This window comes from Juglans microcarpa x Juglans regia, chromosome 3D, assembly GCF_004785595.1.
Source record: "Juglans microcarpa x Juglans regia isolate MS1-56 chromosome 3D, Jm3101_v1.0, whole genome shotgun sequence".
Lineage (NCBI taxonomy): Eukaryota > Viridiplantae > Streptophyta > Magnoliopsida > Fagales > Juglandaceae > Juglans > Juglans microcarpa x Juglans regia.
Window position 1 is genome coordinate 16855071 of NC_054598.1, and position 72089 is coordinate 16927159.

At 38.3% G+C, this 72089-nt stretch overlaps 1 pseudogene; it reads right to left on the reverse strand.

The window, feature by feature from the left end:
- Positions 1-17175: 17175 nt before the first annotated feature.
- LOC121255092 lies at positions 17176-34977 on the reverse strand (annotated as a pseudogene).
- Positions 34978-72089: the final 37112 nt, after the last annotated feature.

A 72089-nucleotide genomic window follows, 5' to 3' on the forward strand; every position in this document is an offset into this window, starting at 1 on the left:
TTTCTTTTTCCTCTTGTGGCACCACTCTTTTTTCTTGACTCTCAACCACCTTTATATTTTCTTTTTCACTCTCTCTTTCTCTTAATGTTTCGGCCTCATTCTTTCTTTTCATCTCACTATATTTTTCATTTTCACTCTCTTTTTTTCTTTCACTGTCCTCCTTTTTTGAACTCTCGGCCTCACACTTGTTTTCCAACTCATTCTCTATTTTTCTTGAGGTTTCAGCCTCACCCTCATCTTTTCCCTTAGGTAGTTCGGTCTTCCCCTTTGTTACAGCTTGATCATTTTTGTCCCACTTTTGTTTCCAAGGAGTACTAGAAACGAAAGTATACCTTGATGTACCCTTTATTTTCAACTTCCTCTCCACCTTCATAGCCATGTGTACCATGTCCTCTACCTCCACATAATGTTGCAACTCAACTACATTGGCTATCTCCCTATTCAACCCACTCAAAAATTTTGTCATCGTGGCCTCCCGATCCTCCACTACATTAGCCCGAATCATAGCCACCATCATCTCCTTATAGTAATCCTCTACACTCCTAGACCCCTGTGTAAGATTTTGTAATTTTTGGTGGAGGTCTCTATAGTAGTGGCTAGGTACAAATCTCCGCCTCATGATAGCTTTCAACTCTCTCCAAGTTTCTACAGGCCTCTCAAGATTCCTCCTCCTATTGGTCACTAATTGATCCCACCAAATACTGGCATAATCAGTGAACTTAATTACCGCCAACTTCACCTTCTTCTCCTCAGAGTAATTATGACAATCAAACACCAACTCTATTCTTTTCTCCCACTCTAAATAAATTTCAGGGTCAGTTCTACCTTGAAATGATGGTATTTTCATTTTGATGCTCCCAAGGTTCTTATCTACTCCATCTCGACCCCCCGGCTTTGCCCTAAGTCCCCTTCCACGCCTAACTCCTCTATGTCTACCCAATCCAACTTCATATGTTAAGTCTTCCTCATCCTCACCATCTCCCTCATTCTCATACTCATTTTCAACTCTATACTCATGTCGCCTCCTATCTCTCCCACATTGAAGATTTCTAATCGCTGCTTCTTGATGATCCATCCTATCTCTCACTTCACCCAATACAAAGTTCAATCGCTCAAACTGCTGTTGCATGGCTTGCAACACATAGGATGAGTTATCTGCTCTCCCCCTTGGTGATGCGTTACTCCGCTGAGACATTATAAGGTGCTGCACAAAAGAATGTTAGTGGCAAAAAGAAAACCTCACACACTCCCTTACGTGTTTCACTCTTAATTGGCTTTTTCCCGATAAATATAGTCTCACACTCTCTTGCCTTTTACCTCAAGAGTTTTCCCGCTCAAGTTCTTTAAGAACTAGTTGAACTAAATCAAGACAATACAACCTTGTATTATTCCAACCAGTAATATAGATCCAAGAAACAAGAAACAAAGAAGGAATAAAACGACACGGGACTCAAGGAATTTATATGAGGGAAAGAGTAATTATAGAACAAGATACCAACTACAAATATGTATTCAACCCCTTTGACGATAAAACTCAATCAACAAATATTTTTCTTTGTCTTTGTTGTAACTATGTAGCAACCTTTAAATATGCTACCTCTCTTTATCTTCTTCTCCTTTTTTTTTTTTTTTTTTTTTTTTCGAATTTTCTTTTCTTTTCTTTTCTTTTCCTTTCCTTTCTTTTCTTTTCCTTTCTCTTCTTTTCTTTTCCTTTCCTTTCTTTTCTTTTCTTTTCTTTTTTTCTATTTCAATCACAAACAGAAATACTCAATTGTAAAAATCAAGCAATTGAATCGAAGCACACAAGAATTGACAACGAAATAGAAGAGAATCAATGGAACGACATTCCAAGCAATTGACAAACTCAGATATGCATTGAACCCTAGAATTTTGAAACCCTAGGTGATGCAAATTTCAGCCAAACCCAAAACCCTTAGAATTTTGGCAGCCTACTTTGAAGTGTCTGCAATTTTTTTTTTGGCAACTCTAGAACAATGTAGCCCTAGAATTAAATTTAAGGATGCAAGAAATTAAAAGATAGAATCAGACCTGATTGGAAACCTTGCTCTGAATACCAAATGATACGAACCCGTGGGAATGAATTCCCTTGAACCCACAATCAATTTGAAAACTCCCCAAGAAAGCCAAAAATCAAGTCAAGGATGGAGAATCTAGACCCGATGAGAACCCGTTTCAAGAACCTAGATTATATTAAAATCTAGACCCGTTGAAGAACCCGTCTCAAGAACCCAGATTACAAAGGAGGAACGCCAGAAAGGTTGTGATTTACCTTTGATAAGTTCAAGAGTTCAATCAAGAACAAGAGGAGAAAACTCAACTCACAAAAAAAATTCAATATTGTCTAATCTCTCAAATGAGGCTACAAAGAGTTTTTAAACCCAAACCTAATCAAAACCCTAGCCAAAATAAAGTCCCTTTTACCCAAAATTACCCTTGATGAACAGTACCGGCTACAGTACCCGCGCTACAGTAACCCCTACAATAAATTGATGAAACCCTAGTTCCTAAAATGTAACTTTCCGAATAAGCCCTTGGCCAAAATACAATGCCTTCCCAAAAACATAGTTCATAAGAAATAAGACATGTGAGCTAAGCATCTTCAAGCCCACTTATTGTAAACTAATAAAATAAATCATTTAACCAAATTAGAAGCCTCTAATAACAATAGGCCGTATCTCTAAGTCATGTCTTGCATAGCTTGAATAAAGTGGATCAAATCTGGTTCTCCTTCTTCAAGCCCATCTTGAGTGTTGGGCTTTTACTAGCTTCATCCCAAGTGGATTGCACCAATCCGTGCATTGATTCGTTGATCTTCTTGGCCCTTGATCTTGTAATTGGCCCATCTGGAATTTGCAAATGATCTTTAAGACTAGTACCACCTTGGTTCCCATAATTCCCTCTCCTCAAAAGGATTCGACCTCGAATCTCCACCTGGATCAAAAGGAAAAATGTTAGTAACAATGAAAATAGCAAAAACATGATACTTACCTACTTCATATGTATTTTCATTAATTTTCTCAAGAAATTGAAAATGTTCATCCAAGCTACTCCTATCATCAACAAGCAAAGCCATCAAAGGTAATGGAGTAAGTGGATTAAAACCATAAACAACCTCAAATGGAGAATAAGAAATAGTAGTATGCAAGGTTTTATATGCACACTCTAATAAGGGCAAATGATACTCCCGCAAATGTCCATGTAGCAATTCAATAAATGGCAAATGATACTCCCACAAACGTTCATGAAACACACCAAATTTTTTTCTTACACCATTCCAATTATATGCAAACTCAATGAATGGCAAGTAATACTTCCACAAATGTTCATGCAACACGTTAATGAATGACAAATGATACTTCCACAAACGTTCATGCAATACGTCAGTGAATGGCAAATGATACTCCCACAAACGTTCATGCAACATATTGAAAGTCTTCCTTACACCAAAGTTACCAAACAAACCACCTTGTCTATCACACACAAACAACTTAAGCATAAAACTAGTTGGCACACAAAATCTATTCCCTCTAAACAAGTACCAATCTAATTTATAGAACTTACCAAACGATGCTTTTTCACATGGTCAATACACACTAGCAAAGTCATCATCATTAGCATGCAATTCCTTATTATATTCAAGTCTCAACAATTTTACATCTAAAATGAAGATAAAGATGTACCTTCTTGCTAAAGCATCAACCACAAAATTTTCCATACCTTGTGTGTATTTGAATACATGAGGAAAAGTCTCAACACAGTCCTCCCACTTAGCATGCATTATCGTCAACGACATACCTTGTCCCTTCAAGTGTGTAAAAAACTTATGTTCTTCAAGGAAAGGTCGGTTAGGAATTGTCGCACTTGGTACAAAATCAATGTAGTGCTTTATCTCCCTAATAGGTGGCAATCCACAAAACACGCCGCTAGGAATCATGACCTCATATCCCTGCAACAAAGAAACAACAACACTAGGCAAAGAGTTGTTAAATTTGTTAGTATAAAAGTTTGCCTTAGCATAAAAACTCACTTTTGTCTCTCTGTTTCTCTTTGCAATCTCTCTTTCTTTTTCCTCTTGTGGCACCACTCTTTTTTCTTGACTCTCAACCACCTTTATATTTTCTTTTTCACTCTCTCTTTCTCTTAATGTTTCGGCCTCATTCTTTCTTTTCATCTCACTATATTTTTCATTTTCACTCTCTTTTTTTCTTTCACTGTCCTCTTTTTTTGAACTCTCGGCTTCACAATTGTTTTCCAACTCATTCTCAATTTTTCTTGAGGTTTCAGCCTCACCCTCATCTTTTCCCTTAGGTAGTTCGGTCTTCCTCTTTGTTACAGCTTGATCATTTTTGTCCCACTTTTGTTTCCAAGGAGTACTAGAAACGAATGTATACCTTGATGTACCCTTTATTTTCAACATCCTCTCCACCTTCATAGCCATGTGTACCATGTCCTCTACCTCCACATAATGTTGCAACTCAACTAAATTGGCTATCTCCCTATAAAACCCACTCAAAAATTTTGTCATCGTGTGATAGGAACCAAGGTACGCCTACTCTTAAAGATCCTCTGCAAGTTTCAGATGGGCCAATTACAAGATCAAGGGCCAAGAAGATCAAGGAAGTAATGCAAGGAATGGTGCAATCCACTTGGGATGATGCTAGCAAGAGCCCAACACTCAAGATAGGCTTGAAAGAAGGAGAACCAGCTTTGATCCACTTGATTCAAGCTGTGGAAGACATGACTTAGAGATAGGGCCTATTGTTATTGGAGACTTCCAATTTGGTTAAATGATTTATTTTATTAGTTTATAATAAGTGGGCTTGAAGATGCCTGGCCCACATGTTTTATTTTTAATGAACTAGGGTTTTCAAGAAGGCCTTGTATTTTGGCCAAGGGCTTATTTGGAAAGTTACTTTTTAATAACTAGGGTTTCATCAATTTATTGTTGGGGTTACTGTAGCCGAGGGTACTGTAGCCGGTACTGTTCATCAAGGGTAATTTTGGGTAAAAGGGGCTTTATTTTGGCTAGGGTTTTGATTAGGTTTGGGTTTAAAAACTCTTTGTAGCCTCATTTGAGAGATTAGACAATATTGAATTTTATTTGTGAGTTGAGTTTTCTCCTCTTGTTCTTGATTGAACTCTTGAAGTTATCAAAGGTAAATCACAACCTTTGTGGCGTTCCTCCTTTGTAATCTGGGTTCTTGAGACGGGTTCTTCAACGGGTCTAGATTTTAATATAATCTAGGTTCTTGAAACGGGTTCCCATCGGGTTTAGATTCTCCATCCTTGACTTGATTTTTTGGCTTTCTTGGGGAGTTTTCATATTGATTGTGGGTTCAAGGGAATTCATTCCCATGGGTTCCTATCATTTGGTATTTAGAGCAAGGTTTCCAATCAGGTCTTATTCTATCTTTTATTTCTTGAATATTTAATTCTAGGGCTTTATTGTTCTATGATTGATTACAAAAAAAAAATAGTGGTGGTTAGCAGACTTCTTCACTATTGTTAGGGTTGCTGAAATTCATTGTTCTAGGGTTTGTGTTGGCTGAAATCTCTTGTTCTATGGGCTGCCGTATATCACTTGCCCCAGCGTTTCTGAGTTATTGTTAGGGTTTTCTCAACTGCTTATTCTTGTTTGTGATCAAATCAGTTGGTGAAAGGAAAAGAAAAGAAAGGAAAAAAAAAAAAATTCCGAGATTTTTTTTCTTGAGCCTTATCATCAAAGGGGTGATTCTAGTTGGTATCTTGTCTTATTGTTAACTGTTTCATTCGTATAATTTCCTTGATTCATGTGCCATTTTTTTTTCATTCCTTCCGTGTTTCTCTTGTTCTTGTTTCTTAGACCTAATTACTAGTTGGGATAAAACAAGGTTACTTTCACTTGATTGGGTCAATTAGTTCTTAAAGAACTGGAGTGGGAAAACTCTTGAGGTAAAAGGCAAGAGAGTGTGAGACTATTATCGAAAAAAGCTAATTAAGAGTGAAACACGAGTGGAGTGTCATTATTCGAGTGTAAACACGTGAGGGAGTGTGTGAGGTTTACTTTTTTTTTTTCCCACTAACATTCTTTTGTGTAGCGCCTGATAATGTCTCATCGGAGTAGCGCATCACCAAGGGGGAGAGCAGATAACTCATCCTTTGTGTTGCAAGCCATGCAACAACAGTTTGAGCGGTTGAACTTTGTGTTGGGTGAAGTGAGGGATAGGATCGATCATCAAGAAGCAGCGATTAGAAATCTACAAGGTGGGAGGGACCGGAGGCGACGTGAGCATAGAGTTGAAAATCAGTATGAGAATGAAGGAGATGGTGAGGATGAGGAAGACTTAGCATCTGACGTTGGGTCGGGTAGAAATAGAAGAGTTAGGCATGAAAGAGGATTTGAGGGGAATCTAAGGGGTCGGGATGGTGTAGATGGAGACCTTGGTAGCATCAAAATGAAAATTCCACCTTTCCAAGGTAGAACTGACCCTGAGGTTTATCTAGAGTGGGAGAAAAAAATAGAGTTGGTGTTTGATTGCCATAATTACTCTGAGGAGAAGAAAGTGAAGTTGGCAGTAATTGAATTCACTGATTATGCTATTATTTGGTGGGATCAATTAGTGACCAATAGGAGGAGGAATTATGAGAGGCCTATAGAGACATGGGGGAGAGTTGAAAGCTCTCATGAGGCGGAGATTTGTTCCTAGCCATTACTATAGAGACCTTTACCAGAAATTACAAAATCTTACACAGGGGTTTAGTGATATGAACCCGCGGGAATGAATCCCCTTGAACCCACAATCAAAAATTTTGTCATCGTGGCCTCCCGATCCTCCACTACATTAGCCCGAATCATAGCCACCTTCATCTCCTTATAGTAATCCTCTACACTCCTAGACCCTTGTGTAAGATTTTGTAATTTTTGGTGGAGGTCTCTATAGTAGTGGCTAGGTACAAATCTCCGCTTCATGATAGCTTTCAACTCTCTCCAAGTTTCTACAGGCCTCTCAAGATTCCTCCTCCTATTGGTCACTAATTGATCCCACCAAATACTGGCATAATCAGTGAACTCAATTACCGCCAACTTCACCTTCTTCTCCTCGGAGTAATTATGACAATCAAACACCAACTCCATTCTTTTCTCCCACTCCAAATAAACTTCAGGGTCAGTTCTACCTTGAAATGATGGTATTTTCATTTTGATGCTCCCAAGGTTCTTATCTACTCCATCTCGACCCCCTGGCTTTGCCCTAAGTCCCCTTCCACGCCTAACTCCTCCATGTCTACCCAATCCAACGTCATATGTTAAGTCTTCCTCATCCTCACCATCTCCCTCATTCTCATACTCATTTTCAACTCTACACTCACGTCGCCTCCTATCTCTCCCACATTGAAGATTCCTAATCGCTGCTTCTTGATGATTCATCCTATCTCTCACTTCACCCAACACAAAGTTCAACCGCTCAAACTGCTGTTGCATGGCTTGCAACACATAGGATGAGTTATCCGCTCTCCCCCTTGGTGATGCGTTACTCCGTTGAGACATTATAAGGTGTTGCACAAAAGAATGTTAGTGGCAAAAAGAAAACCTCACACACTCCCTTACGTGTTTACACTCGAATAATGGCACTCCACTCGTGTTTCACTCTTAATTGGCTTTTTCCCGATAAATATAGTCTCACACTCTCTTGCCTTTTACCTCAAGAGTTTTCCCGCTCAAGTTCTTTAAGAACTAGTTGAACTAAATCAAGACAATACAACCTTGTATTATTCCAACCAGTAATATAGATCCAAGAAACAAGAAACAAGAAAGGAATAAAACGACACGAGACTCAAGGAATTTATAAGAGGGAAAGAGTAATTATAGAACAAGATACCAACTACGAATATGTATTCAGCCCCTTTGAGGACAAAACTCAATCAACAAATGCTTTTCTTTGTCTTTATTGTCACTATGTAGCAATCTTTAAATATGCTACCCCTCCTTATCTTCTTCTTCTTCTTCTTTTTTTTTTTTTTTTGAATTTTCTTTTCTTTTCTTTTCCTTTCCTTTCCTTTCTTTTCTTTTCTTTTCTCTTCTTTTCTTTTCCTTTCCTTTCTTTTCTTTTGTTTTCTTTTTTTCTAATCCAATCACAAACAGAAATACTCAATTGTAAAAATCAAGCAATTGAATTGAAGCACACAAGAACTGACAACGAAATAGAAGAGAATCAATGGAACGACATTCCAAGCAATTGACAAACTCAGATATGCATTAAACCCTAGAATTTTGAAACCCTAGGTGATGCAAATTTCAGCCAAACCCAAAACCCTTAGAATTTTGGCAGCCCACTTTTCGTTTCTGTAATTTTTTTTTTTTGGCAACTCTAGGACAATGTAGCCCTAGAATTAAATTTAAGGATGCAAGAAATTAAAAGATAGAATCAGACCTGATTGGAAACCTTGCTCTGAATACCAAATGATATGAACTCGTGGGAATGAATTCCCTTGAACCCACAATCAATTTGAAAACTCCCCAAGAAAGCCAAAAATCAAGTCAAGGATGGAGAATCTAGACCCGATGAGAACCCGTTTCAAGAACCTAGATTATATTAAAATCTAGACCCGTTGAAGAAACCGTCTCAAGAACCCAGATTACAAAGGAGGAACGCCACAAAGGTTGTGATTTACCTTTGATAAGTTCAAGAGTTCAATCAAGAACAAGAGGAGAAAACTCAACTCACAAACAAAATTCAATATTGTCTACTATCTCAAATGAGGCTACAAAGAGTTTTTAAACCCAAACCTAATCAAAACCCTAGCCAAAATAAAGCCCCTTTTACCCAAAATTACCCTTGATGAACAGTACCAGCTACAGTACCCGCGGCTACAGTAACCCCTACAATAAATTGATGAAACCCTAGTTCCTAAAATGTAACTTTCCAAATAAGCACTTGGCCAAAATACACGGCCTTCCCAAAAACATAGTTCATAAGAAATAAGACATGTGAGCTAAGCATCTTCAAGCCCACTTATTTTAAACTAATAAAATAAATCATTTAACCAAATTAGAAGCCTCCAATAACAATAGGCCGTATCTCTAAGTCATGTCTTCCACAGCTTGAATAAAGTGGACCAAAGCTGGTTCTCCTTCTTCAAGCCCATCTTGAGTGTTGGGCTCTTGCTAGCTTCATCCCAGGTGGATTGCACCAATCCGTGCATTGATTCCTTGATCTTCTTGGCCCTTGATCTTGTAATTGGCCCGTCTGGAATTTGCAAATGATCTTTAAGACTAGGCCCACCTTGGTTCCCATAATTTAGGAGTGTGGATGATACTATAAGGAGATGGAGGTGGCGATGATTCGGGCTAATGTAGAGGAGGACCGAGAGGCCACCATGGCTAGATTTTTGAGTGGGTTAAATAGGGACATAGCCAATGTAATTGAATTACAGCATTATGTGGAGATAGAGGACATGGTGCACATGGCTATGAAGGTGGAGAGACAATTAAAGAGAAAAGGGATAGCAAGGTACACTTCGGTTTCTAGCACTACTTGGAAATCAAAATGGGATAGGAATGATCCAGCTGAAGCAAAGAGAAAGACCGAACCAGCTAAGGGAAAATATGAGGGAACTAGCAACAAACCCAAGGTAGAATCCCAACCTTCACGGAATAGAGATATCAAATGTTTTAAGTGTTTGGGTTCAGGGCACATTGCTTCTCAATGTCCAAATAGGAGGGTGATGATTATGCGTGACAATGGGGAGGTGATGACTGAGAGTGAGGATGATAGTGATGAGGTGCCCGAGTTGGATGATGCTAGTGATGATGATGGAGTGGTATACCCTGTGACAGGTGAGTCTCTTGTTGCCAGGCGTGCTCTTAATGCACACATTAAGAGCGACACGGGACTCAAGGAATTTATACGAGGGAAAGAGTAATTATAGAACAAGATACCAACTACAAATATGTATTCAACCACTTTGACGATAAAACTCAATCAACAAATATTTTTCTTTGTCTTTGTTGTAACTATGTAGCAACCTTTAAATATGCTACCTCTCTTTATCTTCTTCTCCTTTTTTTTTTTTTTTTCGAATTTTCTTTTCTTTTCTTTTCTTTTCTTTTCCTTTCTTTTCTTTTCTTTTCTCTTCTTTTTTTTTCCTTTCCTTTCTTTTCTTTTCTTTTCTCTTTTTTTCTAATTCAATCACAAACAGAAATACTCAATTGTAAAAATCAAGCAATTGAATCGAAGCACACAAGAATTGACAACGAAATAGAAGAGAATCAATGGAACGACATTCCAAGCAATTGTCAAACTCCGATATGCTTTGTGATGGGAACCAAGGTGGGCCTAGTCTTAATGATCATTTGCAAATTGTAGATGGGCCAATTACAAGATCAAGGACCAAGAAGATCAAGGAAGCAATGCACGGATTGGTGCAATCCACTTGGGATGAAGCTAGTAAGAGCCCAACACTCAAGATGGGCTTGAAAGAAGGAGAACCAGCTTTGATCCACTTGATTCAAGCTGTGGAAGACATGGCTTAGAGATAGGGCCTATTGTTATTTGAGACTTCAAATTTGGTTAAATGATTTATTTTATTAGTTTAGAATAAGTGGGCTTGAAGATGCCTGACCCACACGTCTTATTTTCAATGAACTAGGGTTTTCAAGAAGGCCTTGTATTTTGGCCAAGGGCTTATTTGGAAAGTTACTTTTTAGGAATTAGGGTTTTAAGAGGCACTGTAGCGTTACTGTAGCCGTACTGTAGCCGCGGTTACTGTAGCACGACACTGTTCATCATGGGCATTTTGGGTAAAAAGGGGCTTTATTTTGGCTAGGGTTTTAATTAGGTTTAGTTTAAATACTCCTTGTAGCCTCATTTGAAGGCCTAGACAATATTGAATTTTATTTGTGAGTTGAGTTTTCTCCTCTTGTTCTTGATTGAACTCTTGAACTTATCAAAGGTAAATCACAACCTTTGTGGCGTTCCTCCTTTGTAATCTGGGTTCTTGAGACGGGTTCTTCAACGGGTCTAGATTTTAATATAATCTAGGTTCTTGAAACGGGTTCTCATCGGGTCTAGATTCTCCATCCTTGACTTGATTTTTTGGCTTTCTTGGGGAGTTTTCAAATTGATTGTGGGTTCAAGGGAATTCATTCCCACGGGTTCATATCATTTGGTATCAGAGCCAGGTTTCCAATCAGGTCTTATTCTATCTTTTATTTCTTGCATATTTAATTCTAGGGTTTCATTGTTCTAGGGTTGATTACGAAAAAAAAAAAAAAAATATAGTGTTGGTTAGCAGACTTCTTCACTATTGTTAGGGTTGCTGAAATTCATTGTTCTAGGGTTTGTGTTGGCTGAAATCTCTTGTTCTAGGGGCTGCCGTATATCACTTGCCCAAGGGTTTCTGAGTTATTGTTAGGGTTTTCTCAACTGCTTATTCTTGTTTGTGATCAAATCAGTTGGTGGAAAGAAAAGAAAAGAAAAGAAAAGAAAAGAAAGGAAAAGAAAAGAAAAGAAGAGAAAAGAAAAGAAAAGAAAGGAAAGGAAAGGAAAAGAAAAGAAAAGAAAACTTGAAAAAAAAAAAAAAAAAAGAAGAAGAGGAAGCAGAAGAAGAAGGAGAAGAAGATAAGGAGAGGTAGCATATTTAAAGGTTGCTACATAGTTTTAACAAAAACAAAGAAAAACATTTGTTGATTGAGTTTTATCCTCAAAGGGGCTGAATACATATTTGTAGCTGGTATCTTGTTCTATAATTACTCTTTCCCTCATATAAATTCCTTGAGTCCCGTGTCGTTTTATTCCTTCCTTGTTTCTTGTTTCTTGGATCTATATTACTGGTTGGAATAATACAAGGTTGTATTATCTTGATTTAGTTCAACTAGTTCTTAAAGAACTTGAGCGGGAAAACTATTGAGGTAAAAGGCAAGAGAGTGTGAGACTATTATCGGGGAAAAGCCAATTAGGAGTGAAACACGAGTGGAATGCCATTATTCGAGCGTAAACACGTAAGGGAGTGTGTGAGGTTTTTCCACTAACATTCATTTGTGCAGCATTTTACAATGTCTCATCGGAGTGGCTCTTCACCAAAGGGGATGGTAGATAACTCATCATTTGTATTGCAATCCATGCAACAACAGTTTGAGCGGTTGAACTTGGTGTTAGGTGAAGTGAGGGATAGGATGGATCATCAAGAAGTGGTAATTAGAAATTTACAAGGCAGGAGAGATAGGAGGAGGAGTGAACCTTGTATTGAACATAACTGTAAGAATGAAGGGTATGGTGAGTCTCTTGTTGCTAGGCATGCTCTCAATATACAAATTAAGATGGATGATATAGAGAAGCAGAGCGAGAACATTTTTCATACTAGATGCCACATCAACAACAAGGTATGTAGTATGATCATTGATTTGCAGAGTTGTATTAATTTGGCAAGCACTACTTTAGTTGAGAAATTGAATTTACCTACCTTAAAACACCCTAGACCATACATGTTGCAGTGGTCAAGTGATTGTGGGGAGGTTAGGGTCAATAAGCAAGTGCTAGTTACTTTTTCAATTGGCAAATACCAGGATATGGTCCTTTGTGATGTAGTGCCTATGCATGCTGGTCATATTTTGTTGGGGAAGCCATGGGAGTACGATAGAAAGGTGATCCATGATAGGTTAAGGAACATGTACAGTTTTGAAAAGGATGGAAAAACAATCAAACTTGCTCCTTTAACTCCAACACAAGTCCATGGGGACCATTTGAAACTAAAAAGTGAGGTTGCTCAAAAAAGAAAGAGTGAAAATGAGTGTGATCAAAAAAGAAAAAGTGAAAAGGAGATTGAGCTAAAAAGCAAGAGTGAAAGTGAGATTGAGAAAAAAAGAAATAGTGAGGCCGAAAACGAGAGAGAGAATAAAATGAGTGAGATAAAAGATGAGGGTGAGGCTGAAACTTCAAGAGAAAGAGAGAATGAGTTGAAAAACAGTTGTCAGGTCGAGAGTTCAAAACAAGATGAAGGAAAAGAGAGTGACAGAAAAAAAGAGAGTGAAAAGCAAAAAGAGAGTGAAAAAGAAAAGAATTGTGGAAAGAAAAGAGAGAGTGAAGAAAGTGAGAGAAAAACAAAAAGAAAAGTGAGTTTTTATGCTAAGGCGAGTCTTAATACTAACGAACTTGACGTATCTTTGCCTAGTGTTATTGTCTTTTTGTTGCAGGGATATGAGGTTATGTTTCCTAGAGGTGTGTTTAGTGGATTGCCACCTATTAGGGAGATAGAGTACTACATTGATTTTGTGTCAAGTGCGACAATTCCTAACCGACCTTTCTTTGAAGAACATGAGTCTTTTTCACACTTGAAGGGACAAGGTAAGTCGTTGACTATAATGCATGCTAAGCGGGAGGACTGTGTTGAGACATTTCCTCATGTATTCAAATACACACAAGGTATGGAAAATTTTGTGGTTGATGCTTTAGCAAGAAGGTACGTCCTTATCTTCATTTTAGATGTAAAATTGTTGAGACTTGCATATAATAAGGAATTGCATGCTAATGATGATGACTTTGCTAGTGTCTATGGAACATGTGAAAAAGTATCGTTTGGTAAGTTCTATAAATTAGATTGGTACTTGTTTAGAGAGAATAGATTTTGTGTGCCAACTAGTTTTATGCTTAAGTTGCTTGTGTGTGATAGACATGGTGGTTTGTTGGGTAACTTTGGTGTAAGGAAAACTTTCAACATGTTGCATGAACATTTGTGGAAGTATTACTTGCCATTCATTGAGTTTGCATATGATTGGAGTGGTGTAAGAAAAACTTCAGGTGTGTTTCATGAACGTTTGTGGGAGTATCTTTTGCCATTCATTGACTTGCTATATGAACATCTGCGGGAGTATCATTTGCCCTTATTAGAGTGTGCATATAAAACCTTGCATACTACTATTTCTTATTCTCCATTTGAGGTTGTTTATGGTTTTAATCCACTTACTCCTTTACCTTTGATGGCTTTGCTTGTTGATGATAGGAGTAGCTTGGATGAACATTTTCAATTTCTTGAGAAAATTCATGAAAATACACATGAAGTAGATCTTTCAAGTAAGTATCAAGTTTTTGCTATTTTCAATGTTACGAACATTTTTCCTTTTGATCCAGGTGGAGATTCGAGGTCGAATCCTTTTGAGGAGAGGGGGAATGATGGGAACCAAGGTGGGCCTAGTCTTAAAGATCATTTGCAAATTGTAGATGGGCCAATTACAAGATCAAGGACCAAGAAGATCAAGGAAGCAATGCACGGATTGGTGCAATCCACTTGGGATAAAGCTAGTAAGAGCCCAACACTCAAGATGGGCTTGAAAGAAGGAGAACCAACTTTGATCCACTTGATTCAAGCTGTGGAAGACATGGCTTAGAGATAGGGCCTATTGTTATTTGAGACTTCAAATTTGGTTAAATGATTTATTTTATCAGTTTAGAATAAGTGGGCTTGAAGATGCCTGACCCACACGTCTTATTTTCAATGAACTAGGGTTTTCAAGAAGGCCTTGTATTTTGGCCAAGGGCTTATTTGGAAAGTTACTTTTTAGGAATTAGGGTTTTAAGAGGCACTGTAGCATTACTGTAGCCGTACTGTAGCCGCGGTTACTGTAGCACGACACTGTTCATCATGGGCATTTTGGGTAAAAAGGGGCTTTATTTTGGCTAGGGTTTTAATTAGGTTTAGTTTAAATACTCCTTGTAGCCTCATTTGAAGGCCTAGACAATATTGAATTTTATTTGTGAGTTGAGTTTTCTCTTCTTGTTCTTGATTGAACTCTTGAACTTATCAAAGGTAAATCACAACCTTTGTGGCGTTCCTCCTTTGTAATCTGGGTTCTTGAGACGGGTTCTTCAACGGGTCTAGATTTTAATATAATCTAGGTTCTTGAAACGGGTTCTCATCGGGTCCAGATTCTCCATCCTTGACTTGATTTTTTGGCTTTCTTGGGGAGTTTTCAAATTGATTGTGGGTTCAAGGGAATTCATTCCCACGGGTTCATATCACTTTGAACCCTAGAATTTTGAAACCCTAGGTGATGCAAATTTCAGCCAAACCCAAAACCCTTAGAATTTTGGCAGCCTACTTTTCGTTTCCGCAATTTTTTTTTTTTTGGCAACTCTAGAACAATGTAGCCCTAGAATTAAATTTAAGGATGCAATAAATTAAAAGATAGAATCAGACCTGATTGGAAACCTTGCTCTGAATACCAAATGATATGAACCCGTGGGAATGAATTCCCTTGAACCCACAATCAATTTGAAAACGCCCCAAGAAAGCCAAATTCAAGTCAATGGATGGAAAACTAGACCTGATGAGAACTCGTTTCAAGAACCTAGATTATATCAAAATACAGACCCGTTGAAGAACCCGTCTCAAGAACCTAGATTACAAAGGAGGAACGCCACAAAGGTTGTGATTTACCCTTGATAAGTTCAAGTGTTCAATCAAGAACAAGAGGAGAAAACTCAACTCACAAATAACATTCAATATTGTCTAATCTCTCAAATGAGGCTACAAAAAGTTTTTATACCCAAACCTAATCAAAACCCTAGCCAAAATAAAGCCCCTTTTATCCAAAATTACCCTTGAAGAACAGTACCGCTACAGTACCCGCAGCTGCAGTAACCCCTACAATAAATTGTTGAAACCCTAGTTCCTAAAATGTAACTTTCCAAATAAACCCTTAGCCAAAATACAAGGCCTTCCCAAAAACATAGTTCATAAGAAATAAGACATGTGAGCCAAGCATCTTCAAGGCCACTTATTCTAAACTAATAAAATAAATCATTTAACCAAATTAGAAGCCTCCAATAACAATAGGCCGTATCTCTAAGTCATGTCTTCCACAGCTTGAATAAAGTGGATTAAAGCTGGTTCTCCTTCTTCAAGCCCATCTTGAGTATTGGGCTCTTGCTAGTTTCATCCCAAGTGGATTGCACCAATCCGTGCATTGATTCCTTGATCTTCTTGGCCCTTGATCTTGTAATTGGCCCATCTGGGATTTGCAAATGATCTTTAAGAGTAGGCCCACCTAGTGGCCCAATTACAAGTCCAAGAGAATTGGTCTGATTCTAAAAAGACCAAGATGGGCTCAAATAATATTCAAGACTTAGTCCATGTCATCAAGGCAATTGAAGAAGCTAATTAGCACGTAGAAATGTGATGAATGGTCTGTCCATTAAAGGACGTGAATTTGTTAAGTTTCAAGAATATTAAATTGGTGAATGAACTTGGTCTTACCTGGGTACCTGACATTGAATTTAGTCATTTAGTCATTTCTGGCTGCCTCTAGAAGTCCAAGAGGCCTAAAAATCGTGGGACTTGTTATGTTAATATTTGTGTTGCTTTTAAAGCTGTAGTTATGACTTTTCCTATTCTTGGAGGGTTGCTCCAACTATTTAGAGGGGTTATTTCGAGTTTTAATATCAGATTTGAAATTTCAGAAGCTTATTTGTCTTTGTGAGGTCTTGTGTTCCTCTTGGTTCTTCAAAGAACTCTTTGAACTTATCAAGTTAATCTTGTGGCGTTCAAGCTCCAAACTTATCACCTTGATTCTGATTTCTTGGTGTGGCGTTTTCAATCCTTCATAGTCTTGGTTTTCATCTAGTTGGGTGACTGGTCAAGGCTCAACAAATCTTGTCAATACGATCTTGGGGTTCCAAGCCATCATTGTTATCGGGTTTCATCACAATTGTTGGTGGAGTTCATATCAATGATGATGACACACGGTAAGACTCACGCACTAAGAATAGAAATCACAATCACCACCAATTCAAAGTATTCCAACTCATCGCCTCAAACCACAGAGTAAAGATGATCCATAAATATAATGAAGAAGATGCATATTATTTTCATAAGAAGAAAGAGAAAAGTTACAAAATATGTAAAGCTTAACCATAACATTCTCACAACATTCACCTCACATTCCATAACATTCTTAAAAGCTCACCTACCTCATAGTATATAAAAGACTACGACGGAGTTGATGCTACTCTTCCCATCACTCTCTTGAAGTCACATGCTTTCTTGAAGACTCTTAACTCCAAAGAACTCCAATACTTATGATCTCAAAAGTAATATTTTGACTTTTACCTTAAGCCATTTATAGGGTGGGATTGTTAGGTGTCCTTCTGACTACTGATGTCCTTGAATAGGAGCCCTTCAATCTCAGCAGTCCCTTTGCAGGATGATAAAGACATTGATGGGACAAGGCACACATGTTCCTGCAGATTGCCTTGCATCCAATTCGTAGTCCTTCCCCAAGTACGGGTCTTCCATGTGGCACTGGACCATACCTCTGGGTCCAGATGAAATGGTCTGTAGGGCAGCAATCTTTTTTGCTGACTCGTTCCTGATGTGAGCTCTAAGGTGTAGTGTGGGCTTCTCATAATATTGCTGCCTTTTGAGCATTTTCGTGTTATCTTGGAAAGCTTATACATCTATATGGGTTTTTTCCTTGACCGTTGCTTGACTCATGCTTGTTACTCGCTCTTTGCCTAACCTTTCTCGCCTTCGCACTGTTGGCCCCTTTTCTACAACAGGTAGCCTCTTTAGCTCCCCATTTTTGCCCTGGTTTTTGCTCACCTGACATAGGGTGAAAAGCCATTTGTTACACCCTACACTGAATAGGCTTTCTACGTGGTGTTGGTTGTCCATTCTTTGGACTAGTTGCACTTTGCAGACCTTGCCTCCTCATTTTTCACTAAACCAATGAGGGGATATCATCTTTTCCTTCACAACTCTCTTCTTCGTTGTCCTTTTGCCCTCAGAAAGGGGTGTCCCCTTATGCTAGCATTGTCCTCACAACCTTTCTTTGGCAACCCTTGTTTATTCATCTCTATGATGTATGCATGATGAAATGGTATATGTAGTAATTATTGTTCTTATGATCTATGAAGTGATGATGTTTGTGCTCAATGTCATAAAATGATGTTTTATGAAATGAGATAAATTGATCAATGAAAAGAAAGAAAAAGAAAGGGCATAAAGGAATAGAAATAAAGGAAAGGAAATGAATGAATGTCTTAATGTATGAAATAAATTGATGAATGAAAAGAAAGAAAAGGAAAGGATAGAAAGGAATGGAAATAAAGGAAAGGAAATGAGTGAATGTCTAAATGTATGAAACTACGTAACAATCAGTGATTGTGTGAATGACGATACCAATTGGGCAGATTGCAATGCCAAGTAAGTGGTACTGGTATTTGGCACCCCCAACCCCAATTATGGTTTGGCAAGGAACTATGGTGCCCCAGGATGCCTGCCAGACAGCTACATCCCTTGCATTCATGGGATTCTTGTGTGCTCGTATGCCAAGCGCACGTGTGTATCAAAATCGCAGCTGAACTAGTAAGGGAATTAGTTGGAGACTAACACCAATGGTACCAAAGAAGCTCTTCATTACTTGTTCATTAATAGAAATACCCATAAGTCACTGTTCCTTCATTAATAGAAATTACTTGTTCATCGCCCGAATCGAAATATAAAACGCCATAAACTATTCATCACCTAAGTATAACAAGCATCCTAAAATTTACAAAGATTACAAACTTAATGGGAGAGTCTCACATGGCTATTCCTCAGGTTGCACTTGTCCTTCTTCCTCGAGGTAACCCTCCTCAGCTACATTTGCATCAAAGTCTACAGTTCTGAGGGCCAAACCCATAGGGGACTACCACAGTTAGATTTCAATGAAATCTCAGTAAGTTAACACCCATAATAGCACTAACAATACAAGACTATGGTGATGCATATGAATTCACAAGTGTCATGTAAACAAGGGCTAAAACCACATATAGCATAAGTGAGACGAGGAATCACCCTCTGAATGAAACCCATATATATAGTAAGTATGGCGATGAATCACCCTTTGAGTAAAACAACATAATCATAAATTGCCATACACACCACCAAGTACAGGAAATCACTCCACCCATTTGATGCGGGGAATCTATATAGCCGAACGATACAGGAAATCACTCCACCCATTTGAAGCAGAGAATCTCTTAACCAAGTCAACACGTGAATTCTTCAAACAAAACAATACCGGAATCACCCCACGTTATCAACACGAAGGCTCTGTTACCGGCATTATCATGTGGAACAGTACAAAAAAGCTCCACCCTCGATCAACATGTGGAATCCTTCTACCTAAGTGAAACACAAGGCAAGTTATCCCAAGGAATGGTATGGGGAATCACTCAATTTGACCCCATGAGTACTGATCACTTTGAAATCACATCATCAAAGTAGTAAATAACCATAATGAGAGAACATGCACTTCATGAGAAAAAGGGGTGAGAAGTAGAATATGAAAGCTTGAATATACCCCATAGATATTTTACCTCCCACATTACTAGTGTAGTCTTAGGAATGAACCTACCCGGGCAGTAAATAAATACTAAAGGTTGGGTAGCGTTCTTGATCTCCTTGTTGATGAAGGCTTCGAACTCTTAGTCTCATTGAATTTCGAACAAAAAGAAGAAGGAAAAGGGTATTGGAATACTCAACGATCTTGAAAGTGAAATGGGGATTGTTATCAAAATTCCTTGTCTATGGGCAATGCTGTACAACACAGTTCTGATAGTTCTAGTGTGGTGCCCCGTTCCTCATGAAAGTCTAGGTGAGGATCCATGGTGCCAAGGAGGATGGCCAATCGGTCAACTCCCAAGAGGGAATTGAAATAGGCATGTAATTATTTTCTAGAGGGAAGTACACGTGTAAAATGCTTAATTACAAAATCGTGGAGAAATTTAAGTAGAACACGTTGCGATGACAATGTTAACAATTAAGTACTGAAATACTAAACTTTACGGCAAAAGGGGTTTCTCGCCCTACATTAAAACCTTAAAATATTAAATCATCGAAAGTACATAAGGTTAGTCGCCATAAAGTGGCAGACATATTACAAATAATCACCAAACTTAATAATGTACATCCTAATAGAAGGCACGTACTGGTACGTACTGGTACTAAGGCGAGTACTAGTCTCTGTAATTAGGACTTGGACGAGATTGACTCTTCTTCATCTGGTGTTATGTTGGGGTCTAAACCTGCATCAAAGTCTATGGTCCCGATAATGAATCCATAGGTAGGTTAGGCGGTTATGACAAAACTGCTAATGAGAGATAATGTTAATGAAGATGCTATGAAAACTTTTCATGAAAATACTGGACGAACATGTATATGCGTGGTGAGGAATCACCCTTACTCTTACAACTACGTGCATCCCTTAAATGTGGCGAGGAATCACCATTTCGGGACGTTGCCCTTTCTTTATGCAAAATACATAAAAATACAGTAATATACGGTAAGGAATAATCCTTCTCTATATAAGTATAAAGCTTGTAAAAACTAGTACTCAGCCTATTTCAGACTAGTAACTTCCTTCCACCACACAGGTGCTCATCACATAGATTTTTGACACACAAGCAGGCATTTGCATGAAACAGTCCGCTAGAAATTCAATGGTGGAATTTCTTTAGACTTTAGGAATCTCGTGAAAACCCAGTAAGTTTTCACGAATTGACCAATCACGTAGGTTTTAGTATGTCAGCATAGTTAGTATTGCCATTCACTATGGTGCTAGAAATGCGATTTTGTTGATTTGAAACAGTTAGAAGTGTCAAAATACGATATGGTCTGCTCCATTAGGCTTAGCTGGTTATTTAGGATTTTATGGAACAAAATCCCATTTTCAATTTTCGGAGGAAAACGCTTGCTCGAAAACTCGTTTTGTTTATTTCGAGGCACTTCGGGGTGAATTTTTATAAACAAATTACACGGTTAGTTTAGTATGTATATTTAGGGTTTTCCAGTATAAAGTTTATTCTTCAATTTTTCGGAGGGAATGGTAACCTCAATAGCACTTAACGCAGTGTTTTCAAAATCACAGTGTGAAATGTCCAATTTATGTTAGAGAAATTTTATTTCGACACTTAGCAAGATCTTAGCCAAACTTGGTGAATAGTATTGAGCACTTGTCATCAAGAGGAACCATGAGATGTATTGTGAAGGAAATCAAGGTGTGAGATTAAGCTACCTAAGCCAAATCCTATTTGATCTGATTTCTAGCATTGTGTTTAATCACTTGATTAAATTACTTTCACATGCTATTAATTCCTCAAATTCATGTTATGACATCATTATCCACCTCTTTAAACTTTGGAAATTTGATTGGGTCAAGAAAAATTAGATTTGGGTTTGATAGCATCTTAAACCGAAACCAAACCCTCTCTAAACCCCAAATGAAGCCCATTTGTTTAAGGCCCACGAGTTTTGAAAACTTGGCAAAGTTTCTAGAGGAAGTTTTCCCCCACCCTTGGCAGACCAACATCTTCCTATAACATGCCCAAAGTCATGCATGATGTCAAGTTCGAAGGCCACCTCACTACCACCCTTCTCTTGGATATTTCTTTGCCTAAAAACCACTAACTATTTTGCCCTTTTGTGACATAACCACCATACCTCAAGATGTCATACAAGGCCATACCTCCCTTTTCAGAAGTACTTGAGATGTGCAGGTCACTACTTCCCTCACTTCACTCACATTCTCTCATAATGATTCCATCATTAAAGTTAGTCTTCTTTGAGTCTAGTTTTAGTGGAAGTCCCTTGTTCATGCTTGGGTGTTTAAATTAGTGCAAAATTCCCTGAGTGGACAAAGTAAGGTCAACAAGTTGTGAATGGAGCCTAATTAACTGGTCATCGGAGCACATCAAGTACTAATGCCGGTGGTGTCACCCACATTCCAATTTCATTTTCATACGTACTCATGCGGGTGCAGATATGTTGATATGAACCCGCGGGAATGAACTCCCTTGAACCCACAATCAATTTGAAAACTCCCCAAGAAAGCCAAATTCAAGTCAATAGATGGAAAAACCTAGATCCGATGAGAACTCGTTTCAAGAACCTAGATTATATCAAAATCTAGACCCGTTGAAGAACCCATCTCAAGAACCTAGATTACAAAGGAGGAACGCCACAAAGGTTGTGATTTACCTTTGATAAGTTCAAGAGTTCAATCAAGAACAAGAGGAAAAACCTCAACTCACAAATAACATTCAATATTGTCTAACCTTCAAATGAGGCTACAAGGAGTATTTAAACTAAACCTAATTAAAACCCTAGCCAAAATAAAGCCCCTTTTTACCCAAAATGCCCTGATAAACAGCGTTTCACTACAGTACCCGCGGCTACAGTATGGCTGCAGTAACGCTACAGTACCTCTTGAAACCCTAATTCCTAAAAAGTAACTTTCCAAATAAGACCTTTGCCAAAATACAAGGCCTTCTCAAAATACAGGCATCTTCAAGCCCACTTATCCTAAACTAATAAAATAAATCATTTAACCAAGAAGTCTCCAATAACAATAGGCCCTATCCCTAAGTCATGTCTTCCACAGCTTGAATCAAGTGGATCAAAGCTGGTTCTCCTTTTTTCAAGCCCATCTTGAGTGTTGGGCTCTTGCTAGCTTCATCCCAAGTGGATTGCACCAATTCATGCATTGTTTCCTTGATCTTCTTGGCCCTTGATCTTGTAATTGGCTCATCTGGAATTTGCAAATGATCTTTAAGGCTAGGCCCTCCTTGGTTCCCATCATTCCCCCTCTCCTCAAAGGATTCGACCTCGAATCTCCACCTGGATCAAAAAGAAAAATGTTAGTAACATTGAAAATAGCAAAAACATGATACTTACTTGAAAGATCTACTTCATATGTATTTTCATTAATTTTCTCAAGAAATTGAAAATGTTCATCCAAGTTACTCCTATCATCAATAAGCAAAGCCGTCAAAGGTAAAGGAGTAAGTGGATTAAAACCATAAATAACCTCAAATGGAGAATAAGAAATAGTAGTATGCAAGGTTTTATATGCACGCTCTAATAAGGGCAAATGATACTCTCGCAAATGTCCATGTAGCAATTCAATAAATGGCAATTGATACTCCCACACCTAAAGTTTTTCTTCCCCCACTCCAATTATATGCAAACTCAATGATTGTCAAGTAATACTTCCACAAATGTTCATGCAACACGTTAATGAATGACAAATGATACTTCCACAAACGTTCCTGCAATACGTCAGTGAATGACAAATGATACTCCCACAAACGTTCATGCAATATATTGAAAGTCTTCCTTACACCAAAGTTACCCAACAAACCACCATGTCTATCACACACAAGCAACTTAAGCATAAAACTAGTTGGCACACAAAATCTATTCTCTCTATACAAGTACCAATCTAATTTATAGAACTTACCAAACGATGCTTTTTCACTGTTCCATACACACTAGCAAAGTCATCATCATTAGCATGCAATTCCTTATTATATTCAAGTCTCAACAATTTTGCATCTAAAATGAAGATAAAGACGTACCTTCTTGCTAAAGCATCAACCACAAAATTTTTCATACTTTGTGTGTATTTGAATAAATGAGGAAAAGTCTCAATACAGTTCTCCCACTTAGCATGCATTATAGTCAACGACTTACCTTGTCCCTTCAAGTGTGAAAAAGACTCATGTTCTTCAAAGAAAGGTCGGGTAGGAAATGTCGCACCTGGCACAAAATCAATGTAGTACTCTATCTCCCTAATAGGTGGCAATCCACTAAACACACCTCTAGGAAACATGACCTCATATCCCTGCAACAAAAAGACAATAACACTAGGTAAAGATACGTCAAGTTCGTTAGTATTAAGACTCGCCTTAGCATAAAAACTCATTTTCTTTTTGTTTTTCTCTCACTTTCTTCACTCTCTCTTTTCTTTCCACAATCTTTTTCTTTTTCACTCTCTTTTTCCTTTTCATTCTCTTTTTGCTTTTCACTCTCTTTTTTTCTGTCACTCTCTTTTCCTTCATCTTGTTTTGAACTCTCGACCTGATAACTGTTTTTCAGCTCATTCTCTCTTTCTCTTGAGGTTTCAGCCTCACACTCATCTTTTCTCTCTCTCTCTCATTTTCGGCCTCACTATTTCTTTTTTTCTCAATCTCACTTTCACTCTTGCTTTTTAGCTCAATCTCATTTTCACTTTTTTTTTTATCACACTCATTTTCACTCTTTCTTTTTTGAGCAACCTCACTTTGCAGTTTCAAATGGTCCCCATGCAGTTGTGTTGGAGTTAAAGGAGCAAGTTTGATTGTTTTTCCATTCTTTTCAAAACTGTACATGTTCCTTAACCCATCATGGATCACCTTCATATCATACTCCCGTGGCTTCCCCAACAAAATATGACCAGCATGCATAGGCACTACATCCCAAAGGAGCATATCCTAGTAATTTCCAATTGAAAAAGTAACTAGCACTTGCTTATTGACCCTAACCTCCCCACAATCACTCGACCACTGCAACATGTATGGTCTAGGGTGTTTTAAGGCAGGTAAATTCAATTTCTCAACTAAAGTAGTGCTAGCCAAATTAATACAACTCCACAAATCAATGATCATACTACATACCTTGTTGTTGATGTGGCATCTAGTATGAAAAATGTTCTCGCTCTGCTTCTCTGTATCATCCATCTTAATTTGTATATTGAGAGCATGCCTTGCAACAAGAAACTCACCATATACTCTTCATTCTTACAGTTATGTTCAATACAAGGTTCACTCCTCCTCCTACTCTCCTGCCTTGTAAATTTCTAATTACCACTTCTTGATGATCCATCCTATCGCTCACTTCACCTAACACCAAGTTCAACTGCTCAAACTGTTGTTGCATGGACTGCAACACAAAGGATGAGTTATCTCTACCATCCCCTTTGGTGAAGAGCCACTCCGATGAGACATTGTAAAGTGCTGCACAAATGAATGTTAGAGAAAAAATCTCACACACTTCCTTACGTGTTTACACTCAAATAATGGCACTCCACTCGTGTTTCACTCCTAACTGGCTTTTTCCCAATAATAGTCTCACACTCTCTTGCCTTTTTCCTCAATAATTTTCCCACTCAAGTTTTCCCACTCAATTTTGTATTATTCCAACTAGTAATATAGATCTAAAAAACAAGCAATAAGAAATGAATAAAATGGCACGAGACTCAAGGAATTTATATGAGAGAAAGAGTAATTATAAAACAAGATACCAACTACAAAGATGTATTCAGCCCATTTGATGATAAAGCTCACTCAAAAAATGTATTTTCTTCTCATTGTTGTAACTATGTAGCAACCTTTGAATTTTCTCGTCTTTTCTTTCCTTTTCTTTTCTTTTCTCTTCCTCTCTCTAATTAAATCACAAACAGTAATACTCAATTGTGAAAATCAAGTAACTGAATTCAAGCGCACAAGAATTGACAATGAAATAGAAGAGAATCAATGGAACGACATTCCAAGCAATTAACAAACTCAGATATGCATCAAACCCAAAACCCTCAGAATATTGGCAGCCTACTTTTCGTTTATGCAATTTTTTTTTTCTTTTTTTGTTTTTGGCAACTCTAGAACAATGTAGCCCTAGAATTAAATTTAAGGATGCAAGAAATTAAAAGATAGAATCAGACCTGATTGGAAACCATGCTCTAAATACAAAATGATATGAACCTGCAGGAATGAACTCCCTTGAACCCACAATCAATTTGGAAACTCTCCAAGAAAGCCAAATTCAAGTCAACGGATGGAAAAATCTAGACCCAATGAGAACTCGTTTCAAGAACCTAGATTATATCAAAATCTAGACCCGTTGAAAAACCCGTCTCAAGAACCTAGATTACAAAGGAGGAACGCCACAAATGTTGTGATTTACTTTTGATAAGTTCAAGAGTTCGATCAAGAACAAGAGGAAAAACATCAACTCACAAATAACATTCAATATTGTCTAACCTTCAAATGAGGAAGGAGTATTTAAACTAAACCTAATTAAAACACTAGCCAAAATAAAGCCCCTTTCTACCCAAAATGCCCTGATGAACAGTGTCTCACTACAGTACGCTACAGTACCTCATGAAACCCTAATTCTTAAAAAGTAACTTTCCAAATAAGCCCTTTGCCAAAATACAAGGCCTTCTCAAAATACAAGCATCTTCCAGCCCACTTATTCTAAACTAATAAAATAAATCATTTAACCAAATTGGAAGTCTCCAATAACAATAGGCCCTATCTCTAACTCATGTCTTCTACAGCTTGAATCAAGTGGATCAAATCTGGTTCTCCTTCTTTCAAGCCCATCTTGAGTGTTGGGCTCTTGCTAGCTTCATCCCAAGTCATATGAACTCCACCAACAATTGTGATGAAACCCGATAACAATGATGGCTTGGAACCCCAAGATCGTATTGACAAGATTTGTTGAGCCTTGACCAGTCACCCAACTAGATGAAAACCAAGAGTACGAAGGATTGAAAACACCACACCAAGAAATCAGAATCAAGATGATAAGTTTCGAGCTTGAACGCCACAAGATTAACTTGATAAGTTCAAAGAGTTCTTTGAAGAACCAAGAGGAACACAAGACCTCACAAAGACAAATAATCTTTTGAAATTTCAAATCTGATATTAAAACTCGAAATAACCCCTCAATATACTTGGAACAACCCTCCAAGAATAGGAAAAGTCATAACTACAGCTTTAAAAGCAACACAAATATTAACATAACAAGTCCCACGATTTTTAGGCCTCTTGGACTTCTAGAGGCAGCCAAAAATGACTAAATGACTAAATTCAATGTATTTCAGGTACCCAGGCAAGACCAAGTTCATTCACCTATTTAATTTTATTGAAACTTAACAAATTCACGTCCTTTAATGGATAGACCATTCATCATATTTCTACGTGCTAATTAGCCTCTTCAATTGGCTTGATGACATGGACTAAGTCTTGAATATTATTTGAGCCCATATTGGTCTCTTTAGAATCAGCCCAATTCTCTTGGATTAGCCCATTTAGTGCTTCCTTGAAACGTTTGGCTCTAAGTCTTGTAATTGGGCCACTAGGAAGTGACAAAGGGTCTTGTGCAAATTTAGCTCCATTCCCACTTTTATGATCAGCATGTCTAGCTCTTTGGTTTGCATCATTCTCCCCCTCTTGAGAAGGATTTGTCCTCAAATCATCACCTACATCAAAGGAGACAAATCAGCAACATTAAAGCTTGCACTGACACCATACTCACCTGGTAAGTCAAGCTTGTAGGCATTATCATTGAGGCGTTCTACTACTTGAAATGGCCCATCACCTCGAGGTAGGAGTTTTGAACGCCGCTTCTCTGGAAAACGGTCCTTCCTTAAGTGCAACCAAACCCAATCTCCAGGTTGAAACACTACCTTCTTGCGTCCCTTGTTGGCTTGATGGACATATTGTTTAGTCCTCCTTTCAATGTTCAGCTGTGCCTTTTCATGAATCATCTTTACAAATTCTGCCTTCTTTTTGCCATCTAAGTTCACACGTTCACTCAAAGGTAAATAAGTTAAATCCAAAGGTGACAATGGGTTAAACCCATAAACAATTTCAAATGGTGAAAACTTAGTTGCAGAATGTATACTTCTATTGTAACCAAATTCAACATGTGGCAAACAATCTTCCCATGCTTTCACGTTCTTTTTAATGATAGCACGCAACAAAGACGACAAAGTTCTATTTACTACTTCAGTTTGGCCATCCGTTTGTGGATGACAAGTAGTAGAAAATAACAACTTAGTTCCCAGCTTTCCCCACAAAGTCTTCCAAAAGTAACTCAAAAACTTTGCATCTGATGGGAACCAAGGTGGGCCTAGTCTTAAAGATCATTTGCAAATTCCAGATGGGCCAATTACAAGATCAAGGGCCAAGAAGATCAAGGAAGCAATGCATAGATTGGTGCAACCCACTTGGGATGAAGCTAGCAAGAGCCCAACACTCAAGATGGGCTTGAAACAAGGAGAACCAGCTTTGATCCACTTGATTCAAGCTGTGGAAGACATGACTTAGAGATAGGGCCTATTGTTATTGGAGACTTCAAATTTGGTTAAATGATTTATTTTATTAGTTTAGAATAAGTGGGCTTGAAGATGCCTGGCCCACACGTCTTATTTTCAATGAACTAGGGTTTTCAAGAAGGCCTTGTATTTTGGCCAAGGGCTTATTTGGAAAGTTACTTTTTAGGAATTAGGGTTTTAAGAGGTACTGTAGCGTACTGTAGCCGCGGTACTGTAGCGAGACACTGTTCATAATGGGCATTTTGGGTAAAAAGGGGCTTTATTTTGGCTAGGGTTTTAATTAGGTTTTGTTTAAATACTCCTTGTAGCCTCATTTGAAGGTTAGACAATATTGAATTTTATTTGTGAGTTGAGTTTTCTCCTCTTGTTCTTGATTGAACTCTTGAACTTATCAAAGGTAAATCACAACCTTTGTGGCGTTCCTCCTTTGTAATCTGGGTTCTTGAGACGGGTTCTTCAACGGGTCTAGATTTTAATATAATCTAGGTTCTTGAAACGGGTTCTCATCGGGTCTAGATTCTCCATCCTTGACTTGATTTTTGGCTTTCTTGGAGAGTTTTCAAATTGATTGTGGGTTCAAGGGAATTCATTCCCACGGGTTCATATCAGCATCCCTATCAGAAACAATGGTCTTAGGCATACCATGTAACCTAACAATTTTTTTGAAGAACAAATCAGCTATATGTGATGCGTTATCAGTTTTATGACATGCAATGAAGTGTGCCATCTTGGAAAATCTATCTACCACCACAAAAACTGAATCTCTCCCCTCTTAGTCCTAGGTAAACTTAAAACAAAATCCATAGAAATATCAGTCCAAGGTTCACTGGGTATTGGCAAAGGGGTGTACAAACCGGGGGGTCTGTTTACACGTGATACACTTCTCACAAATTCTTTCCACATCACGTTTCATATGAGGCCAAAAAAAATGTTCATGCAAAATTCTTAAAGTCTTAGCTACACCAAAATGACACATCAAACCACCACCATGAGCTTCTCTCACAAGCAATTTGTGCAAAGAACATATTGGCAAACACAGTTTATTTTTCCGAAACAAAAATCCATCATACCTATAAAACTTACCAAACGCCATTTTTTCACATGCATTGAACACATCATCAAAATCAGAATCTTGAGCATACAATTCCTTAATGTATTCAAAGCCAAGCATTTTTGTACCTAAAATGGAAAGTAAGGCATACCTTCGGGACAATGCATCAGCCACCACATTTTCCTTACCTTGCTTATATCTGATCACATATGGAAATGTTTCAATGAATTCCACCCACTTGGCATGGCGTTTGTTCAACCTTTGCTGTCCTTTCAAATGCTTCAAAGACTCATGATCTGTTTGAATCACAAACTCCTTTGGCCATAGATAGTGTTGCCAATTTTCCAAAGCCCTCACCAAGGCATACATCTCCTTATCATAAAAAGGGTAATTTAGGGCTGCCCACTCAACTTTTCACTGAAATAAGCAATTGGACGGCCTTCTTGCATCAAAACAGCTCCATTACCTATGCCTGAAGCATCACACTCAATTTCAAAAGTTTTAGCAAAGTTAGGTAAAACAAGCAAAGGCGCATTAGTTAACTTTTCTTTGATCAGACTAAATGCCTTTTCTTGTTCTTTTCCCCACTTAAACGGCACATTTTTCTTGATGACTTTTGTAAGAGGGGTGGCTAAGCTACTAAAATCACGCACAAACCGTCTATAGAAGCTAGCTAAGCCGTGGAAACTCCTCACTTGGCTGACTGTTGTAGGCGTTGACCACTCTTGGATTGCCTTCACCTTTTCCTCATCCATCTCAATTCCTCTCTTACTAACAACAAAACCAAGAAACACAAGCTTATCCGTGCAAAAGGTGCACTTTTTGAGGTTAGCAAACAACCTTTCTTTCCTTAGAATTTCCAAAACAGATTTCAAATGCATTACATGTTCTTCCAAATTTTTGCTATAGATCAAGATATCATCAAAATACACAACTACAAATCTGCCAACAAATGCTCGCAAAACATGGTTCATCAAACGCATAAATGTGCTCGGAGCATTAGTTAAACCGAAAGGCATCACTAACCACTCATACAAACCATATTTAGTCTTAAAAGCAGTTTTACATTCATCACCTTCTTTCATCCTATTCTGATGATATCCACTCTTAAGATCAATTTTTGTAAAGACACAAGAACCATGCAATTCATCCAGCATATCATCTAGTCTAGGAATGGGATGACGATACTTTACCGTTATGTTGTTGATGGCTCAGCAGTCAACACACATCCTCCATGTTCCATCCTTCTTAGGAACTAACAGCACCGGAACCGCACAAGGACTCATACTTTCACGGACAAACCCCTTCTCCAATAATTCACTTACTTGCATCTGAAGTTCCTTGGTCTCCTCGGGATTACTCCTATAAGTAGGTCGGATTGGAATTGATGCACCAGATATGAAATCAATTTGATGTTCAATCCCTCGGATTGGAGGTAAACCATAAGGTACCTCTTCAGGAAGGACATCTTCAAACTCCTGCAAAAGAGAAACAATATTGCTCGGCAAAGCACCGACGACATCATTAGTACATAAAAGAGTCTCCTTGTACATGAGTACAATAAGGGGCTGGTGTGAAAATAATGCTCTCTTGATCTCACTTTTTTTTGCAATGTAATTGAATTTTTCCTCTCTTGCTCTCACTATAGCCGAAATCCTCACTCTTTCTTTTTCACTCTGATCAATGTTTTTCTCTCCTTTTTTTTGAAAGTCTTTTTTTTCAGTTTCGGCCTTCCTTTCCTTTTCCTTTTTTTTTTTCATTCAAACTTTGTAACTTTAATTGGTCCTCCCTGCCCTGTTTTGGAGTTAATGGCACAAGAGTAATAGGTTGCCTATTAAGAGTGAAGGAATACTTATTTGTGAATCCATCATGCGTAACCCTCAGATCATACTGCCAAGGTCTTCCCAACAGTAAATGGCATGCGTGCATAGGAACCCCATCACAAAGCACCTCATCCTCATATTTGCCAATGGATAATGCCACCAACACTTGTCTTGTCACCTTGATTTCCCCACATTCATTTAACCACTGAAGCCGGTAAGGTTGAGGATTTTCAAGGTAGTTAAAGCCAATTTCTCCACCAAATAAGTGCTGGCTACATTTGTGCAACTCCCACCATCGATAATGACACTGCAAACTTTGTTATTTACAAAGCACCGAGAATGAAACAAGTTCTCCCTTTGGTTACTTTCTTCCTCCTTAACCTGCACATTGAGAACTCACCTTGCAACCAATAAATCTCCAACCACAGCATCCTCCGTAGATGGCATATCATCATTATCTATTTCTTCCCCATTTTCTGACTCAAGCTCTCCTTGGGCATTTATCACCATCACTCTCTTGTTTACACACTGGCTGGCTATATGTCCGCGTCCCTGACATTTAAAACACTTAATATCACGTGTTTTAGAACTTGAAGTCTCGACTGTACCAGAAGTAGTGGCGGTCTATAAGTTGGCATTCTTAGAGGATTCAAATTTTGGCTTCTTTTGTTGCTGCTCGTCCCTTTTTGGAGTTGTCTTCCACGAGCTGGTTGTAGCCATAGGCAGTCCCCTCCTAGCCAATCCCTTTCGTTTGAATTGTTCCTCCACCTTTATGGCTTGATGCACCATATCCGTCAACTCAACATAGTACTACATCACGACTATATCCGCAATCTCACGATTTAAACCGTGCAAAAACCTAGCCATGGTGGCTTCCCGGTCCTCTTCTACATTAGCCCGGATCATAGCTACCTCCATCTCCTTGTAATACTCATCCACACTCTTAGATCCTTGAATTAACCTCTGTAATTTTTGATACAATCCCCTATAATAATGGCTGGGTACCAAACGCTTCCTCATAAGCATTTTCATTTCCTCCCAAGTGTCCACGGGTGGCTCTCTATTCCTCCTCCTATTAATCAGTAATTGATCCCACCACACAATGGCATAATCGGTAAATTCAATTGCAGCCAACTTAACCTTCTTTATCTCTGAGTAGTTGTGACAATCAAAAACCATCTCCATTTTAGTTTCCCACTCCAAATAAACTTCAGGATTATTTTTACCTTGAAAAGATGGGATTTTAATCTTTATATTTCCTAAATCATTATCCCTCCTAGGCCTACCCATCCTAGCTTCTCTATTTCTATACCCACGCTCAATCCTGCATCAGTTCAAATATTGATCATCAAACTCCCCACGTGTTTACACTCGAATAATGACACTCCACTCGTGTTTCACTCTTAATTGGCTTTTTCCGATAATAGTCTCACACTCTCTTGCCTTTTACCTCAAGAGTTTTCCCACTCCAGTTCTTTAAGAACTAATTGACTCAATCAAGACAAAGCAACCTTGTTTTATCCCAACTAGTAATTAGGTCTAAGAAACAAGAACAAGAGAAATACGGAAGGAATGAAAAAAAATGGCAAGTGAATCAAGGAAATTATACGAAAGAAACAGTTAACAATAAGACAAGATACCAACTAGAATCACCACCTTTGATGATAAGGCTCAAGAAAAAAAATCTCGGAATTTTTTTTTTTCCTTTTTTTTCATTTCTTTTCTTTTCCTTTCACCAACTGATTAGATCACAATCAAGAATAAGCAGTTGAGAAAACCCTAACAATAACTCAAAAACCCTTGGGCAAGTGATATACGGCAGCCCCTAGAACAAGAGATTTCAGCCAACACAAACCCTAGAACAATGAATTTCAGCAACCCTAACAATAGTGAAGAAATCTGCTAACCACCACTTGAACAATGAAGTCTTAGAATTAAATATGCAAGAAATAAAAGATAGAATAAGACCTGATTGGAAACCTTGCTCTGAATACCAAATGATATGAACCCGTGGGAATGAATTCCCTTGAACCCATAATCAATTTGAAAACTCCCCAAGAAAGCCCAAAAATCAAGTCAAGGATGGAGAATCTAAACCCGATGAGAACCCGTTTCAAGAACCTAGATTATATTAAAATCTAGACCCGTTGAAGAACCCGTCTCAAGAACCCAGATTACAAAGGAAGAACGCCACAAAGGTTGTGATTTACCTTTGATAAGTTCAAGAGTTCAATCAAGAACTAGAGGAGAAAACTCAACTCACAAATAAAATTCAATATTGTCTAATCTCTCAAATGAGGCTACAAAGAGTTTTTAAACCCAAACCTAATCAAAACCCTAGCCAAAATAAAGCCCCTTTTACCCAAAATTACCCTCGATGAACAGTACCGGATACAGTACCCGCGGCTGCAGTAACCCCTACAATAAATTGGATGAAACCCTAGTTCCTAAAATGTAACTTTCCAAATAAGCCCTTGGCCAAAATACAAGGCCTTCCCAAAAACATAGTTCATAAGAAATAAGACATGTGAGCCAAGCATCTTCAAGCCCACTTATTCTAAACTAGTAAAATAAATCATTTAATCAAATTAGAAGCCTCCAATAACAATAGACCATATCTCTAAGTCATGTCTTCCACAGCTTGAATAAAGTGGATCAAAGCTGGTTCTTCTTCTTTCAGACCCATCTTCAGTGTTGGGCACTTGCAGGCTTCATCCCAAGTGGATTGCACCAATCTTTGCATTGCTTCCTTGATCTTCTTGGCCCTTGATCTTGTAATTGGCCCATTTGGATCTTTAAGAGTAGGCCCACCTTGGTTCCTATCACTCCGCCTCTCCATCAACATTCCACCACGGACCACGCCCACCATGCTGCCTATTGTGGATGTCATGTTGCTGGCCCCTAGGAGTTTCCGCTTCTACCCTGTCCAACCTTTCGTGAATAGGTTCTAATTCAGCCCTCAACATATGGCTGATCTCCCCTAACATCGCTTGCATTTGGAGGTTTGGAACTGGAGGTTGTCGAAATTCTTCGGTTGTGTCTTCTTCTTGATTATTAGACATGTTTTAAAATCTGCAAACAAAGTTAGAATCCTCACAAGCACTCCCTCACGTGTTTCACTCAAGAATTGATACACTTGCACTCGTGTTTTCACTCTAAACGACTTTTACCCTCATATGGTCTCACACACTCTTGCCTTTTTCCACTCTTCTGTGTCTTCTTTAGTTCTTAATCGAACTTCAAGAAACTCATTCAAAATAATCCAGCAGCAATTCAGAAAATAAACAACCAAAACTCATCAAAAGTTCAAGTACTTGAATAAGGTGAGATACAAGATGATTGAAAGGAAGAAGTTTTCTTACAGGAATCGTGTACCTTTTTTTTTTTTTAATGTCTTTTTTTTTTTTTCCTGCAAAGAACAGGAAATAGAACGAAAATAAAAGATAGACAAACTTATCTTAGAACCAAAGCTCTGATACCAAAATAATATGAGCTCCACCAACAATTGTGATGAAACCCGATAACAATGATGGCTTGGAACCCCAAGATCGTATTGACAAGATTTGTTGAGCCTTGACCAATCACCCAACTAGATGAAAATCATGCCTATAAAACTTACCAAAAGCCACTTTTTCACATGCTTTGAACACATCACAAAAATCAGAGTCTTGAACATACAAATCCTTAATGTGTTCAAAGCCAAACATTTTTGTATCCAAAATGAAAAGTAAAGCATACCTTCGGGACAATGCATCAGCCACCACATTTTCCTTACCTTGCTTGTATCTGATCACATAAGGAAATGTTACAATGAATTCCACCCACCTAGCATGGCATTTGTTCAACCTTTGCTGTCCTTTCAAATGCTTCAAAGATTCATGATCTGTGTGAATCACAAATTCCTTTGGCCATAGATAGTGTTGCCAATTTTCCAAAGCCCTCACCAAGGCATACATCTCCTTATCATAAGTGGGGTAATTTAGGGCTGCCCCACTCAACTTTTCGCTGAAATAAGCTATTGGACGGCGTTCTTGCATCAAAATAGCTCCAATACCTATTCTTGAAGCATCACACTCAATTTCAAAAGTTTTGGCAAAGTTAGGTAAAACAAGCAAAGGTGCATTAATTACGTTTTCTCTGATCAGACTAAATGCCTCTTCTTGTTTTTTTTCCCCACTTAAACGGCACATTTTTCTTGATGACTTCAGTGAGAGGGCGGCTAAGCTACTAAAATCACGCACAAACCGTCTATAGAAGCTAGCTAAGCCAAGGAAACTCCTCACTTGGCTGATTGTTGTAGGCGTTGGCCACTCTTGGATAGCCTTCGCCTTTTCCTCATCCACCTCAATTCCTCTCTTACTAACAACAAAGCCAAGAAATACAAGCTTATCCGTGCAAAAGGTGCACTTTTTGAGGTTAGCAAACAACCTTTCTGATGGGAACCAAGGTGGGCCTAGTCTTAAAGATCATTTGCAAATTCCAGATGGGCCAATTACAAGATCAAGGGCCAAGAAGATCAAGAAATCAATACACGGATTGGTGCAATCCACTTGGGATGAAGCTAGCAAGAGCCCAACACTCAAGATGGGCTTGAAGGAAGAGAACCAGCTTTGATCCACTTTATTCAACCTGTGGAAGACATGACTTAGAGATACGGCCTATTGTTATTGGAGGCTTCTAATTTGGTTAAATGATTTATTTTATTAGTTTAAAATAAGTGGACTTGAAGATGCTTAGCTCACATGTCTTATTTCTTATGAACTATGTTTTTGGGAAGGCCTTGTATTTTGGCCAAGGGCTTATTTGGAAAGTTACATTTTAGGAACTAGGGTTTCATCAATTTATTGTAGGGGTTACTGTAGCCGTGGTACTGTAGCCGGTAGTGTTCATCAAGGGTAATTTTGGGTAAAAGGGGCTTTATTTTGGCTAGGGTTTTGATTAGGTTTGGGTTTTAAAACTCTTTGTAGCCTCATTTGAGAGATTAGACAATATTGAATTTTATTTGTGAGTTGAGTTTTCTCCTCTTGTTCTTCATTGAACTCTTGAACTTATCAAAGGTAAATCACAACCTTTGTGGCGTTCCTCCTTTGTAATCTGGGTTCTTGAGACGGGTTCTTCAACTGGTCTAGATTTTAATATAATCTGGGTTCTTGAAACGGGTTCTCATCGGTGTCTAGATTCTCCATCCTTGACTTGATTTTTGGCTTTCTTGGGGAGTTTTCAAATTGATTGTGGGTTCAAGGGAATTCATTCCCACGGGTTCATATCATTTGGTATCAGAGCCAGGTTTCCAATCAGGTCTTATTCTATCTTTTATTTCTTGCATATTTAATTCTAGGGCTTCATTGTTCTAAGATTGATTACAAAAAAAAAAAAAAAAATAGTGGTGGTTAGCAGATTTCTTCACTATTGTTAGGATTGCTGAAATTCATTGTTCTAGGGTTTGTGTTGGCTGAAATCTCTTGTTCTAGGGGCTGCCGTATATCACTTGCCCAAGGGTTTTTGAGTTATTGTAAGAGTTTTCTCAACTGCTTGTTCTTGATTGTGATCAAATCAGTTGGTGAAAGGAAAAGAAAAGAAAAGGAAGGAAAAAAAAAAAATCCGAGATTTTTTTTCCTTGAGCCTTATCATCAAAGGGGGTGATTTTAGTTGGTATCTTGTCTTATTCTTAACTATTTCATTCGTATAATTTTCTTGATTCACGTGCCATTTTTTTTTCATTCCTTCTGTGTTTCTCTTATTCTTGTTTCTTGGACCTAATTACTAGTTGGGATAAAACAACGTTGCTTTCTTTTGATTGAGTCAATTAGTTCTTAAAGAACTGGAGTGGGAAAACTCTTGAGGTAAAAGGCAAGAGAGTGTGAGACTATTATCGGAAAAAGCCAATTAAGAGTGAAACACGAGTGGAGTGTCATTATTCGAGTGTAAACACTTGAGGGAGTGTGTGAGGTTTACTTTTTTTTTTGTTTCCCACTAACATTCTTTTGTGTAGCGCCTGATAATGTCTCATCGGAGTAGCGCATCACCAAGGGGGAGAGCAGATAACTCATCCTTTGTGTTGCAAGCCATGCAACAACAGTTTGAGCGGTTGAACTTGGTGTTGGATGAAGTGAGGGATAGGATGGATCATCAAGAAGTAGCGATTAGAAATCTACAAGGTGGGAGGGACAGGAGGGCGACGTGAGCATAGAGTTGAAAATGAGTATGAGAATGAAGGAGATGGTGAGGATGAGGAAGACTTAGCATCTGACGTTGGGTCGGGTAGAAATAGAACAGTTAGGCATGAAAGAGGATTTGAGGGGAATCTAAGGGGTCGGGATGGTGTAGATAGAGACCTTGGTAGCATCAAAATGAAAATACCACCTTTCCAAGGTAGAACTGACCCTGAGGTTTATCTAGAGTGAGAGAAAAAAATAGAGTTGGTGTTTGATTGCCATAATTACTGTGAGGAGAAGAAAGTGAAGTTGGCGGTAATTGAATTCACTGATTATGCTATTATTTGGTGGGATCAATTAGTGACCAATAGGAGGAGGAATTATGAGAGGCCTATAGAGACATGGGGAGTGTTGAAAGCTCTCATGAGGTGGACATTTGTTCCTAGCCACTACTATAGAGACCTCCACCAAAAATTACAAAATCTTACACAGGGGTCTAGGAGTGTAGAGGATTACTATAAGGAGATGAAGGTGGCTATATGATTCGGACTAATGTAGTGGAGGATCGGGAGGCTACGATGACAAAATTTTTGAGTTGGTTGAATAAGGAGATAGCCTATGTAGTTGAGTTGCAACATTATGTGGAGGTAGAGGACATGGTACACATGGCTATGAAGGTGGAAAGGAAGTTGAAAATAAAGGGTACATCAAGGTATACTTTCGTTTCTAGTACTCCTTGGAAACAAAAGTGGGACAAAAATGATCAAGCTGTAACAAAGGGGAAGACCGAACTACCTAAGGCAAAAGATGAGGGTGAGGCTGAAACCTCAAGAAAAATAAAGAATGAGATGGAAAACAATTGTGAGGCCGAGAGTTCAAAAAAGGAGGAGAGTGAAAGAAAAAAAGAGAGTGAAAATGAAAAACATAGTGAGATGAAAAGAGAGAATAAGGCCGAAACATCGAGAGAAAGAGAGAGTTAAAAAGAAAATATAGAGGTGGCTGAGAGTCAAGAAAAAAGAGTAGTGCCACAAGAGGAAAAAGAAAGAGAGATTGCAAAGAGAAACAGAGAGACAAAAGTGAGTTTTTATGCTAAGGCAAACTTTTATACTAACAAATTTAACAACTCTTTGCCTAGTGTTGTTGTTTATTTGTTGCAGGGATATCAGGTCATAATTCCTAGCGGCGTGTTTTGTGGATTGCCAAAGATAAAGCACTACATTGATTTTGTGCCAGGTGCGACAATTCCTAACCGACCTTTCCTTGAAGAACATGAGTTTTTTACACACTTGAAGGGACAAGGTATGTCGTTGACTATAATGCATGCTAAGTGGGAGGACTGTGTTGAGACTTTTCCTCATGTATTCAAATACACACAAGGTATGGAAAATTTTGTGGTTGATGCTTTAGCAAGAAGGTACGTCTTTATCTTCATTTTAGATGCAAAATTGTTGAGACTTGAATATAATAAGGAATTGCATGCTAATGATGATGACTTTGCTAGTGTGTATGGATCATGTGAAAAAGCATCGTTTAGTAAGTTCTATAAATTAAATTGGTACTTGTTTAGAGGGAATAGATTTTGTGTGCCAACTAGTTTTATGCTTAAGTTGTTTGTGTGTGATAGACATGGTGGTTTGTTGGGTAACATTGGTGTAAGGAAGACTTTGAATATATTGCATGAACGTTTGTGGGAGTATCATTTGCCATTCATTAACGTGTTGCATGAACATTTGTGGAAGTATTACTTGCCATTCATTGAGTTTGCATACAATTGGAGTGGTGTAAGAAAAAATTTAGGTGTGTTTCATGAACGTTTGTGGGAGTATCATTTGCCATTCATTGAATTGCTACGTGGACATTTGCAGGAGTATCATTTGCCCTTATTAGAGTGTGCATATAAAACCTTGCATACTACTATTTCTTATTCTCCATTTGAGGTTGTTTATGGTTTTAATCCACTTACTCCATTACCTTTAATGGCCTTGCTTGTTGATGATAGGAGTAGCTTGGATGAACATTTTCAATTTCTTGAGAAAATTAACGTAAATACATATGAAGTAGGTAAGTATCATGTTTTTGCTATTTTCAATGTTACTAACATTTTTCCTTTTGATCCAGGTGGAGATTCGAGGTCGAATCCTTTTGAGGAGAAGGGGAATGATGGGAACCAAGGTGGGCCTAATCTTAAAGATCATTTGCAAATTCCAGATGGGCCAATTACAAGATCAAGGGCCAAGAAGATCAAGAAATCAATGCACGGATTGGTGCAATCCACTTGGGATGAAGCTAGCAGGAGCCCAACACTCAAGATGGGCTTGAAGAAGGAGAACCAGCTTTAATGCACTTTATTCAAGTTGTGAAAGACATGACTTAGAGATACGGCCTATTGTTATTGGAGGCTTCTAATTTGGTTAAATGATTTATTTTATTAGTTTAAAATAAGTGGGCTTGAAGATGCTTAGCTGACATGTCTTATTTCTTATGAACTATGTTTTTGGGAAGGCTTTGTATTTTGGCCAAGGGCTTATTTGGAAAGTTACATTTTAGGAACTAGGGTTTCATCAATTTATTGTAGGGGTTACTGTAGCCGTGGGTACTGTAGTAGGTACTGATCATCAAGGGTAATTTTGGGTGAAAGGGGCTTTATTTTGGCTAGAGTTTTGATTAGGTTTGGGTTTAAAAACTCTTTGTAGCCTCATTTGAGAGATTAGACAATATTGAATTTTATTTGTGAGTTGAGTTTTCTCCTCTTGTTCTTGATTGAACTCTTGAACTTATCAAAGGTAAATCACAACCTTTGTGGCGTTCCTCCTTTGTAATCTGGGTTCTTGAGACGGGTTCTCATTGGGTCTAGATTCTCCATCCTTGACTTGATTTTTGGCTTTCATGGGGAGTTTTCAAATTGATTGTGGGTTCAAGGGAATTCATTCCCACGGGTTCATATCATTTGGTATCAGAGCCAGTTTTCCAATCAGGTCTTATTCTATCTTTTATTTCTTGCATATTTTATTCTAGGGCTTCATTGTTCTAGGATTGATTACCAAAAAAAAAAATAGTGGTGGTTAGCATATTTCTTCACTATTGTTAGGATTGCTGAAATTCATTGTTCTAGGGTTTGTGTTGGCTGAAATCTCTTGTTCTAGGGGCTGCCGTATATCACTTGCCCAAGGGTTTTTGAGTTATTGTAAGGGTTTTCTCAACTGCTTATTCTTGATTGTGATCAAATCAGTTGGTGAAAGGAAAAGAAAAGAAAAGAAAGGAAAAAGATTTTTTTTCCTTGAGCCTTATCATCAAAGGGGGTGATTCTAGTTGGTATCTTGTCTTATTCTTAACTGTTTCATTCGTATAATTTTCATGATTCACGTGCCATTTTTTTTTTCATTCCTTCCGTGTTTCTCTTGTTCTTGTTTCTTGGACCTAATTACTAGTTGGGATAAAACAAAGTTGCTTTGTCTTGATTGAGTCAATTAGTTCTTAAAGAATTGGAGTGGGAAAACTCTTGAGGTAAAAGGCAAGAGAGTGTGAGACTATTATCGGAAAAAGCCAATTAAGATTGAAACACGAGTGGAGTGTCATTATTCGAGTGTAAACACTTGAGGGAGTGTGTGAGGTTTACTTTTTTTTTTTTTGTTTCCCACTAACATTCTTTTGTGTAGTGCCTGATAATGTCTCATCGGAGTAGCGCATCACCAAGGGGGAGAGCAGATAACTGATTGATGGGAACCAAGGTGGGCCTAGTCTTAAAGATCATTTGCAAGTTTCAGATGGGCCAATTACAAGATCAAGGGCCAAGAAGATCAATGAATCATTGCACGGATTGGTGCAATCCACTTGGGATGAAGCTAGTAAGAGCCCAACACTCAAGATGGGCTTGAAGAAGGAGAACCAGCTTTGATCCACTTTATTCAAGCTATGCAAGACATGACTTAGAGATACGGCCTATTGTTATTAGAGGCTTCTAATTTGGTTAAATGATTTATTTTATTAGTTTACAATAAGTGGGCTTGAAGATGCTTAGCTCACATGTCTTATTTCTTATGAACTATGTTTTTGGGAAGGCATTGTATTTTGGCCAAAGGCTTATTTGGAAAGTTACATTTTAGGAACTAGGGTTTCATCAATTTATTGTAGGGGTTACTGTAGCGTGGGTACTGTAGCCGGTACTGTTCATCAAGGGTAATTTTGGGTAAAAGGGACTTTATTTTGGCTAGGGTTTTGATTAGGTTTGGGTTTAAAAACTCTTTGTAGCCTCATTTGAGAGATTAGACAATATTGAATTTTATTTGTGAGTTGAGTTTTCTCCTCTTGTTCTTAATTGAACTCTTGAACTTATCAAAGGTAAATCACAACCTTTGTGGCGTTCCTCCTTTGTAATCTGGGTTCTTGAGACGGGTTCTTCAACGGGTCTAGATTTTAATATAATCTAGGTTCTTGAAACGGGTTCTCATCGGGTCTAGATTCTCCATCCTTGACTTGATTTTTGGCTTTCTTGGGGAGTTTTCAAATTGATTGTGGGTTCAAGGGAATTCATTCCCACGGGTTCATATCATTTGGTATCAGAGCCAGGTTTCCAATCAGGTCTGATTCTATTTTTTAATTTCTTGCATCCTTAAATTTAATTCTAGGGCTACATTGTTCTAGAGTTGCCAAAAAAAAGAAAAAAAGAAAAAAAGAATTGCAGAAACGGAAAGTAGGCTGCCAAAATTCTAAGGGTTTTGGGTTTGGCTGAAATTTGCATCACCTAGGGTTTCAAAATTCTAGGGTTTAATGCATATCTGAGTTTGTCAACTGCTTGGAATGTCGTTCCATTGATTCTCTTCTATTTCGTTGTCAATTCTTGTGTGCTTCGATTCAATTGCTTGATTTTTACAATTGAGTATTTCTGTTTGTGATTGAATTAGAAAAAAAGAAAAGAAAAGAAAAGAAAGGAAAGGAAAAGAAAAGAAGAGAAAAGAAAAGAAAAGAAAGGAAAGGAAAAGAAAAGAAAAAAAAAAAAAAATTCGAAAAAAAAAAAAAAAAAAAGGAGAAGAAGATAAAGAGAGGTAGCATATTTAAAGGTTGCTACATAGTTACAACAAAGACAAAGAAAAATATTTGTTGATTGAGTTTTATCGTCAAAGGGGTTGAATACATATTTGTAGTTGGTATCTTGTTCTATAATTACTCTTTCCCTTATATAAATTTCTTGAGTCCCGTGTCGTTTTATTCCTTCTTTGTTTCTTGTTTCTTGGATCTATATTATTGGTTGGAATAATACAAGGTTGTATTGTCTTGATTTAGTTCAACTAGTTCTTAAAGAACTTGAGCGGGAAAACTCTTGAGGTAAAAGGCAAGAGAGTGTGAGACTATATTTATCGGGAAAAAGCCAATTAAGAGTGAAACACGAGTGGAGTGCCATTATTCGAGTGTAAACACGTAAGGGAGTGTGTGAGGTTTTCTTTTTGCCACTAACATTCTTTTGTGCAGCACCTTATAATGTCTCAGCGGAGTAACGCATCACCAAGGGGGAGAGCAGATAACTCATCCTATGTGTTGCAAGCCATGCAACAGCATTTTGAGTGATTGAACTTTGTATTGGGTGAAGTGAGAGATAGGATGGATCATCAAGAAGCAGCGATTAGAAATCTTCAATGTGGGAGAGATAGGAGGCGACGTGAGTATAGAGTTGAAAATGAGTATGAGAATGAGGGAGATGGTGAGGATGAGGAAGACTTAACATATGAAGTTGGATTGGGTAGACATAGAGGAGTTAGGCGTGGAAGGGGACTTAGGGCAAAGCCGGGGGGTCGAGATGGAGTAGATAAGAACCTTGGGAGCATCAAAATGAAAATACCATCATTTCAAGGTAGAACTGACCCTGAAATTTATTTAGAGTGGGAGAAAAGAATAGAGTTGGTGTTTGATTGTCATAATTACTCTGAGGAGAAGAAGGTGAAGTTGGCGGTAATTGAGTTCACTGATTATGCCAGTATTTGGTGGGATCAATTAGTGACCAATAGGAGGAGGAATCTTGAGAGGCCTGTAGAAACTTGGAGAGAGTTGAAAGCTATCATGAGGCGGAGATTTGTACCTAGCCACTACTATAGAGACCTCCACCAAAAATTACAAAATCTTACACAGGGGTCTAGGAGTGTAGAGGATTACTATAAGGAGATGATGGTGGCTATGATTCGGGCTAATGTAGTGGAGGATCGGGAGGGCACGATGACAAAATTTTTGAGTGGGTTGAATAGGGAGATAGCCAATGTAGTTGAGTTGCAACATTATGTGGAGGTAGAGGACATGGTACACATGGCTATGAAGGTGGAGAGGAAGTTGAAAATAAAGGGTACATCAAGGTATACTTTCGTTTCTAGTACTCCTTGGAAACAAAAGTGGGACAAAAATGATCAAGCTGTAACAAAGGGGAAGACCGAACTACCTAAGGGAAAAAAAGATGAGGGTGAGGCTGAAACCTCAAGAAAAATAGAGAATGAGTTGGAAAACAAGTGTGAGGCCGAGAGTTCAAAAAAGGAGGACAGTGAAAGAAAAAAAGAGAGTGAAAATGAAAAATATAGTGAGATGAAAAGAGAGAATGAGGCCGAAACATTAAGAGAAAGAGAGAGTGAAAAAGAAAATATAAAGGTGGTTGAGAGTCAAGAAAAAAGAGTGGTGCCACAAGAGGAAAAAGAAAGAGAGATTGCAAAGAGAAACAGAGAGACAAAAGTGAGTTTTATGCTAAGACAAACTTTTATACTAACAAATTTAACAACTCTTTGCCTAGTGTTGTTGTTTCTTTGTTGCAGGGATATGAGGTCATGATTCCTAGCGGCGTGTTTTGTGAATTGCCACCTATTAGGGAGATAAAGCATTACATTGATTTTGTGCCAGGTGCGACAATTCCTAACCGACCTTTCCTTGAAGAACATGAGTTTTTTACACACTTGAAGGGACAAGGTATGTCGTTGACTATAATGCATGCTAAGTGGGAGGACTGTGTTGAGACTTTTCCTCATGTATTCAAATACACACAAGGTATGGAAAATTTTGTGGTTGATGCTTTAGCAAGAAGGTACGTTTTTATCTTCATTTTAGATGCGAAATTGTTAAGACTTGAATATAATAAGGAATTGCATGCTAATGATGATGACTTTGCTAGTGTGTATGGAACATGTGAAAAAGCATCGTTTGGTAAGTTCTATAAATTAGATTGGTACTTGTTTAGAGGGAATAGATTTTGTGTGCCAACTAGTTTTATGCTTAAGTTGCTTGTGTGTGATAGACATGGTGGTTTGTTGGGTAACTTTGGTGTAAGGAAGACTTTCAATATGTTGCATGAACGTTTGTGGGAGTATCATTTGTCATTCACTGATGTATTGCATGAACCTTTGTGGAAATATCATTTGTCATTCATTAATGTGTTGCATGAACATTTGTGGAAGTATTACTTGCCATTCATTGAGTTTGCATATAATTGGAGTGGTGTAAGAAAAAATTTAGGTATGTTTCATGAACGTTTGTGGGAGTATCATTTGCCATTTATTGAATTGCTACATGGACATTTGCAGGAGTATCATTTGCCCTTATTAGAGTGTGCATATAAAACCTTGCATACTACTATTTCTTATTCTCCATTTGAGGTTGTTTATAGTTTCAATCCACTTACTCCATTACCTTTAATGGCCTTGCTTGTTGATGATAGGAGTAGCTTGGATGAACATTTTCAATTTCTTGAGAAAATTAATGAAAATACATATGAAGTAGGTAAGTATCATGTTTTTGCTATTTTCAATGTTACTAACATTTTTCCTTTTGATCCAGGTGGAGATTCGAGGTCGAATCCTTTTGAGGAGAAGGGGAATGATGGGAACCAAGGTGGGCCTAGTCTTAAAGATCATTTGCAAGTTCCAGATGGGCCAATTACAAGATCAAGGGCCAAGAAGATCAATGAATCATTCCACGGATTGGTGCAATCCACTTGGGATGAAGCTAGTAAGAGCCCAACACTCAAGATGGGCTTGAAGAAGGAGAACCAGCTTTGATCCACTTTATTCAAGCTATGCAAGACATGACTTAGAGATACGGCCTATTGTTATTAGAGGCTTCTAATTTGGTTAAATGATTTATTTTATTAGTTTACAATAAGTGGGCTTGAAGATGCTTAGCTCACATGTCTTATTTCTTATGAACTATGTTTTTGGGAAGGCATTGTATTTTGGCCAAAGGCTTATTTGGAAAGTTACATTTTAGGAACTAGGGTTTCATCAATTTATTGTTGGGGTTACTGTAGCGCGGGTACTGTAGCCGGTACTGTTCATCAAGGGTAATTTTGGAAAAAAGGGGCCTTATTTTGGCTAGGGTTTTGATTAGGTTTGGGTTTAAAAACTCTTTGTAGCCTCATTTGAGAGATTAGACAATATTGAATTTTATTTGTGAGTTGAGTTTTCTCCTCTTGTTCTTGATTGAACTCTTGAACTTATCAAAGGTAAATCACAACCTTTGTGGCGTTCCTCCTTTGTAATCTGGGTTCTTGAGACGGGTTCTTCATCGGGTCTAGATTTTAATATAATCTAGGTTCTTGAAACGGGTTCTCATCGGGTCTAGATTCTCCATCCTTGACTTGATTTTTGGCTTTCTTGGGGAGTTTTCAAATTGATTGTGGGTTCAAGGGAATTCATTCCCGCGGGTTCATATCATTTGGTATCAGAGCAAGGTTTCCAATCAGGTCTTATTCTATCTTTTATTTCTTGCATATTTAATTCTAGGGCTTCATTGTTCTAGGATTGATTACAAAAAAAAAAAAAAAATAGTGGTGGTTAGCAGACTTCTTCACTATTGTTAGGGTTGCTGAAAATCATTGTTCTAGGGTTTGTGTTGGCTGAAATCTCTTGTTCTAGGGGCTGCCGTATATCACTTGCCCAAGGGTTTCTGAGTTATTGTTAGGGTTTTCTCAACTGCTTATTCTTGTTTGTGATCAAATCAGTTGGTGAAAGGAAAAGAAAAGAAAAGAAAAGAAAAGAAAAGAAAGGAAAAAAAAAAAAAAATTCGAGGATTTTTTTCTTGAGCCTTATCATCAAAGGGGGTGATTCTAGTTGGTATCTTGTCTTATTGTTAACTGTTTCATTCGTATAATTTTCTTGATTCACGTGCCATTTTTTTTCATTCCTTCCGTGTTTCTCTTGTTCTTGTTTCTTGGACCTAATTACTAGTTGGGATAAAACAAAGTTGCTTTGTCTTGATTGAGTCAATTAGTTCTTAAAGAACTGGAGTGGGAAAACTCTTGAGGTAAAAGGCAAGAGAGTGTGAGACTATTATCGAAAAAAGCCAATTAAGAGTGAAACACGAGTGGAGTGTCATTATTCGAGTGTAAACACGTGAGGGAGTGTGTGAGGTTTATTTTTTTTTTTTCCCACTAACATTCTTTTGTGTAGTGCCTGATAATGTCTCATCGGAGTAGCGCATCACCAAGGGGGAGAGCAGATAACTCATCCTTTGTGTTGCAAGCCATGCAACAACAGTTTGAGCGGTTGAACTTGGTGTTGGGTGAAGTGAGGGATAGGATGGATCATCAAGAAGCAGCGATTAGAAATCTACAAGGTAGGAGGGACAGGAGGCGACGTGAGCATAGAGTTGAAAATCAGTATGAGAATGAAGGAGATGGTGAGGATGAGGAAGACTTAGCATCTGACGTTGGGTCGGGTAGAAATAGAAGAGTTAGGCATGAAAGAGGATTTGAGGGGAATCTAAGGGGTCGGGATGGTGTAGATGGAGACCTTGGTAGCATCAAAATGAAAATACCACCTTTCCAAGGTAGAACTGACCCTGAGGTTTATCTAGAGTGGGAGAAAAAAATAGAGTTGGTGTTTGATTGCCATAATTACTCTGAGGAGAAGAAAGTGAAGTTGGCGGTAATTGAATTCACTGATTATGCTATTATTTGGTGGGATCAATTAGTGACCAATAGGAGGAGGAATTATGAGAGGCCTATAGAGACATGGGGAGAGTTGAAAGCTCTCATGAGGCGGAGATTTGTTCCTAGCCATTACTATAGAGACCTTTACCAGAAATTACAAAATCTTACACAGGGGTCTAGGAGTGTAGAGGATTACCATAAGGAGATGGAGGTGGCGATGATTCGGGCTAATGTAGAGGAGGACCGAGAGGCCACCATGGCTAGATTTTTGAGTGGGTTAAATAGGGACATAGCCAATGTAATTGAATTACAACATTATGTGGAGATAGAGGACATGGTGCACATGGCTATGAAGGTGGAGAGACAGTTAAAGAGAAAAGGGACAGCAAGGTACACTTCGGTTTCTAGCACTACTTGGAAATCAAAATGGGATAGGAATGATCCAGGTGAAGCAAAGAGAAAGACCGAACCACCTAAGGGAAAAGATGAGGGAACTAGCAACAAACCCAAGGTAGAATCCCAACCTTCACGGAATAGAGATATCAAATGTTTTAAGTGTTTGGGTTCAGGGCACATTGCTTCTCAATGTCCAAATAGGAGGGTGATGATTATGCGTGACAATGGAGAGGTGATGACTGAGAGTGAGGATGATAGTGATGAGGTGCCCGAGTTGGATGATGCTAGTGATGATGATGGAGTGGTATACCCTGTGACAGGTGAGTCTCTTGTTGCCAAGCGTGCTCTTAATGCACACATTAAGGTGGATGATGCAGAGCAACAGAGAGAGAACATTTTCCATACTAGATGCCATGTCAACAATAAGGTATGTAGTATGATCATTGATGGAGGGAGTTGTACTAATGTGGCTAGCACTACTTTGGTTGAGAAATTGAATTTACCAACCTTAAAACACTCTAGACCATACAAATTGCAGTGGTTGAATGATTGTGGAGAGGTTAGGGTGGATAAACAAGTGTTAGTTACTTTTTCTATTGGGAAGTATCAGGATGAGGTGCTTTGTGATGTTGTGCCTATGCATGCGGGCCATATTTTGTTGGGGAGGCCATGGCAGTATGATAGGAGGGTGACACATGATGGGTTCAAGAACATGTACAGCTTTGAAAAGGAGGGCAAAACAATTAAGCTTGCTCCTTTAACTCCAAGCCAGGTCTATGAGGACCAATTGAAATTGAAAAGTGAGGTTGCTCAAAAAAGAAAAAGTGAAAATGAGAGTGATCAGAAGAGAAAGAGTGAAAATGAGAGTGATCAAAAAAGGAAGAGTGAAAAAGAGATTGAGCAAAAAAGAAAGAGTGAGAGTGAAAAAGAGCATAAAAGAAAGAGTGAAAAAGAAAGTAGAGAGGTGGCTGAGAGTAAAGAAAAAAGAGTAGAGCCACTAGAGAAAAAAGAAAGAGAGTCTTCTGAGAGAAAAGGAAAGGCAAAAGTGAGTTTCTATGCAAGAGAGAGTGAGGTTAAGAGGGCTTTCTTCGCAGATCCCCTATGATTTTTCTTGTCTATAAAGAGTCTTATCTTACTCTTGATGAAACTAACCAGTTTCTTCCTAGTTTGGCTGTTTCTTTGTTGCAGGAGTTTGAGGATGTATTCCCGGATGAGATGCCAAATGAGTTGCCACCCATTAGAGGCATTGAGCACCAGATTGATTTTGTGCCCGGGGCTGCTATTCCAAACCGACCAGCCTATAGGAGTAATCCAGAGGAGACAAAGGAGCTTCAGAGGCAAGTTGAGGATTTGATGAGCAGGGGGTACGTGAGGGAGAGCATGAGCCCTTGTGCTGTACCATTGCTACTAGTGCCAAAGAAGGATGGGACGTGGAGGATGTGCATTGATTGCAGGGCGGTCAACAATATCACGGTAAAGTATCGCCATCCCATTCCTAGATTGGATGATATGCTTGATGAATTGCATGGCTCATGTATTTTCAGTAAAATTGATCTTAAAAGTGGGTACCATCAAATTAGAATGAAAGAGGGTGATGAATGGAAAACTGCTTTTAAGACTAAATATGGGCTTTATGAATGGTTGGTTATGCCATTTGGACTTACAAATGCGCCCAGTACTTTCATGAGATTAATGAACCATGTCCTACGTGCATTCATAGGCAAGTTTGTGGTTGTGTACTTTGATGATATTTTAGTGTACAGCAAGAACTTGAATGAACATATTGACCATTTGAGATATGTGTTTGATGTGTTGAGATGTGAAAAGTTGTATGCTAATTTCAAGAAATGTGCCTTTTGCATGGAAAAAGTTGTTTTTCTTGGTTATGTTGTTAGTACGAAGGGTATTGAGGTGGATGAAGAGAAAGTCAAGGCCATCAAGGAGTGGCCAATGCCAAAAAGCATCACTGAGGTAAGAAGCTTTCATGGCTTAGCAAGTTTTTATCGGCGTTTTGTTAAAGACTTCAGTACCATTACTGCACCACTCACTGAGGTAATTAAAAACAATGTTGGGTTTCATTGGGGGGCTAATCAAGAGAATGCTTTTGCCACTATTAAAGAAAGGTTGTGCTCTGCACTTGTGTTAGCATTACCTGATTTTAACAAAGCTTTTGAGATTGAATGTGATGCCTCAGGAATTGGGATTGGAGCCGTTTTGATGCAAGATAGGCGTCCCATAGCCTTCTTCAGTGAAAAGTTAAGTGGGGCATCTCTGAACTACCCTACTTATGACAAAGAGCTTTACGCTCTTGTTCGTGCATTAGAGACTTGGCAGCACTACCTATGGCCAAGGGAATTTGTGATCCACACCGATCATGAATCATTGAAGCATCTCAAGGGTCAAGGTAAGTTGAATAAAAGGCATGCTAGATGGATGGAATACATCGAGACATTTCCCTATGTCATCCGTTACAAGCAAGGTAAGGAGAACATTGTTGCTGATGCTCTATCCCGGAGGAGTAGTTTGGATGGACAAAAGATGGCGGAGTTAGTGAAGTCACTTCATGAGAGGGTACGGCTTCAAATTGCCCAAAAGAATGAAAGGGTTGCGTCCCAAGCCAATAAAGGACGAAGGCGTGTCATCTTTGAACCAGGAGATTGGGTTTGGGTTCACATGCGCAAAGAAAGATTCCTAGCCCATAGAAGGACTAAGTTACATCCTCGAGGAGATGGACCTTTCCAAATTCTTGAGAAAATTAATGACAATGCATATAAAGTGGATCTTCCAGGTGAGTATAAAGTTTCTGCAACATTCAATGTTTCTGATCTTTCTCCTTTTGATGTAGGTGAAGATTCGAGGTCGAATCCTTTTGAGGAGAGGGGGAATGATAGGAACCAAGGTGGGCTACTCTTAAAGATCCTTTGCAAGTTCCAGATAGGCCAATTACAAGATCAAGGGCCAAGAAGATCAAGGAAGCAATGCAAGGATTGGTGCAATCCACTTGGGATGAAGCCAGCAAGAGCCCAACACTGAAGATGGGTCTGAAAGAAGAAGAACCAGCTTTGATCCACTTTATTCATGCTGAGGAAGACATGACTTAGAGATACGGCCTATTGTTATTGGAGGCTTCTAATTTGGTTAAATGATTTATTTTACTAGTTTAGAATAAGTGGGATTGAAAATGCTTGGCTCACATGTCTTATTTCTTATGAACTATGTTTTTGGAAGGCCTTGTATTTTGGCCAAGGGCTTATTTGGAAAGTTACATTTTAGGAACTAGGGTTTCATCAATTTATTGTTGGGGTTACTGTAGCGCGGGTACTGTAGCCGGTACTGTTCATCAAGGGTAATTTTGGAAAAAAGGGCCTTATTTTGGCTAGGGTTTTGATTAGGTTTGGGTTTAAAAACTCTTTGTAGCCTCATTTGAGAGATTAGACAATATTGAATTTTATTTGTGAGTTGAGTTTTCTCCTCTTGTTCTTGATTGAACTCTTGAACTTATCAAAGGTAAATCACAACCTTTGTGGCGTTCCTCCTTTGTAATCTGGGTTCTTGAGACGGGTTCTTCATCGGGTCTAGATTTTAATATAATCTAGGTTCTTGAAACGGGTTCTCATCGGGTCTAGATTCTCCATCCTTGACTTGATTTTTGGCTTTCTTGGGGAGTTTTCAAATTGATTGTGGGTTCAAGGGAATTCATTCCCGCGGGTTCATATCAAATATCCTTCATCCAACTGCTAAAGGATATTTTATATCTACGCTGATATGAACAATAATACTCTTAATGAGAATTGTTACCCTTACCACCTGGGTAACAATTCGGCTTCGGAACTAAACTCGGGTGTAATACCACAATCACTAAAGATAGGGACTCACTTGAATCAATAGCGTACAAGTTACAAACTTCAATGACTTGACATTCCCCAAATAACAATATTGCAACTTTACATAAGCTTAACAATACCTAGGTCTTAGGAAACAATACTAGTGACAGTGCCAGCTTCTTCAGCTCTTGGGAAGTCAGTATCCATGTCTCCCTGAGTGACAGCATACACTCTCACGGGCACGTGCTGCCTTGGCTTTGGTTTGTAGCCGTTGTTGAGAGAAACCCACTTTTTTTCATTCCTCAAAGCAACACTGGGACAGTCTTTGATCATATGACCCAGTTGGCCACACCTGAAACAAGTTTCCAACGCAATTCTGAACTTGCCTCCATGGTGTTTACCGCACTCTCCACAAGGTGAAAATGTGATCGATATTGAGCTCCCAGTATCAATGCCTTTTCCTTTATCTGATCCAGTAAACATTTTCTTCCTTTCCGAACTTTCTTTAGCAGCATATGATGAAGTCCTCTTTCTTTTCGAAATGATCAGGACAGTTGAACCCGTCTGTTCTGTTTCTGCTATCACGGCCACGTTTACCAACTTTTGGTAATTCTCTATTCTTAGGCAAGCTACTTGGGATCCTTGGTTGAAGTCCATCTTGAAACTTTTGTGCCTACATCCTTTGAGTAGAAATCAAGTGTGGTGCAAAACTTCCTAACACCATAAACTTAGTGGCGTACTGCTCTACGGTCAAGCTGCCTTGAGTTAAAGTCGCAAACTTCTGCGCCTTCAACTGTTTGACAGAATATGGGAAGAATCTATTGTTGAACTCTTCCTTAAATCTCTCTCCCAAGACAGTGCAGCCAAACTTCCTAGTTCCCTAACAAGAAGTTGCCTTCGTGTATCCCACCATATTCCACAGCTTCTCCTTGGAATAGGTATCCAGCATATAGAACCTTCTGGTCCTCAGTATATCCACAGATCTCGTATGTCCTTTCGAGATCCTTAATTCATTTCTCGACTTTCAATGACTCTTCGTTACCAGAAAAGTTTGGGTAATGGTGGATCAAGAACTTCTCATACGTACAACCCCTGATTTCGGGTCGAGGTACATTGATATGAACCCGCGGGAATGAAATTCCTTGAACCCACAATCAATTTGAAAACTCCCCAAGAAAGCCAAATTCAAGTCAATGGATGGAAAAACCTAGACCCGATGAGAACTCGTTTTAAACTAAACCTAATTCAAACCCTAGCCAAAATAAAGCCCCTTTTTACCCAAAATGCCCTGATGAACACTGTCGCGCTACAGTACACGCGACTACAGTACGGCTACAGTAATGCTACAGTACCTCTTGAAACCCTAATTTCTAAAATGTAACTTTCCAAATAAGCCCTTGGCCAAAATACAAGGCCTTCTTGAAAACCCTATTTCATTGAAAATAAGACATGTGGGCCAGGCATCTTCAAGCCCACTTGATATGAACCCGTGGGAATGAATTCCCTTGAACCCACAATCAATTTGAAAACTCCCCAAGAAAGCCAAAAAAATCAAGTCAAAGATGGAGAATCTAGACCCGATGAGAACCCGTTTCAAGAACCTAGATTATATTAAAATCTAGACCCGTTGAAGAACCCGTCTCAAGAACCCAGATTACAAAGGAGGAACGCCACAAAGGTTGTGATTTACCTTTGATAAGTTCAAGAGTTCAATCAAGAACAAGAGGAGAAAACTCAATTCACAAATAAAATTCAATATTGTCTAATCTCTCAAATGAGGCTACAAAAAGTTTTTAAACCCAAACTTAATCAAAACCCTAGCCAAAATAAAGCCCCTTTTTTCCGAAATTACCCTTGATGAACAGTACCTGTTACAGTACCCGCGGCTACAGTAACCCCAACAATAAATTGATGAAACCCTAGTTCCTAAAATGTAACTTTCCAAATAAGCCCTTGGCCAAAATAAAAGGCCTTCCCAAAAACATAGTTCATAAGAAATAAGACATGTGAGCTAAGCATTTTCAAACCCACTTATTTTAAACTAGTAAAATAAATCATTTAACCAAATTAGAAGCCTCCAATAACAATAGGCCGTATCTCTAAGTCATGTCTTCCACAGCATGAATAAAGTGGATCAAAGCTGGTTCTTCTTTTTTCAGACCCATCTTCAGTGTTGGGCTCTTGCTGGCTTCATCCCAAGTGGATTGCACCAATCCTTGCATTGCTTCCTTGATCTTCTTGGCCCTTGATCTTGTAATTGGCCCATCTGGAACTTGCAAAGGATCTTTAAGAGTAGGCCCACCTTGGTTCCTATGACCACTTTTTCTAAACTAGTAAAATAAATCATTTAACCTAATTGGAAGTCTCCAATTACAATAGGCCCTATCTCTAAGTCATTTCTTCCACAGCTTGAATCAAGTGGATCAAAGATGGTTCTCCTTCTTTCAAGCCCATCTTGAGTGTTGGGCTTTTGCTAGCTTCATATCCCAAGTGGATTGCGCCAATCCGTGCATTGCTTCCTTGATCTTCTTGGCCCTTGATCTTGTAATTGGCCCATCTGGAATTTGCAAATGATCTTTAAGACTAGGCCCACCTTGGTTCCCATCATACATGCTTTGTGCATTTCCTAAGGACATGTGGATTTAAACCCAGAGACGTATTGCTCTGATACCACCCTGTGATGCCCCCAGATTTTGCTCGAGATTGGATCGACATATGAAGCGTCAGGATATGCAACACAAGGTTACCTGCCCCCCGATCATGACATATAAGATATAATGTTCCTAATATGCATATAGCATTATACAATATTCGCAGTGGATAATTTTTTTGAGCAATACTATGCCCCAAACTTATAATATCCCAAATAGTTAAAACATAATCCATGCAAACAAAATAAACGTCCACAATTATAACACGGGTCTCAGAAGACTCTAATCTCAAAAAAACGAAGACCTGGTTCCGTAATTACTTTGCCAAAATATATTATTGGACTAGTTCGTTGAGTAACTTGCGTAACTCGACTAACGATGCTGTAATAGTATCCAAAGACATAAGCTATGAAGGCCGCAAGTTCCGTGTTGCGTCTAAAATGTTTAGTCAACCTCCTCCAGTTTGACGGTGTCTGCTCGTTGCCCTAATTCTGACACATCGCCTACCATTCGAAGGGAATAGTAGTTGGGACGACCATGGTGAGATTTACATAACATAACGTAAACGTAAACTTGAAACATAACGTGAACATGAGCATACATAACATGAACGTGAACGTGAACATAACATAACGTGAAACATGACTTGAACGTGAAATACATGAACTTGGAATCTTATTCAATAGACTTAATTAATCAAAGTGACCATACGGGTGCTACACGGGCCCCTTAAGCCGTGTGTCCTTGTCAATTACTACATCAAAGTGACCATACCTGCTGTGAGTGCGTTAATACGTATTTCACAATTGTTGTGGCTCCACGTATTCTACATGTTATGCCGCGGGAATGAAATCCCTTGAACCCACAATCAATTTGAAAACTCCCCAAGAAAGCCAAAATCAAGTCAACGGATGAAGAACCTAGACCCAATGAGAACTCGTTTCAAGAATCTAGATTATATTAAAATCTAGACCCGTTGAAGAACCTGTCTCGAGAACCCAAATTATAAAGGAAGAACGCCACAAAGGTTGTGATTTACCTTTGATAAGTTCAAAAGTTCAATTAAGAACAAAAGGTGTAAAACTCAACTCACAATGAATAAATTCATCGAATTTCATAAAACTTCTTAAAATGAAGTAACAAAGAGTATTTAAAGCAAAACCTAATTAAACCCTAGCTAACTTAAAGGCACATATCCCAAAAATGCCCCTGATGAACAAGGTAACGGCAATTGTAGCGCGCGACAGTACTTGCTACTGTAAAACCTTAACCCCAGTTCAATAAAATAATAACTTTCCTAACATGCCCTTGCATTGGCCCCCCTTAGGATCTTTTCATAATAAACTTAATTATTCTAAAGTAATAAAATAAGTCTTTTATATGAATCAAACAAGTTGAAAGCTTTCAAGTGCCCAAAACCTTTTAAGTCATGTTGTTGCCCTCTTCTATAGCTTATCAAATGAATGAAAACTTGATCTTCATCCTTCAAGCCTATCTTGAATGTTAGATTGTAACAATCCTTGCATTGTTTCCTTGATCTTCTTAGCTCTTGATCTTGTAATTGGTCCATCTGGAACTTGCAAAGGATCTTTAAGTCTAGGCCGACTTTGGTTCTCATCATTCCCCCTCTCCTCAAAAGGATTCGACTCCGAATCTCCACCTGGATCAAAGGGAAAAATGTTTGTAACATTGAAAAGAACAAAAACATGATACTTACCAGCATTATCATTAATTTGTTCAAGAATTTGGAATAGCCCATCCAAGATACTCCTGTCATCAACTGGTAAAAGCTATAAATCTAAAGGAATAAATGGATTAAGTCTATAAACAATTTCAAAAGCTGAAAATTGAGTAGTAATATGAACACTCCAATTATATGTAAACTCAATGAATGACAAACAATACTCCCACAAATGTTCATGAAACATATCTAAATGTTTCCTCACACCAAAATGACGTCTCCAATTATATGCAAATTCAATAAAACACAAATGATACTCTTGCAAATGTTCATGCAACAAGTCAATGTGATGGAAACCAAGGTGGGCCTACTCTCAAAGATCATTTGCAAGTTCCAGATGGACCAATTACAAGATCAAGGGCCAAGAAGATTAAAGAAGCAATGCACGGACTGGTGCAATCCACTTGGGATGAAGCTAGCAAGAGCCCAACACTCAAGATGGACTTGAAAGAAGAAAAGCCAACTTTGATCCACTTGATCCCAGCTGTGGAAGACATGAATTAGAGATAGGGCCTATTGTTATTGGAGATTTCCAATTTGGATAAATGATTTATTTTATTAGTTTAGAATAAGTGGGCTTGAAGATGCCTAGCCCACACGTCTTATTTTTAATGATTGTGCTCAAATCAGTTGATGAAAAGAAAATAAAAGAAAAGAAAAGAAAGGGAAAGAAAAAAAAAATCCAAAATTTTTTCTTGAGCCTTATCATCAAAGGGGCAGTATACATTATCTAGTTCGTATCTTGTCTTATAGTTACTGTTTCATTCGTATAATTTCCTTGATTCACGTGCCATTCTTTTTTTTTATTATTCCTTATGTGTTTCTCTTGTTCTTATTTCTTGGACTTAATTACTAGTTGGGATAAAACGAGGATGCTTTGTCTTGATTGAGTTTAATTAGTGTGTGAGGTTTTCTTTTTTGCCACTAACATTCTTTTGTGCAGCACCATAGAATGTCTGAGCGGAGTGGCACATCACCAAGGGGGAGAGCAGATAACTCATCCTAAGTGTTGCAAGCCATGCAACAACAGTTTGAGCGGTTGAACTTTGTGTTGGGTGAAGTGAGAGATAGGATGGATCATCAAGAAGCAGTGGTTAGAAATCTACAAAGTGGGAGAGATAGGAGGCGACGTGAGCATTGAGTCGAAAATAAGTATGAGAATGAGGGAGATGGTGAGGATGAGGAAGACTTAGCATCTGAAGTTGGGTCGGGTAGGGATGGTGTAGGGATGGTGTAGATAGAGACCTTGGGAGCATCAAAATGAAAATACCATCTTTCCAAGGTAGAGCTGACCCTGAGGTTTATTTAGAGTGGGAGAAAAAAATAGAATTGGTGTTTGATTGCCATAATTACTCTTAGGAGAAGAAAGTGAAGTTGGCGGTAATTGAGCTAATTGACCAATAGGAAGAGGAATTATGAGAGGCCAGTAGAGACATGGGAAGAGTTGAAAGCTCTCATGATGCAGAGATTTGTGCCTAGCCATTACTATAGAGACCTTTACCAGAAATTACAAAATCTTACACAGGGGTCTAGAAGTGTGGAGGATTACCATTAGGAGATGGAGGTGGCGATGATTCGGGCTAATGTAGAGGAGGACCGGGAGGCCACCATGGCTAGATTTTGAGTGGTTTGAATAGGGACATAGCGAACGTAATTGAATTGCAGCATTATGTGGAGATAGAGGGCATGGTACACATGGCTATGAAGGTGTAGAGGCAGTTAAAGAGAAAAGGCACAACAAGGTACACTTCGGATTCTAGCACTACTTGGAAATCAAAGTGGGATAGGAATGATCCAGCTGAAGCAAAGAGAAAGACCGAACCACCTAAAGGAAAAGATGAGGAGGGAACTAGCAACAAACCCAAAGTAGAATCCCAACCTTCACGAAATAGAGATATTAAATGTCCAAATAGCAGGGTGATGATTATGCGTGACAATGGGGAGGTGATGACTGAGAGTGAGGATGATAGTGATGAGGTGCCCGAGTTGGTTGATATGCTAGTGATGATGATGGAGTGGTATAACCCGTGACTGGTGAGTCTCTTGTTGCCAGGCGTGCTTTTACACATTAAGGTGGATGATACAGAGCAACAGAGAGAGAACATTTTCCATACTAGATGCCATGTCAACAATAAGGTATGTAGTATGATCATTGATGGGGGGAGTTGTACTAATGTGGCTAGCACTACTTTAGTTGAGAAATTGAATTTACCAACCTTAAAACACTCTAGACCATACAAATTGCAATGGTGAATAATTGTGGGGAGGTTAGGGTAGACAAACAAGTGTTAGTTACTTTTTTTATTGGAAAGTATCAAGATGAGGTGCTTTGTGATGTTGTGCCTATCCATGCTGGCCATATTTTGTTGGGGAGGCCGTGGCAGTATGATAGGAGGGTGACACATGATGGGTTCAAGAACATGTATAGCTTTGAAAAGGCAGCAAGACAATCAAACTTGCTCCTTTAACTCCAAGTCAAGTCTATGAGGACCAACTGAAATTGAAAAGTGAGGTTGCTCTAAAAATAAAGAGTGAAAATGAGAGTGATCAAAAAAGAAAGAGCGAAAATGAGAGTGAGCAAAAAAGAAAGAGTGAGAGTGAAAATGAGCATAAAAGAAAAAAGAGTGGAGCTACTAGAGAAAAAAGAAAGAGAGTCTGCAGAGAGAAAAGGAAAGGCAAAAGTGAGTTTCTATGCAAGAGAGAGTGAGGTTAAGAGGGCTTTCTTCGCACATCGCCCTATGATTTTTCTTGTGCATAAAGAGTCTTATCTTACCTTATTATTGACATGGCATCGAGTATGGAAAATGTTCTCTCTCTGTTGCTCTATATCATCCACCTTAATGTGTGCATTGAGAGCACGCCTGGCAACAAGAGACTCATCAGTCACGGGGTATACCACTCCATCATCATCACTATCATCCTCACTCTCAGTCATCACCTCCCCATTGTCACGCATAATCATCACCCTCCTATTTGGACATTGAGAAGCAATGTGCCCTGAACCCAAAGACTTAAAACATTTAATATCTCAATTCCGTGAAGATTGGGATTCTACCTTGGGTTTGTTGCTAGTTCCCTCATCTTTTCGCTTAGGTGGTTCGGTCTTTCTTTTTGCTTCAGCTATATCATTCCTATCCCACTTTGAATTCCAAGTAGTGCTAGAAACCGAAGTGTACCTTGCTGTCCCTTTTCTCTTTAACTGCCTCTCCACCTTCATTGCCATGTGTACCATGTCTTCTATCTCTACATAATACTGCAATTCAATTACATTGGCTATGTCCCTATTCAAACTAGTCAAAACTCTTCCATGTCTACCCGATCCAACTTCAGATGCTAAGTCTTCCTCATCCTCACCATCTCCCTCATTCTCATACTCATTTTCAACTCTATGCTCACGTCGTCTCCTATCTCTCCCACCTTGCAGATTTTTAATCGCTGCTTCTTGATGATCCATCCTATCTCTCACTTCACCTAACATAAAGTTCAACCGCTTAAACTGTTGTTGCATGGCATGTAACACATAGGATGAGTTATCTTCTCTCCCCCTTGGTGATGCGCTACTCCGCTGAGACATTATACGGTGCTGCACAAAAGAATATTAGTGGCAAAAAAGTAAACCTCACACACTCCCTTATGTGTTTATACTCGAATAATGGCAGTCCACTCGTGTTTCACTCTTAATTGGCTTTTTCCCGATACTAGTCTCACACTCTCTTGCCTTTTACCTCAAGAGTTTTCCCACTCAAGTTTTTTAAGAACTAAAGGAACTCAATCAAGACAAAGCAACCATGTTTTATCCCAACTAGTAATTAAGTCCAAGAAACAAGAACAAGAGTAAGACGGAAGGAATAAAAAAAAAATGACACATGAATCCAGAAAATTATACGAATGAAACAGTAACTATAAGACAAGATACCAACTAGAATAATGTATGCAGCCCCTTTGATGATAAGGCTCAAGAGAAATTTCGGTTTTCTTCTTTCTTTTTTTTTTTTTTTTTTGGACAATTTTTTTTTTCGCTAGGCAATTTTTTTTTTCTTTTCTATCCTTTTTTTTTTTTTCACCAACTGATTTGATCACAATCAAGAATAAGCAATTATAAAAACCCTTACAATAACTCAAAAACCCAAACACAAGTGCTATATGGCAGCACCTAGAGCAATAGATTTTAGCGAACACAAACCCTAGAACAATGATGATGGGAACTAAGGTGAGTCTAGTCTTAAAGATCCTTTGCAACTTCCAGATGGGCCAATTACAAGGTCAAGAGCCAAGAAGATCAAGGAGGCAATGCACGGATTGATGCAATCCACTTGGGACGAGTTTAGCAAGAGCCCAACATTCAATATGGGCTTGAAAGAAGGAGAAACGGCTTTGATCTACTTAATTCAAACTGTGGAAGACATGACTTAGAGGTAGGGCCTATTGTTATTGGAGACTTCCAATTTGATTAAATGATTTATTTTATTATTTAGAATAAGTGGGTTTGAAGATGCCTGGCCCACACGTCTTATTTTTAATGAACTAGAGTTTTCCAGAAGGCCTTGTATTTTGGCCAATGGCTTATTTGGAAAGTTACTTTTTAGGAATTAGGGTTTCAAGAGGTACTGTAGCCGTACTGTAGCTGCGGCACAGTAGCGTGACACTGTTCATCAGGGTATTTTGGGTAAAAAGGGACTTTATTTTAGCTAGGCTTTTAATTAGGTTTAATTTAAATACTCCTTGTAGCCTCATTTGAAGGTTAGACAATATTGAATGTTATTTGTGAGTTGAGGTTTCTCCTCTTGTTCTTGATTGAACTCTTGAACTTATCAAATGTAAATCACAACCTTTGTGACGTTTCTCCTTTGTAATCTAGGTTCTTGAGACGGGTTCTTCAATGGGTCTAGATTTTGATTTAATGTAGGGTCTTGAAACGAGTTCTCATCGGGTCTAGGTTTTTCCATCCATTGATTTGAATTTAACTTTCTTGGGGAGTTCTCAAATTGATTGTGGGTTCAAGGGATTTCATTCCCGCGGGTTTATCTGGAACTTGCAAAAGATCTTTAAGTCTAGTCTGACTTTGGTTCTCATCATGTTACAATCATTGTGTCTCACGTAGTGTATGCTTCACAGTTGTTGTGGCCCCATGAATTGTTTGTGCCACACTTGTTGTCGACTCACGTAACATAAAGTATGACTCTATTGGTGCTAGTGCGTGGTGCACTCCCGTCACCAACTAGTTATAGGCCCTATTCGCAACTTGTTAACTGTATTTCGTCAACCCAGGAAATTTCACACTTATTTAGACACTCTAGCGTGAACAAAAGAGTTCCACTAGGATATTACGCTATCTTAGCACTTAGGGTCGTGATTGATGGGAACCAAGGTGGGTCTAGTCTTAAAGATCATTTGCAAATTCCAGATGGGCCAATTACAAGATCAAGGGCCAAGAAGATCAAGGAAGCAATGCACGGATTGGTGCAATCCACTTGGGATGAAGCTAGCAAGAGCCCAACACTCAAGATGTGCTTGAAAGAAGGAGAACCAGCTTTGATCCACTTGATTCAAGCTGTGGAAGACGTGACTTAGAGATAGGGCCTATTGTTATTGGAGACTTCAAATTTGGTTAAATGATTTATTTTATTAGTTTAGAATAAGTGGGCTTGAAGATGCCTGGCCCACACGTCTTATTTTCAATGAACTAGGGTTTTCAAGAAGGCCTTGTATTTTGGCCAAGGGCTTATTTGGAAAGTTACTTTTTAGGAATTAGGGTTTTAAGAGGTACTGTAGCGTTACTGTAGCTGCGGTACTGTAGCGCGACACTATTCATCAGGGGCATTTTGGGTAAAAAGAGGCTTTATTTTGGCTAGGGTTTTAATTAGGTTTAGTTTAAATACTCCTTGTAACCTCATTTGAAGGTTAGACAATATTGAATTTTATTTGTGAGTTGAGTTTTCTCCTCTTGTTCTTGATTGAACTCTTGAACTTATCAAAGGTAAATCACAACCTTTGTGGCGTTCCTCCTTTGTAATCTGGGTTCTTGAGACGGGTTCTTCAACGGGTCTAGATTTTAATATAATCTAGGTTCTTGAAACGAGTTCTCATCGGGTCTAGGTTTCTCCATCCTTGACTTGAATTTTGGCTTTCTTGGGGAGTTTTCAAATTGATTGTGGGTTCAAGGGAATTCATTCTCACTGGTTCATATCATTTGGTATTCAGAGCAAGGTTTCCAATCAGGTCTGATTCTATCTTTTAATTTCTTGCATCCTTAAATATAATTATAGGGCTACATTGTTCTAGAGTTGCCAAAAAAAAAAAAAATTGCAGAAGCGAAAAGTAGGCTGCCAAAATTCTAAGGGTTTTGGGTTTGGCTGAAATTTGCATCACCTAGGGTTTCAAAATTCTAGGGTTCAATGCATATCTGAGTTTGTCAATTGCTTGGAATGTCGTTCCATTGATTCTCTTCTATTTCGTTGTCAATTCTTGTGTGCTTCGATTCAATTGCTTGATTTTTACAATTGAGTATTTCTGTTTGTGATTGAATTAGAAAAAAAAAGAAAAGAAAAGAAAAGAAAAGAAAGGAAAAGAAAAGAAGAGAAAAGAAAAGAAAAGAAAGGAAAGGAAAAGAAAAGAAGAGAAAAGAAAAGAAAAGAAAGGAAAGGAAAAGAAAAGAAAAGAAAAGAAAATTCGAAAAAAAAAAAAAAAAAAAAAGGAGAAGAAGATAAAGAGAGGTAGCATATTTAAAGGTTGCTACATAGTTACAACAAAGACAAAGAAAAATATTTGTTGATTGTGTTTTATCGTCAAAGGGGTTGAATACATATTTGTAGTTGATATCTTGTTCTATAATTACTCTTTCCCTCATATAAATTCTTTGAGTCTCGTGTCGTTTTATTCTTTCCTTGTTTCTTGTTTCTTGGATCTATATTACTGGTTGGAATAATACAAGGTTGTATTGTCTTGATTTAGTTCAACTAGTTCTTAAAGAACTTGAGAGGGAAAACTCTTGAGGTAAAAGGCAAGAGAGTGTGAGACTATATTTATCAGGAAAAAGCCAATTAAGAGTGAAACACGAGTGGAGTGCCATTATTCGAGTGTAAACACGTAAGGGAGTGTGTGAGGTTTTCTTTTTGCCACTAACATTCTTTTGTGCAGCACCTTATAATGTCTCAGCGGAGTAACGCATCACCAAGGGGGAGAGCAGATAACTCATCCTATGTGTTGCAACCCATGCAACAGCAGTTTGAGCGATTGAACTTTGTGTTGGGTGAAGTGAGAGATAGGATGGATCATCAAGAAGCAGCGATTAGAAATCTTCAATGTGGGAGAGATAGGAGGCGACGTGAGTATAGAGTTGAAAATGAGTATGAGAATGAGGGAGATGGTGAGGATGAGGAAGACTTAACATATGAAGTTGGATTGGGTAGACATAGAGGAGTTAGGCGTGGAAGGGGACTTAGGGCAAAGTCGGGGGGTCGAGATGGAGTAGATAAGAACCTTGGGAGCATCAAAATGAAAATACCATCATTTCAAGGTAGAACTGACCTTGAAGTTTATTTAGAGTGGGAGAAAAGAATAGAGTTGGTGTTTGATTGTCATAATTACTCTGAGGAGAAGAAGGTGAAGTTGGCGGTAATTGAGTTCATTGATTATGCCAGTATTTGGTGGGATCAATTAGTGACCAATAGGAGGAGGAATCTTGAGAGGCCTGTAGAAACTTGGAGAGAGTTGAAAGCTATCATGAGGCGGAGATTTGTACCTAGCCACTACTATAGAGACCTCCACCAAAAATTACAAAATCTTACACAGGGGTCTAGGAGTGTAGAGGATTACTATAAGGAGATGATGGTGGCTATGATTCGGGCTAATGTAGTGGAGGATCGGGAGGCCACGATGACAAAATTTTTGAGTGGGTTGAATAGGGAGATAGCCAATGTAGTTGAGTTGCAACATTATGTGGAGGTAGAGGACATGGTACACATGGCTATGAAGGTGGAGAGGAAGTTGAAAATAAAGGGTACATCAAGGTATACTTTCGTTTCTAGTACTCCTTGGAAACAAAAGTGGGACAAAAATGATCAAGCTGTAACAAAGGGGAAGACCGAACTACCCAAGGGAAAAGATGAGGGTGAGGCTGAAACCTCAAGAAAAATAGAGAATGAGTTGGAAAACAATTGTGAGGCCGAGAGTTCAAAAAAGGAGGAGAGTGAAAGAAAAAAAGAGAGTGCAAATGAAAAATATAGTGAGATGAAAAGAGATAATGAGGCCGAAACATCAAGAGAAAGAGAGAGTGAAAAAGAAAATATAGAGGTGGCTGAGAGTCAAGAAAAAAGAGTGGTGCCACAAGAGGAAAAAGAAAGACAGATTGCAAAGAGAAACAGAGAGACAAAAGTGAGTTTTTATGCTAAGGCAAACTTTTATACTAACAAATTTAACAACTCTTTGCCTAGTGTTGTTGTTTCTTTGTTGCAGGGATATGAGGTCATGATTCCTAGCGGCGTGTTTTGTGGATTGCCACCTATTAGGGAGATAAAGCATTACATTGATTTTGTGCCAGGTGCGACAATTCCTAACCGACCTTTCTTTGAAGAACATGAGTTTTTTACACACTTGAAGGGACAAGGTATGTCGTTGACTATAATGCATGCTAAGTGGGAGGACTGTGTTGAGACTTTTCCTCATGTATTCAAATACACACAAGGTATGGAAAATTTTGTGGTTGATGCTTTAGCAAGAAGGTACGTCTTTATCTTCATTTTAGATGTAAAATTGTTGAGACTTGCATATAATAAGGAATTGCATGCTAATGATGATGACTTTGCTAGTGTCTATGGAACATGTGAAAAAGCATCGTTTGGTAAGTTCTATAAATTAGATTGGTACTTGTTTACAGAGAATAGATTTTGTGTGCCAACTAGTTTTATGCTTAAGTTGCTTGTGTGTGATAGACATGGTGGTTTGTTGGGTAACTTTGGTGTAAGGAAGACTTTCAACATGTTGCATGAACATTTGTGGAAGTATTACTTGCCATTCATTGAGTTTGCATATGAATGGAGTGGTGTAAGAAAAACTTCAGGTGTGTTTCATGAACGTTTGTTGGAGTATCTTTTGCCATTCATTGACTTGCTACATGAACATTTGCGTGAGTATCATTTGCCCTTATTAGAGTGTGCATATAAAACCTTGCATACTACTATTTCTTATTCTCCATTGGAGGTTGTTTATGGTTTTAATCCACTTACTCATTTACCTCTGATGGCTTTGCTTGTTGATGATAGGAGTAGCTTGGATGAACATTTTCAATTTCTTGAGAAAATTAATGAAAATACACGTGAAGTAGATCTTTCAAGTAAGTATCAAGTTTTTGCTATTTTCAATGTTACTAACATTTTTCCTTTTGATCCAGGTGGAGATTCGAGGTCGAATCATTTTGAGGAGAGGGGAATGATGGGAACCAAGGTGGGTCTAGTCTTAAAGATCATTTACAAATTCCAGATGGGCCAATTACAAGATCAAGGGCCAAGAAGATCAAGGAAGCAATGCACGGATTGGTGCAATCCACTTGGGATGAAGCTAGCAAGAGCCCAACACTCAAGATGGGCTTGAAAGAAGGAGAACCAGCTTTGATCCACTTGATTCAAGCTGTGGAAGACGTGACTTAGAGATAGGGCCTATTGTTATTGGAGACTTCAAATTTGGTTAAATGATTTATTTTATTAGTTTAGAATAAGTGGGCTTGAAGATGCCTGGCCCACACGTCTTATTTTCAATGAACTAGGGTTTTCAAGAAGGCCTTGTATTTTGGCCAAGGGCTTATTTGGAAAGTTACTTTTTAGGAATTAGGGTTTTAAGAGGTACTGTAGCGTTACTGTAGCCGCGGTACTGTAGCGCGACACTATTCATCAGGGGCATTTTGGGTAAAAAGAGGCTTTATTTTGGCTAGGGTTTTAATTAGGTTTAGTTTAAATACTCCTTGTAACCTCATTTGAAGGTTAGACAATATTGAATTTTATTTGTGAGTTGAGTTTTCTCCTCTTGTTCTTGATTGAACTCTTGAACTTATCAAAGGTAAATCACAACCTTTGTGGCGTTCCTCCTTTGTAATCTGGGTTCTTGAGACGGGTTCTTCAACGGGTCTAGATTTTAATATAATCTAGGTTCTTGAAACGAGTTCTCATCGGGTCTAGGTTTCTCCATCCTTGACTTGAATTTTGGCTTTCTTGGGGAGTTTTCAAATTGATTGTGGGTTCAAGGGAATTCATTCCCACGGGTTCATATCAGTGATTGATATGAATAATTTAACTGGCATACATGACATTTTGTAACGTGAGATGACATAAACTTGACATAAAAGACAGAAATCCTGATGTAGCGTAACGTCACATGAACGTAAGACGACAGACATAACATACTTTGAGACATAAATATAACAGAAATATTATATAACATGGCATACATGTAACAAACAATATTTCGTAACATTGTATATCATGTAACAGACAATATTTTAGAACATAGCGTAACATGTGACGATGAATATTTCGTGACATGACATACATATAACAAATGGCAAACATATTGTGATATACTTGAAACAGATAGTAACATGGGACAAAGTAGATTATGTAACAGATAAGATTTTGTGAGAGAATAATTCGTGTAAGGGATATGTAACAGCCCTCAAGAAATTCACTGGTGGAATTTTTATTCACTTTAGGAACCTCGTAAAAATCCCATAAGTTTTTACAAATCGACTAATCGCTCAGGTTTTAGTCTGTGAACATAGTCAGTGTTATCACTCAATATTGTACTAGAAATATGAGTTTAATTATTTGAGATAGTTAGAAGTATCAGAATGCGTTATGGTTAATGTCATTTGACTCAGTTGATTATTTAGGATTTTATGGCGCAATAGCTAATTTTCATAATTTCGAATGAAACGCTTATTTGAAATTGTGAAATTATTTTTAGGGGCACGTAGGGGTTGAATTTGGTTAAACGATTTTCATTATAGGTTAATATGAATATTTAGAATTTTTCAATACTCAATTTATTATGCTTTTTTTTGGAGTAAATAGTAACCTCGATATGCGCACCCAGTGCAGTATTTTCAAAATCATAGTGTAGAATATCCAAATTAGGTTAGAAAAGTTTTATTTGGATACCTAGCAAAATCCTAGCCACACATAGTCAATGGTATTAGACACTTGGCACAAAGAGGATCCATTTGTTAGATTTGTGAAGGAAATCAAGGTATGAGATCAAGCCACCTAAGCAAAGTTTTGTTTCATCTGATCAACCAAATTGTGCCAGACCAAAGAGGATTTCAACCCTAGCAAAAACCTAAATGGTTGGAATCCAATTGAAAAACCCAAAAGCTCGATCGAAACCAAAACCCTAAAGTTGGCCTCAATACTATTTGTAACCCGATTTCTAGCATTGTGTTTAATCACTTGATTAAATCACTTCCACATGCTATTAATTAATCAAATCCTTATTATAATATTATTATCCAACCTTTTAAACCTTGAAAATTTGATTGGACCAAGAAAAATTGGTTTTGGGCCTGATAGTATCTCAAATCCTAATCAAACCACTTTTAAATTTCAAATTGAAGCCCACTTGATTGGGGTCCATAAATTTGGCCACCTTGGCAAAGTTTCCAAATTGAAGCCCACATGGCAGACCATCCACTGCCTTGGCTGCACCAATTAGTGCCTTGATGTGAATGAGAAATCCACTCCAACAACCTCCATCTCTCACAGCTTCTGCAGGCAATCTTTTGCCCTCATTACTCTTCACTTTATGTCACATAGTCAACTCCAATCAAGGGTCATTCAAGCTCATAACTTCCCTCTCCAGGATTCTAAAGTCATTCAAGACATACTTCTCTCCATTTTATCACTTCTTCCCCCCGTTCTTAGAGAAAAACCCGAAAGAGCTCTCTTGGGCTAATTTCTGGGTATTTTTGCGGGGTCATTTTCGACCCTTTGTAAGTATTTTCTCACAATGGATCCTTCATAAAAGTTCTTTGAGTCTAGGTGATATGAACCCGTGGGAATGAATTCCCTTGAACCCACAATCAATTTGAAAACTCCCCAAGAAAGTCAAAAATCAAGTCAAGGATGGAGAATCTAGACCCGATGAGAACCCGTTTCAAGAACCTAGATTATATTAAAATCTAGACCCGTTGAAGAACCCGTCGCAAGAACCCAGATTACAAAGGAGGAAGGCCACAAAGGTTGTGATTTACCTTTGATAAGTTCAAGAGTTCAATCAAGAACAAGAGGAGAAAACTCAACTCACAAATAAAATTCAATATTGTCTACTCTCAAATGAGGCTACAAAGAGTTTTTAAACCCAAACCTAATCAAAACCCTAGCCAAAATAAAGCCCCTTTTACCCAAAATTACCCTTGATGAACAGTACCGGCTACAGTACCCACGGCTACAGTAACCCCTACAATAAATTGATGAAACCCTAGTTCCTAAAATGTAACTTTCCAAATAAGCCCTTGGCCAAAATACAAGGCCTTCCCAAAAACATAGTTCATAAGAAATAAGACATGTGAGCTAAGCAGCCCACTTATTTTAAACTAATAAAATAAATCATTTAACCAAATTAGAAGCCTTCAATAGCAATAGGCCGTATCTCTAAGTCATGTCTTGCACAGCTTGAATAAAGTGGATCAAAGCTGGTTCTCCTTCTTCAAGCCCATCTTGAGTGTTGGGCTCTTGCTAGCTTTATCCCAAGTGGATTGCACCAATCCGTGCATTGATTCCTTGATCTTCTTGGCCCTTGATCTTGTAATTGGCCCATCTGGAACTTGCAAATGATCTTTAAGACTAGGCCAACCTTGGTTCCCATCACTAGGTATGGTGGATATCTTATTAGTCTCATTATATGTTCATTTGATCGGTCAAAAGTATTTTTAACCACGGAAAGGTCATTCTGGGCGTGAAATTGGAGAGTATGATATGTTTTGGAACTTTTGACCAAGCTAATGGACATATTTTGGCCCGAAAAGTTTATGGAGTGTTGCTAGAATGTGTTTAAGATGTTCATTGAGGTTTTGTTGCATGAATAAAGCTTTTGATGATAGATTTTTTTACATTTAGAAACTTGAAAACTAGAAGTGGAAAAACAGTTTATGTTTTGTGAAAGTTTGAATATTTCGTGATTTAATCTTATTCCAAAGACTTTGATATTTTTATATGATGATCCTATTCTCTTGTATACGTGTTAGGGTGTTATTGTAAAGATATTTTGTATTATTTTTAAAGATATGATTTTCTATGCAAGAGGATTTCGGTTAGGCCTAAGATTTGATGTTTTTGGGTTAGATCCATGTTTTGTTGAAATTTAGCCATGTGATTTTAAGTTTTATAGTTGGATCTTCTTTAGGACACATTTTTAAACCATGAGACGTTTTAATTTGAAGATCACATGCCTTCAAGTGTTGGATCAGGGGATTGGTCAAGTTAGTGGAGATAAAAGTTTCTGTTTTGGACTAAATTAAAACCAAAAAAACTCCAAGTGTCGTTTTGTGATTTTTGGTGACTTTTGTTTGATGGTTGATCTTAGGATGATGTTATGAATATGTTGGAAGTAAGATTTGATTTGTTTTGGAATTCTTGGATATGTTTTTATTATGGTCAAAACTTGTGATTTAAGGGTTTGCTTTTTCTTAAGAAGTTTGGGATTTTTTACAAAAAAAAAAAATTAGTGTTGATGATTAGCTTTAAAGGATATTTTAAGTGTATTTTTAAACTTAGGATAGGAAGATCCATGTTACAAAATTTTGGTTTAATCATGGGTTTTGAAGATGGAAGAAAATGCAAACCAAAATCGAGGGAAAAATGCTTTGGATGTTTTGGCCATAGTGAGTTTTCCATAATTGTGAACGGTTTTAAATTTTTTTGATTTGATATTTGAGTTTAGGGGTAAAATGGTCATTTCTTCACATGTAGAGGGTAAAATGGTAATTTTACTCTAAGTTGTCTCTTTCCACTTTTCTAATTGTTAATAAATTAATTTCTAACTTTTAAAATTCACTCTTTCAGCTCTTCGTGTTTCGCACTTTATTATCTTAGAGCGCGACTATCAAGGTGAGTTAACTCTTAACTTACTATCAGTTTACTGTGTATATGTGATGGGTTAGGGAACTACAGTTTATGCTCGTTTGATGTTATATATGCCATGCCATGCCATGCTTTGTCATCACTTGTGTATTTATTACACGAATTATTCTGTCACGAAAATCTTATAAGTTACATAATATATTTTGTCACATGTTACTATCTGTTGCAAGTATGTCACATTACGTATGCCAATTGTTACATGTATATCATGTCACATAATATCACTGTCACATGTTATGTCATGTTACAAAATATTGTATGTTACATGTTATGCCATGTCACGAAATATTATCTGTTACATGTATGTCATGTTATGAAATATTTTCTGTTGCATTTATGTCTCAAAGTATGTCATGTTTGTTATCTTACGTTCACGTCACATTATGAATTCAAGGACTTCTGTCTTTTCGTATTCATGTCATCCCGTCTCAAATACAGTTTGTATATATCTCGAGAACAGTCTTATTAAGTCATTTATGTCAATCATGACCCTAAGCACCAGGATGGCGTGATATCCTAGTGGAACTCCTTTGTTTACGCTAGAGTGTCTAAATATGTGTAAAATTCCCTAGGTTGACAAAGTACAGTCAACAGGTTGCGAATGGGGCCTAACTAACTGGTCATCGAAGCACGCTAGGCACTAATCTCGATGAAGCCACACTTTATGTTATGTGTGTCCACAACAAGTGTGGCACAAATAATTCAAGGGGCCACACCAACTGTGAAGCATAAAGTATGGGGCCACAACAACTGTGGAGTACGTATTAACGTACTCACAGCTGGTATAGACACCTGTGTTGTGATGCGGTAATCGGCAGGGACACATGACTCAAGGGTACCCGTGTAGCACCCGTATGGTTACTTTATGATTAAGTCTACTGAATAAGATTCTAAGTTCATGTATTTCACGTTCAAGTTATGTTTCACGTTATGTTATGTTCAAGTTTATGTTCATATCAAGTTTCAAATTTATGTCACGTCAAGCTAAGTTTCAATTTCAGTTCAAGTTATATCAGCTTATGCCATGTTATGTCAAGTCACGTTATGCGTATTATTTCATGGCATGTTATGTCAAGTCATGTTATGCTTTTATTTAATGCCATGTTATGTCAGGTTATGTTATGTTTACTATTGACTTTAATTGTGCATTCATACCTTTATTGCCATGCAACATCATTAACCTGTGTGAATGTTTTTTATTAACGTGCTGAGATTTGTAATCAAATCTCACTGTGGTAGTCCTATGTATGAAGTATGTTTTAAGTATTTGAGATATTATAAGTTTGGTGCATGGTATTGCTAAAAAAAAAATTATCCGTTGCGAATATTGCATAATACTAGATGCATGTTAGGAACATTGCATCTTATATGTCATGAATGGGGGCCGGTAACCTTATTTTGCATGTCTTAACGCTTCAGATGTTCGTCTGATCCCAAGCAGAATCTGTGGGCGTCACAGGGTGGTATCAGAGAAATATGTCTCTGGGTTTAAATCCACATGTCCTTTGGAAATGCACCAAATATTAGGCTTAAAATTTTTGTCTTCATTAGGCTTGAATTTTTGAAATATGAGAGATATTACGTAATTGTAATACGTGTACTCGTGTGTTTCTGGAAGTGACACATGACTCACAGTAGGATACCTCGAAACCCTGAAGGAGCCACAAATCATGAGAATCAGAATCCGTAGATGGATGGAGGATTAGCTGAAGCTGTATACTGGCTGATATGCTTAGACAACAGCAACAACAGCAAGTGCAAGTACCCAGACCCGAAGTCAGGGGTTGTCTGTGTGAGAAGTTCTTGATGCATCGTTATAAAAAATTTTATGGTAAAGAAGAGCCACTGAAAGCTGAGAAATGGATTATGGATCTCGAAAAGAAAATACGAGATCTGTGGATTTACTAAGGACCAAAAGGTTCTATATGCTGGAAACCTATTCCAAGGAGAAGCTGGAATATGGTGGGACATGCAAAGCCAGCTTCTAGTTAGGGAACTGGGAAGTTTGGCTGCACTGCCTTGGGAGAGATTTAAGGAAGAGTTCGACAACAGATTCTTCCCAGATTCTGTCAAACTGCTGAAGGCACAAGAGTTCGCAACTTTAACTCAAGGTAGTTTGACCGTAGAACAGTACGCCGCTAAGTTTATGGCCTTAGGAAGGTTTGCACCACACTTGATTTCTACTCAAAGGATGCAAGTGCGGAAGTTCAATGATGGGAACCAAGGTGGGCCTAGTCTTAAAGATCATTTGCAAATTCCAGATGGGCCAATTACAAGATCAAGGGCCAAGAAGATCAAGAAAGCAATGCACGGATTGGTGCAATCCACTTGGGATGAAGCTAGCAAGAGCCCAACACTCAAGATGGGCTTGAAAGAAGGAGAACCAGCTTTGATCCACTTGATTCAAGCTGTGGAAGACATGACATAGAGATAGGGCCTATTGTTATTGGAGACTTCAAATTTGATTAAATGATTTATTTTATTAGTTTAGAATAAGTGGGCTTGAAGATGCCTGGCCCA